The 71,332-nt window shown below is 39.1% G+C and overlaps 1 protein-coding gene across 2 annotated transcripts; it reads right to left on the minus strand.

The window, feature by feature from the left end:
* Positions 1–16,589: 16,589 nt before the first annotated feature.
* On the minus strand, positions 16,590–44,400 carry CLDN1 (claudin 1). Of its 2 annotated transcripts, XM_047875837.1 has the most exons (7): positions 43,939–44,400; positions 34,942–35,106; positions 32,365–32,449; positions 30,479–30,662; positions 21,558–21,563; positions 18,262–18,266; positions 16,590–16,600 (listed from the first exon to the last, which is right to left on the minus strand). In XM_047875837.1, exons 1-4 carry the CDS (start codon positions 44,159–44,161, stop codon positions 30,500–30,502), a joined length of 636 nt encoding a protein of 211 aa, XP_047731793.1. In that variant the 5' UTR covers positions 44,162–44,400; the 3' UTR covers positions 16,590–16,600; positions 18,262–18,266; positions 21,558–21,563; positions 30,479–30,499. The 2 variants fall into 2 exon arrangements, with proteins under 2 accessions (XP_047731793.1, XP_047731792.1); XM_047875836.1 differs by lacking the exons at positions 16,590–16,600; positions 18,262–18,266; positions 21,558–21,563 and having other exon boundaries at positions 27,990–30,662.
* Between the last annotated feature and the right edge of the window lie 26,932 nt (positions 44,401–71,332).

A 71,332-nucleotide genomic window follows, 5' to 3' on the forward strand; every position in this document is an offset into this window, starting at 1 on the left:
ATCAGATAGGTGGGTCAACTGTGTCTCTCTGAATTTATGTGTTTTTCCAGGGTGGTAGTTTTCCCTGTGATCTCGCTTTTCTGATGAGTCCAAGAAAAAAATAATTGATTTTTAATTTGTTCAGCTTGTTGTTGTTGTTGTAAGGACAGGAGTGATGACTTCTAAGATCTTTCCATTGTCAGAGCACAAGCCAGAATTTGTTGGATGTAGAAGGAATGTCTTCAGGAAAAAGACATGTATGTGCTATATGTTATTGAACGTTGCATTTAGCTTTATGCTCAGAATAGAGTGGAAACTCAACAGATTGTAAAGTATTAGTGTTGAGTCAACAGAAAGGGACAAACCTTCCCACATGTTAAGAAACTGGTATAATTAAGTTAATCACCAGAATCAGTGAATATTTCTAACCATAATAATTGCATAAGTCATAGAAGACACTTATACAATGCAAAAGCATAATAATATTTTGCAGTGTTAGATGTACATTTTTGAATAAAATTACAACATTAATACCAAGTACATTATTATTCATGCTGCTTATAAGTCTGAAACTCAAAAGGGCAACCTATAAATTTTCACCAAACAATAGCACCCACATACTTCATTCACATGTCTGTTCATTCCCAAGCACCATATTTTACATAGCTGCCTGGAATTTTGGCAGAGAACTTCCCAGATGCTGCCAAGATCATGAGAGAGGAAATGGGTCTTAACCTAGCTGATTCCAAGTTTCAGGAAGCAAGAGATCATGCATTTCTGAGTATTCAGCAAATGTAGACTTGGGGATGAGAAAAATGGGTGAGCAGGAGAGAATCTCTTCATTACTGAGACAGAATTCCTAATAAGGCATGAAGTACTCAATAGAATATAGCTTTATGTTACAGTCCTGTGTTCAATAATAAAGGAAACAAATATTTGTATATGGGTTTCTTTGGGTAGCTCAGCCTTATATCCCTATGTATATCAGCCTCAGCTCTTCCCTTGCCTTCCCCATCTACTGGAAACGCTTTTCACGGTATGACTCTCCTCTTGCCACTTAATCCATGCAAAACGTGTGCAAGTCTTCAGCAGAGCTAAGGCTTTGGGACCTTTATGTTTTTGTTTTTATTAAAGAAAGAGTTCCTCTACCATCAAAACCTTACCATTTTAGATTAGAATGAATCTTATGGTGTTGAAATAGGATCAGAGATAGCAGTATGGACTCTTGATGTTCATACACACACACACACACACACACACACACACACACACGTAAATATAGAGGCGTATATATGCTTAGTCAGTATATATACATATATTTCTAAGATGTTAACATCAGGAGATGCTTGGTGGGGATATGTGGGAAATCTTCACACTAGTTTTGCAACTTTCCTACAAGTCTAGAATGATTTCAAGATAAAAAGGAAAAAGGAAAGGAGGGGTGAATGGGTGGCTCAGTCCGTTAAGCATCTGACTTCAGCTCAGGTCATGATCTCGCGGTTTGTGAGTTTGAGCCCCGAAACGGGCTCTGTGCTGACAGCTCTGCTTTGGGTTCTGTGTCTCCCTCTCTCTTTGCCCCTTCCCCCTCTCTCATTCTGTCTGTCTCTCTCTTTTCTCTCTCTCTCTCTCGAAAATAAATAAACGTTAAAATTTTTTTTAAAGGAAAATAAAAAGGCTAAAAAAGGTCATATGACATGTTAAAATGTTTAAACAAATGAAAGAACTTTCAACCTTTGCCAACTCCCCACCAGGTGTCATCTGTCCTTCCCCCCATCAATCGTTATGGTGGAAATTATATAACAAAGTTTTGGAATTCTAATACATAATTTCAGAGATACTTTTCTAATCCCTAATGGGATGAGTTAAGAAGAAGCCTAGATAAGAAGGAGAAACCTGGTTACAGTCTAAAAAGTGACCCCTCACTTCTTCCCTGTCGCATACATGGCTAGATTTCCATCAGGAATTCAGTTGAGTCCCAGAACAAGTTTGTTAAGCGGTCATTCTTTCCCAGCAGCTGTGGAGCAGAGAAGTTTGACTGTGGGAAATGCACAGATCTGGCTTGAGACAGGAATTTAGGAGTAGATTTTAAAGGGAGCTTGTGCTCCCCAAAAAGAATTTTTTTCTCAGAATAAAACAAAAATGGATCTCCTAGAAGCTGGAATGTCCCATACATTTTGCACCCAAACTACAAGTTCAATAAATAATTGTGAATTTTATATTGGGAAGGAAATATATTCTAGCCAACAAGTCTGGATTGAAAATCAAGAATGTCTAATGAAACCCAGCCAGGTCAATAAATTCCAGATGCTGGTGTGCTGCAATCCCCCATATGTCCCTTTCTAATAACCACAAGTACCTTTTTCCTGAAAGAAAGAGTTATCAGTGTTGCTCTCTATAGGTGTAGTGTCTTCATTTTTCATTATTGTAAGGTTTTCCAGTGTCTTTTATTTGTCTTTTATTGATGGACATTTGCCTATCATAACTACATCACAATGCATGTTCGTGTACTTATAGCCTATTTGTACACATGCAATAAAATCTTAAATCCTACCTTTTATTAACTTTTGTGCAAATAAATATAGACTAAACAAGAAAAGCAAAACCTATTTACTGATAGTTTGCTATAGCAAGGGAGTCAGCCACTGTCACTTGCATTCTGATAGAGACTCAAAGGCAGGCAGGGTGGGACAGCTTTGTACTGGAGAAAATGGAAGGCTTCAGATGTGCTAAGATTGTAGACTATTAGCCTGCAGAAGCTGTAGGTGGGCCAACCAGAAGCGAGGTGGCAAATCATATGTGATTGGTGAGGGGTGCATATTTGACTTTCCCTGGTTGGTTGGAAGTTGGAAGTGGGGAAAATTAAGGAAACTATCAATTAATAATGAAGCCCTGGTCATTTGGAGTCAATTATTAGAGGAGTTATTGTTTAGCTTCCTGAATTATTACTAGAGATGGAAATCGGTCTTCCTACAAGTCTCCATTGTAATAGCAAGCTGGCTTTCTGGGCTGTTTATTATAGAGAGTAAATTGATTTCCTGGGCAAGTTGCTGCAGGTTGTGTGCTCTATTTTTATACATGGCCTGGCTATTGTCCATTTGTATATTCAGTCTCTAGCTTTTATGATTTAGGTTTGGTCATCTAATTTTCTTGAGCCTAAAAGCATAAAAATAAAAATAAAAATAAAAATGTCATCATTTTTGTGAAAGTTGAATAATATAATACATTGAATAACTATCTTACTCTGTGACACATAAATATTCTCTTCTTTATACGTCTTTCAATTTGGTAGATGCTTGGCCTATCAATGATCTTCAAGCAGCATTGCATCAAGTGTAGATGTTATTTAAACGTATTCCAGCATCAAATATTGAAAGGTATCTTGTTGTTCCTTCCAATCCTGAGAGTCCATGGACGTGTTCTCACTTGCAGCATCTTTGTGTTCCTTGCAAGAATAAAGGTCCTTGGGTAAATTAATCCATTTACCCAAGGTCATAAAGCTAGTTAGGATAACTAAACATAAATCTAGGGATATCTGATCCCAAAGTGTGTGTGTGTGTGAATGTGGGTGTGGGTGTGTACTTTTTTTCTTTCTTTCCTGTATATAAACACCTGTATAAAACAACATTTTAGGTACATTCTTCCAACTTTCCAGACCACAGAAATACTTTTAATGTTATAATGTACTGATAGAAACCCAATAGAGAACCATGAGCTATAATAAATACTTTGAATACAGTCAACACTAAAAATGATTTCACAACTGAATTGCTGCAATAACTGATTAAAAAAATTGTTTTCAAATGTGTTCCTTCCAAGCTTATAACAGATGAAAATGGAGAATTCAAATTATTTCATATTTTGTGAGTACAACTAAATATGAAAATCATATTTTATATATATCCATTAAAGTAAAGAGGAAAAAAATGAAGTGCTTAACAATAAGCTGATAGATTTGAATTAAGCTTTTTCAAACATCATCAGTACATACATCTTGGAAAGATTATCACTATTCTCACTATCTTTTTTTTTCCCCAACATGATTTAAAATTTTTTTTTAACTTTTATTTATTTTTTGAGAGAGAGAGAGAGGGAGGGAAAGAGCACAAGTTGGGGAGGGGCACAGAGTGACAAGGAGACACAGAATCTAGGCTCTAGGCTTTGAGCTGTCAGCACAGAGCCTGACACAGGGCTTGAATCCATGAGCTCTGAGACCATGTCCTGAGCCCAAGTCAGATGCTTCACTGACTGAGCCACTCAGGCACCCCTCCAACATGATTTTTAAAAAAAAATCTCTAGTTGTTTAATTTCAATTTGAGTAAATCTGATTTTTGCTTATTCCATTTAGTCACAGTTTGAGAGACTCAAGATTTTTTTTTTAATGTATTATCCTTTTAGCCACAGAATCTATATTTGTGTAACCTAGGTATTCAAGATAAACATAAAAGACATTGCATTTTTGGGGCACCTGGATGGCTCAGTCGGTTAAGTGTCTGACTTCGGCTCAGGTTATGATCTCCTGGTCCGTGGGTTGGAGCCCAGTGTCAGGCTCTGAGCTGACGGCTCAGAGCCTGGAGCCTGTTTCAGATTCTGTGTCTCCCTCTCTCTCTTACCCTCCCCCTCATGCTCTGTCTCTCTCTGTTTCAAAAATAAATAAACGTTAAAAAAAAAACTAAAAAAAAAGACATTGCATTTTTTCAATAATAAAAGAATACAAAGTATCTTTGTTTTTTAATGTGGTATTAAACATAAATTATAAAAGGAAAATACTTCTCTCATCTTCGTTTTGTAAGAACACTTATTAGCATTTCCTCAAGAAGGATCTTTGAGAAAATACTATTAGAATAGAGCTACAGGCACCAAGCACTCAGCATTAACAACAATTAGGATGCATTGGAATTTTCCAACCCTGTCAACTCTTTTATAGCTAAGATTTCTCTCTCCCTGTATCTGACCAGTTGTCCCAGAGAACTTGAGTTTTTAAAATAGCACTAAACTAAAAAGGAAGAGGCTTTCAGCATATTGAAATATTCCAACTAAAACATCTGCTTGTTTACATGTTTAACATACAGAAGCACTAAAGTTAGCTGAAACTCATAGCACTGAGACATTTCTCTATCTCATCATTTTAGAAGAGGATTTTATGCATGTCTCATCCATAAAAATTATACCAAATGGAATTATGAAATCCTTTCCAAGGCTTAGTAAAGCTTGCCACCTTGTTACTGTCCTTTCAAAAAGCCCAGGCCAGCTCTCGTCCAAACCCCATGGAATAAGCTGGCTGATGCCAGTCACCTCCCTAAAAACCTGAGGAAGCCTGCAGCTCAGAAAGGTCTTTCTTTAAAAAAAAATAATGTTTTATTTATTTTTAAGGCAGAGAGAGACAGAGCATGAGTGGGGATGGGGCAGAGAGAGAGGGAGACACAGAATCTGAAGCAGGCTCCAGGCTCCGAGCTGTCAGCACAGAGCCCGGTGCGGGGCTTGAACTCACGAACTGTGAGATCATGACCTGAGCCGAAGATACATACTGATATTTGCAACACAGATAGTATACATTCTTTTTGAATAATCATACAACATTTATAAAACTTAATCATTTATAAAACTATTCAAGTAAAATACTGCAAAATTGAAATTGAACATCTGTGATATTTATTCATAATGTCCTAATGTGAAATATTAGTTTCTAAAGTTTAACTAGAAAAAAATTCAACCACTTAAAATTTGAAAGGAGAAATAGGGGTAACTGGGTGGTTCAGTCGATTAAGGATCCCAGTCTTGATTTCAGCTCAGGTCTTGATCTCAGGGTCATAAATCAAGCCCCATGTTGGGCTCCATGATGGGCATGAAGCCCATTTAGTAAAAAAAAAAAGAAAAAAAAAGCAGAAATAAATATATTCAGTTATTTTAGAAAAAAAAAAGCAACATACAAACCTAAAAAAAGCAGCCAGGAAAAGATAATCTCCACAGAAATTAACAGATAACTTTTTAATAACCAGTATGAGATAACATATCCATTTTTCTATACAAAAATATCTACCAATCTAGAATTCTATACTATTACTCATAAATATGATAAAAATAAGGACATCATAACAAAAAGAAAAATGGAGCCAGTAGATCTGTAGCTGGGGAAATATGAAAGGATGATCTTCTATGGAAAACAAAGTTATCCCAAATTGGAGGCTGTAGATACAGGTGGTAAGTCACAAATAAATTTGAAAAGGATGGGGGTCAATATAAATGAGTATTGTCCAATTAGTAGTAGTATTTTCTGAGTTTACAGCATAGACGGGATTGAAGTATATTACAACAGTGGTGTCTAAGTCAAAAGGATCTAAATGCAGTTAAAAATTTCTTTGCTACTTGTAGAACACAGATTACAAAGCAAATGGGTATTAGACTTAATAAATTAAGGAATCATACTTGAATCTCTGAAAGAGTAATCTAGCATCCTTTTTTAAAATGTTTATTTATTTTGAGAAGAGACAGAGAGAGAGAGAGAGAGAGAGAGAGAACACATGGGGGGAAGAGGGAGAGGGAGAATCCCAAGCAGGCTTTGGGCTGTCATTGCAGAGCCTAACAAGGGACTCAAACTCACAAACCATGAGATCATGACCTGAGCAGAAATCAAGAGTCGGATGCTGAACAAACTGAGCCATCCAGGTGCCCCAGAATATCTAGTATCTTAAAGAAGAGTTAGAGAATACATAACTTTCCTGCTACTATAAACAGGAAAATGGAGTAAAAACTAAAAAAAAAATTCAAAAGAAGGGGACAAAGATACAATAAAAAGATTGGGATGAATTATAAGATATAGATTTAAACCAATTATACTAGTGACACAATTAAAACATAAGGATATAGAAAGAATGAAAGTGCAAGGATGGAAAATACATACCATGCAACTATTAACCAAAAGAAAGTCAGTGTAGCTATTGTGATATCAGACAAGTAGATTTTTAAGGCAAAAGAACAGTCACTTGATATGGTGTAAAAAGTCACTTGAAAATGATTGAAGATTTAATTCACAAAGAAGTTATAATAATTTTAAATGTGTATGCAAATAACATTTACTAAAAATACAGACTCAAACTATATACGGTACTATAAAAGCGGTTTAACAAAACACTAAAAATTCTCTATGAATATTTGAAAGATGTAAAAACTTGACCTAATTAACGTGCATGAAATACTATACTCCAAACTTCAAAAAGTGCGTTTTTTAATCCCTGAAAAAACACTTATAATAATTGACTATATTCTATATGATAGAGTAAATCTCAGTGAATTTCAATGGACTGACATCACAGTGTGTATCCTTTGACCAAAAATGAAATTAAAATAAAAATTAATAATTAGAAAAAGAGGTAGCTACAATAAAAATTGTCACAGTTTTTAAAATTTTAAAATGAACTTCATGGTGCAGCCATTATGGAAAACAGTACTTGAAAACATTAAAAATGGAAATACCTACCATATGATCTAGCAATTCTACTTTTGAATTTTTATTCAAAAAAATTAAGCAGGGGTCACCTGGGTGGCTCAGTAAGTTCAGTGTCTGACTTTGGCTCAGGTCATAATCTTGCTGTTCCCGAGTTCAAACTCTGCATCTGGCTCTGTGCTGACAGCTCAGAGCCTGGAGCCTGTTTCAGATTCTGTGTCTCCCTCTCTCTGTCCGTGCCCATCTCCTACTTGTGCTCTGTCTCTCTCTCTCTGTCTCTATCTCTCTCTAAAATAAATAAACATTAAAAAATTTAAAAAAAAGAATCAGGATCTCAAAGAGATACCTCAGTCCTGCAACAGCACTATTCATAATATCTAAGATATGGAAACAACCCGAGTGTCCACTGATGGATGAATGGATAAAGCAAATGTGGTATACACAGATGAGGAAATATTATTCCATCTAAAAAAGGAAGGACATCTTGCTACTTGTGACAACATGGATAGACCTGGAGGACATTGTGCTAAATAAGCCAGCCATGGAAAACCAATACTGTATGATCTCACTTATGTGTGCAATCTAAAAAGCCAACTCATAAAAAAGTGGGGTGCTGCTTACCAGGGACAGCATGAGGGAGGGGGGTGGAATGGGAGACACTGATCAAGGGCACAAAGTTTCTGTTATATAAGATGACTACCTTCTAGAGATCTCACACACAGCATGGTGACTATAGGTTACAATAGTGTACCATACACTTTTTTTTCTCAATGAAACTGTTGTTTCAATGGGTTTCAAAAAAACAAGAGAGAGAGAGAGAGAGAGAGAGAGCTTCAAATTAGCCCATCGAGCAATGAAATAAAAATGGAAGTTAGAACATATATTTAACTGAATGATAAAAAAGTTCCATGTTTCAAAACCTAGATGATGCAGAGAAAGCTGTGTTTAGAGGAAAATTTTTATCTTTAAATTTATGTATTAGGAAAGAAGAGAGAAAATCAATGAACCCTAGCTCATTTATCTCAAGAAGGTTTTTTTTTTCCCCTTAAAGAATAACAAGTTAGGGGCACCTGGGTGGTTTGGTCAGTTAAGCCTGCTTCGGATTCTGTGTCTCCCTCTCTCTCTGTCCTTCCCCCACTTGCACTCTGTTTCTATCTCAAAAATAAATAAACATTAAAAAAAATAATAATAATAAAAGAAAGAGTAAGTTAAATCCAAATAAAGCAGAACAAAAGATATAGAGAATACAGATATCAATTAAATTTTAAAAAATTATACTGCAGAGAGTATCTGAAAAATCAAATGTTGGTTCTTGGAAAAGACTAATAAAATTGCTAATCCTTGGTGAGATTATCAAGGGAAAAGAAAGACAAGAAGGAAAGTGGATTTGTTTCACTGTAATAATTGGAAAGAAAGAGCCAAGTTAGAATGAAGGAAAGAATGCTATCATGGGCAGTGTCTTTTCAAATGCGGGTGGGTAAATGTTTTATATGTTTTTGCAAAGCAGTTTTTTATAAATGATCCACTTTTTCCACAGAGATTTACCATGGCAACTAGATTTATGACACTCCCCTTACAATTTTCAATTGCTGATTAAAAAAATAGTATTTATCTTCCCAGAACATTCTAACACATAATACAGAACATAATCTTCTCTTCTTCCTTGAAGTTCCATAAAAAGACAAGAATTCCCCAATTCTCTATCAAGTGAATTGAACTAAAACAGTTGAATTTCTCTTTATGCTCACAACAGGCAGGAGAATGTGACTTGAGTTACTCTGACATGTCTTATGGCTTGTAATGAAACTAAGCAAATTTGCAAACATACAGGTATGGATATATTTACTTTTGTGCCCAAAGAATTTAAAGTATAAAAAGTGCTGGTTGCTTAAATCTTTAAGCAATAATCCAGATGTTGATATTTTAAGCAGAAGCACTGGCGAGATCTTACTCTTGGATTTTGAGTGTTGTTATATTTCATGTCTAAGTATTCTAGAATTTGAACCTGACATCAAAGTAAATGGCAAGATATAAAAATATAATAATAAACACTGCTATCTTGCCTTAAAAATTTCTTTATTGGCTATCAGATCAGAGGCCCATTGCCCATTCTAATGTTCTAAATTTTCACAAAATGGTCCCAGCCATTTTCTCATGTTTAGCTGTTTACTACTTCTGGTCAGGAGAATCCAAAGGCAATAGACTATTCTGTGCCCCCACAAATATCTCTGACAATCCTGGGATATCTTTGTTCCTGCTGTTCTTATATTTTCATGATGAAATCTTGTCTTTCAAGGCTTCTCCATGAAGTCTTTTCTAAATTTTATAACAAGATGTGATCTCTTCCAATTATTTGCAACCACGTAACACATTTATTTCTTGTGTAACTTAAAAAATAATTCAGCTTCATCATTTGTGAAATTTTCTAATTTTGAACTTCTTAAGGATTGGACTGTGTCTTCCAAATATTAATATCCTCATTTGTCTAAAAAACTTGGCTTGAACTAGGTTGCTGCATAGTCAGAGCCCCGATTAAAGGAGACCATGATGTTTTGCAATCATAATTATCAAATTGTAAACATTATGTTGCCCCTGATTGAATATAGTTTCAAGCCTTTTCCTTCTTTCCAATGTAGCTGCAATGAGTTTATAAGAAATTAAGTCTGTGAGGAATGAGACTTAGCCAGATTCAAAGTATGATTTCCATGGGCTATAAATACTAAAGGCTGTATATTTTAAAATTATGCAGTGGTCCAAAGGGTTTGAACAGTACAGGGTTTTTTGACCACCAGCGTTGCTGAGAAACTGCCATGACTGCAGAAAGGGAATTGTATGCACTGCAGAGAAGTCTGGCAATTAAAGATGAAGCTCATACTGGTACTCTTTGCTCAGTGATTGTACAAACAACAGAACAAAGAAGACCCTGCTCACTAGAGACTTTTATCTGAACACCATTTGTATATTGCTGCAGCTGCACCTACCCTCATGTAGTCTGTCTAGCCAGAGGCAGGTGCCCCACCCATCATCATATTCAAAAAGAAAGAGTTAAATGCCAGGGAGAATCCACATTATAAACAATCATTAGTGGTCTATGTTGGGGAGTACACAGTTCAAAGTCAGTTTTTGGTGTCTGGGGGTGTGTGTGTGTGTGTGTGTGTGTGTGTGTTGTTGATTATTTTTCCTTCTAAATGGTGTCTTTATTCGGTTTCAGTGGTGGGTTGGAGTCTTAGTTCTTGCAAAGAACATTCATCAACTAATCCATGATAATAGCTTTGTTATTTTGTGCCAATGGAGATAGTCTTTGTCTTAAGAAGTAGGACAACAGTGTTAGAACTTAAATTCTTTGGTTATAGTAGCCCATTTCTCTCCCTGACAGTTTTACAGTCTGGAAAGTGTCTGCTGATAGTTGACAGTTGATGAAGTGAATTAAAAGTCAACCGGTAACCCAGGTCCCTTGTTACCAACAAGGTAACCCAGAGTTAGCAACAGCTGGAAGTCTCTAACATGCCATGGCTGGAGGGACCAAGGAAGGAGGTGGCAAACTAGGTGCCTAGGGTCCAGGGTCTCCTGGAAGAAGCTGGAACCATGGGAAATGGGAACTAGATCACAGAAAAGAGACGGAGTCAGAGAGGTTGACTATGGCCGGGAAGGAAGAGGGAAATAGCTGGGTTCTCCCTTCCTACATTCTCCAATCTCCTATCTCCCATTAGTAGAAACAGTAGGAAGCCAGCTGACATATAGCCTGGTTATCACAATCTGCAAAGTTTAGCCTCCTACAATATCAAGTAGTACATGGGAAGAGGGAGGGACTGATCTAAGGGGATTGGCAAAGGAGGTAGGAATGGATGGGTGAGGGGTCGCATATTTGGAGGTATTTAAATAGTTCAGTGGCTTAGACTAAGGTAGCAGCAGAGAAATGGAAAAAAATAGATGATTTGAGGCATATTTACAAGAAAAAAAGAGCATGACTTAATGACAGATTAGATTGAAAAGTATGGGAAAAAATATATTGTGAACAATTTTAACCATTTTCACTGAAGGGATTTATTTTGTATTTTCCGCAGAACTATAAAGCTGCCACTCAAAATAATCCCTGAGTGTTTAACCAAATTATTCCCCCAATTATTGACAAGCAAGAAAAAGTGGTCAGCGGTTGGTTGGACCTTAGAGAAAGAAGGAGATTGGCTGCTTCTGGGGTTACCACAGTTATTGTCATTGGTTATTGTTATCAGGAACCACAGGAGAAAGCAGAAGTTATATAATCAAGGAACAGAGGATTTACAAAGTAATATATTTCCTGGATATCTCTTCAGGCTGAAAAGCAGTATTGTTTTACTGGTTACAGAGACCATCTCCCCCCAAAAATGAGAAGGATACCATAGCAAGCAGTTTTGGTAATAATTGCCAGGAGCGTGTGTGTGTGTGTGTGTGTGTGTGTGTCTGTGTATTAAGAACTTTGAGAAGTTCTATAAAGAGCCAACTAGGCAGTCCAAAAATAAGCTTCTAAATTCAAGGTATCAGAAGAAAGGTGGAGTCTAAGGTGTGGCTAAGGTATTCACGGGTCAAACACAAATGGCTCCAGACTTGTTTCATTCACTTGCCACTGCGTCTGAGTGGAGTGGGGGAAGTGGAGCGAACAAGAGAGGTCAGGAGTCCCTAGACTCACCATCAGCAGCTATTGCCAGCTAAGTTCTTAGCAGAAAGCTGGAAACATGACATGAGATCCTTCCATTATTATTATTTTATAGATTTTTAACTTTAGTAACAGTGTGAGCAAAAGATAATTGAAGCAATTTTATTAATAATAATCCAAGTGTGTAATGAGAAAGCATCTCTGTGGACCAATGAGGAGACATTATTTAAGGGCTTACCACATCCAGGCCTTTTTACGCCAGCTCCTGAAAGCATGACAAAGAAATATAGGGCAAATTTCAGCACAGTTATGACAAAAGTCTTTCATTTTTAATTTTAGCAACATAATTTATTAGCTCTAGTAGCACTGAAGTCCAAGAAAATTCACCTTTCTTGTATATATTGATATCTCACATATACTGAAGCTTTCATGTACATTCATGGAAAAAATCTATGAATGTATGAATTTTTGAATCAGAAAAACTTAATATGTATGTATAAAGGTTGTAGAACTTGAATAGATAATTGTAATGTGGATATTATCAAACTAGAATGAATGAGAAGTCTAAGATAGACAAAAGAGATATTAAACAGTCTTCTCAGAAAATCCCCCAAATGCTATTCTAACCTGCACAGGATCTCTGAAGACCAACAAGATAATTATAGGAGGTATATTTTTTGTACCTGATCTACAAAGGAAAACAATTGAGAACCAGTTAGGAAATCAGGTGACTTCCTGAGTTGGGGGCCTGAAGAGCAGGGTGTAAGTGTCTGGATAAAAAATATACGAAAGGTAAATTGAGATTGAGGTCTTTGATTTTGTGGAGGATATTAACATCTAACTTGCATTCTATGTATACAAAAACAATTGAACTACATTGGAAGATAATGAAAAGATTTACAGGTACAACCAGGATTTTGTATAAGATACTTGATACCTACTATCAAGAGTCCAGGGGCGCCTGGGTGGCGCAGTCGGTTAAGCGTCCGACTTCAGCCAGGTCACGATCTCACGGTCCGTGAGTTCGAGCCCCGCGTCAGGCTCTGGGCTGATGGCTCAGAGCCTGGAGCCTGCTTCCGATTCTGTGTCTCCCTCTCTCTCTGCCCCTCCCCCGTCCATGCTCTGTCTCTCTCTGTCCCAAAAATAAATAAACGTTGAAAAAAAAAATTAAAAAAAAAAAAAAAAGAGTCCAATGAGGAACTTTGACATTCTAAACAAGCAAGAAGCAGGTCCTCAAATTAAAAAGAATTTTTGGACAGTCATTCAGGAAAGGAAATGAGGAAAGGGTGGGGTCCTCAGTAGATTCAGAATAATGTTCAATTCTCCTTCTCTGGAAAGTTCCCTGACTTTTGCCTTGGGTTTTCAGCTTTGTTCAACTCCATAAAAGGCTAAGGGAAGTCATTTGTTCCGGAGCTTTGACAAACTGGTCAATGGGAGGAGGAAGATAGCAGAAGGAAAGGTGTAGAATATATTTATGGGGTCAGGAGGAGACTTAAAATGTCCACACTCTTTAAAAACCATTTTCCAATTTGGAACCCTCTACCTTGTGATGTTTAGGCCAAAGTCTAGCATTTGTGCATCATCCTGTAGATAGCAGTTTGGCAATACGTATGAAGGATTATAAAAGTATTCAGTAATCCCATTTATGTAAACGCAGCAAAGAAAATTTAAAAGTAGGGAAAGGGCCATATGCAAGAAGATGATTACCAAAGTGAAAATGAGAAACAACTGAAATGTACAGCTGTAAGAGAATACTTAAGTAATATGTCCCATTTTTAATGGACAGATATTAGGTGATAAAACAGTAACTATGGAGACTAAGCAGAAGCATGTAAAGTATTAATACAATAAAATGTTGAATGAAATGAGTAGAACACTAAATTAAAGGAATATTCTGGTTATAGCAATGAAAAAAATCATCTGCCGTGGACAGATACTGGACGATGGTAAGCATCTTTCTCTCCGTTGGCTTGCTTTTCTGCAGCAGCTCATAAAAGAACATCTATCATCTTGGAATTTTGGGGGCAGGGGGAAATCTGCCTTCTATTTCCTTCACCAATCCTTGCCTATGAGAGATGGGTGATTTATCTGATTGGTGATTTGGGGAAAAGAGGTCATCGCACATGTATAATCTAACATTTTCTCTTTTTTGGGTCCTGGCCAAGGCTCAGCCTTCAGACATTCTTTCCTCCAGCATCCTCCAGTGGGTAAGCATCTTGGGACAGGCCCTGCCCCTGCAGAGAATTCTTGACATTTTCTAACTCCACTGGCTATGACTAGGTGCATAAATCAATTCTATGGGGTAGAAATAGGATGTTCTTTTGGGCCCAAGATGTTCTTGATTAAGTATTTTCTAATCAAGCTTTACAGAAAAAAGCTGATATTTTTATTTATATGAGAAGCATGGGATATTACTTTATTTTATGATCTAGGTAGAATGAGAATATTATTATCACCTTCAAGAAAACCAGAAAAGACAGAGATGAAAAAATAATAAAACACTAGCAAACTCAACTCAACAGCACATTAAAATGGTCATATGCTATGGGCAACTAAGATTTCTCTGTGGGATGCAAGGATAATTCAACATATACAAATAAATAAATGTGACCATCACGTTAATGAAATGAAGTCTAAAAATGATATGATAATCTCAATAGATGCAGAAAAAGCATTTGACAAAATTCAATATCCTTTCATGATAAAAAATTCTCAACAAATTATGTATAGAAGGAATGTACCTCAACATAGTAAAAACCATAAATGACAAGCCTAGAGTGGACATCATACTCAATAGTGAAACATTGAAAACCTTTTCTCTAAAATCAGGAACAAGTTGGGGCGCCTGGGTGGCGCAGTCGGTTAAGCGTCCGACTTCAGCCAGGTCACGATCTCACGGTCCGGGAGTTCGAGCCCCGCGTCAGGCTCTGGGCTGATGGCTCAGAGCCTGGAGCCTGTTTCGGATTCTGTGTCTCCCTCTCTCTGACCCTCCCCGTTCATGCTCTGTCTCTCTCTGTCTCAAAAATAAATAAACGTTAAAAAAATAAATAAATAAAATAAAATCAGGAACAAGTCATGGATATCCATTCTTGCCACTTCTATTTAACATATTACTGGAAGTCCTAGTGCCAGCAATTAGGCAAGAAACGTGGACAAGAGGGAACCTTTTTTGTTGGGAATGTTGGCGGGAATGTAAATTGGCACAGCCAACATGGAAAATACTATGGTTATGTTGATAACTAAGATCGCTAAGTTATGTAGATCTTCCAAAGGGATGGCTCATTTCATTCTACAACATTGACAAATTATCTTTGTTAATACTACCAATCTCATCAGGAAAGTCTAAGTATTGGTGAGCTGTCAAGCTCATGGTGGCAGATACATATTTTACAAATTGCAAATGGCTATACAGTTTTATTTGAAAGTGCAAATGGTATCATTGGCAACAAATACTCTCAGTTGTTTTCCATGAAGTGAGACTGTTGCTTATTTTTTCAAGAAAATGTTTGCCTAATACCCAAGTTCGAATAACCATAGTTTGTCTTTTAATCATTCTTTCAGGTAAAAATGGTGTCCCATGAAAAAAGCAGATGGTTCAGTTTTCAACTCAAATAACCATAAAATTGCTTTTCCTTCAGACAGCTTTCACACTTTGGTATGGAGCAGAGTGCTTTATGCAAACTTCTCATTTCATCACGTAGAATGTGTACTAGGCTTTTAGCTAAAGGTTGAGGTTTAACAAAATCAATAATTCTTAGCACTTCAAGAAGGATATTCTTCGATGAATGAATGGAACTGATGTGGCAGAGAAGAATACAGTGACTACAAATAAAGTTTGATGTCAAAGCATTGGTTCATGCTCATACACCGAAAGTTTTGAACCATCAGTGGAAAAGGCACACTAGTTTTGACTTCAGAAGACTGCTGAACAAGTCCCAGGGTCCTCCAGAAGACTGAACACCAAACTCTGAAAACCTATGAATTTAGGTGATTGTGCTGTAGAACTGGAAAAGATTTTAATTTTATGATTTCCTTTAACACATTGATAGGACCATCCTATTTGTGCAAAGATCCAATCTCATTATATCGGAGAGACCCAGTCTTACCATGGAGAGTAAATGTTGATAACAATACCAAAAGAAGATAAATGTAAATGGAAGTTACCAAGTTGTCTAAATGATTGAATAAAATGCTTTTTTTGTAATTATGATACTATTTGTTAAGAGGAATGTCTTCAAATACTTGATTACATTTCACTAGAACAATACATTTGCAAAATATTTTATAAAAATTCAATTTGAATGATCAATAATTCAATTTTTTTTTTACAAATTCTGGTAAGTTTTTTTTTTTAAGTTTTTATTTATTTATTTTGGGAGAGAGAGAGTAAAAGCTGGGGAGGGAGAGAGATTGAGAGTGAGAAAGAGAGACAGAGACAGAGAGAGAGAGGATCCCAAACAGGCTTTGCAATGTCAATGCAGAGCCAACATGGGGCTGAACTTACAAAATGTGATGTCACAACCTAAGCCGAAATCAAGAGTCAGATGCTTACCCAACTGAACCGCCCAGGCATCCCACATTCTGATAAGTCTTACCTTTCAGTTACATATAAGTGAGAACTTTTGCTGAACCAGTCGCAAAGAATATGAGAAGATAAACTAAAATATATGTTTTCCCCATGCCATTATAAAGAAAAGAATAATAGTAGGTAAATTTCCTGAGTGACTATTATGGACAAGAAATATAACTATTTAATACTAACATCAACTCAAAAAAATTTGGTACTCATAATTCCCAGTTGAAGCTGAGGCAATTGAAGCTTTGAGAGGATTAATGACCTCACCAAGGTCACAGAGTAGTAAATGGAAAAGACTTAATCATTAAGCTATATTTGTCATTGTGGACTCCAGAACTGGTTAGGGAGAGGTAAGAAGGCTCATGTCTAAGTGGGTGCTCCTCATTCTTAGAACTGTAGCTGGCATTACTATTCATTGGCACTGACAAGCCTCACAAAATCTAATGCTTGAGTGTGTTCCCAGCAAGAGTCTCTCCTGAGAGGTTCTCAGGCACCAGTGTGTCTTTGATGTGATCTATGAGATGAGTCACAGTTACAGAAAGACTGATGATGTAGCCATAAGGCCTTGAGGCTGGGCAGAGAGAGAAGGGCCTGATGTGAGCTTTAGAAATGATGACAGCTTTCACACTTGGTTAAGGATCAAGACTGACAGGGGATCTGGAAGGTAGTTTTCTGGGGACTTGGCAGGAAAAAGAAATCTCTAGTGACAAATGGAATATAACCTCATAATGTACTGAAAGATAATTCAGAGAACAGAGCTTACTGGGGAGTTTCTGACTTATGACATCCATGGCCCTGCATTTCAGTGAGCTTCTTGCCTTTGGAGGTAAAAGGGTTGATCACTCGTGCAGGATGCTGGAAGAAGGATTCAACATAGTCTAGATTGCACCATTGACCTCTAGGATCTCATTCAGGCCTACATGGAAGAAAATTTTGAGCAAAGAGAAAATACTGCCTTCCTACTTATCATTTTCATTTCCACAAGTTCCCCTCCTGGTGGTCAGTTCATCCCTGGAATTCTACAAGCATGTAACTAAGCAGGGCATTTCATCTTCTCTCCCATGCCTCTACCATCTCACAATGAGTATCTTAAAACAGAAATATAATACTATATCTTATACAAAGGATGTGGGAAAAACCAGACATAAAAAATTATTACTGTTCTTCTTTGTTAAGAATCCATGGAACAAGGTATAGGACAATGTTAAAGGAAAAGAAGAAAAGTTAATTACTAATCAATTAAGAAGTCATTGAATACCTGCTCTGACACAGTTGTAGCAGCTGGAAATACAGCAATGAACAAAACAGAAAAATTCTCGGGGTGCCTGGGTGGCTCAGTTGGTTAAACAACCAACTTCAACCCAAGTCATGATCTCATGGGTTCAGGCCCTATGTCAGCTCTGTGCTGACAGCTCAGAGCCTGGAGACTGCTTTGGATTCTGTGTCTCCCACTCTCTATACCCTTCCCTGGCTTGTGCTCTGTCTCTCTCTCTCTCTCTCTTTCTTTCTCTCTTAAAAATAAATAAATGCTAAAAAAAAATAAAAACAAAAAAAAAGAAAAGTTCTCCATTTCTATGAAGTGTGCATTCTGTCAGAGACAAATGATATGCACATGAACAAATAAGCATATACTGTATCTATTGTAGATAAGAATTATGGATAAAAGGCAGATACGATGTTAGACAGTGATGAGGGTCTGGGTTACATGTTGTTGTGTTTAGATTGGTCAAGAAGCGTTTTTGAACAAGGTGACATTTGAGCAAAAACCTGGATGCAATGAGAGATGAATTAACCATGTGGATAGCTGAGGGAAGAGCTATGTCGTCAAATGGTATGGCAAATGCAAATGTCCTAGGTTGGTAATATGGATTTTGTAGGGGAAAAATATTTGTGGTTAACAGAGAATGAGTGAGGGAAAGGAGATGACATCAGAGAGGGAAGCAAGGGTCATATAATACAGAGGTCCTTACAGACAATGGGCCAAGGTATGGGATTGGAATTTTATTCCAAGTAAAATGTAAAAACTGTGGAGGGTGTTAAGTAGAAGAAAGACACTTATGATTTGGGTTTTAAGATAATCATGCTGTTGCCTAGAAATTGGACTCCAAGTAGATGAGGATTAAAGCCCAGTGAACAATGAAAAGGTCTAATAAAACATCAGTAGTCTAAATGAGAGACTGTGGGGCTTGGAGTTAGGTGGTGAGAGTTAGATTTGAGAGGTAGATTTGAGATCAGTTTTGAACTGCAGCTCACAGGATTCAATGATGGATTGGATATAGTGTGTAAACCAAAAAATGCAGTCAAGGATATAGCTAAGACTTTGGCCCATAACACTGAAGAGGCAGTCACACTTAGACTGAGAATGGAGAGACCTTCTTAATTTGGTTTGCTTTGGTATCAGGAATTTGGTTTTGCCCATGTTTTGTTTTGAGATTCCTATTCGACTTATGGTGGAGATGTTGAGTAAAGGCTATATGTCAAGTTTGGGGTTTGGGGGGTGGTGCCTGAATGGCTCAGTGGGCTGAGCATCCGACTCTTGGTTTTGGCTCAGGTCATGATCTCATGGTTTGTTCATAAGTTGGAGCCCCGTGTCAAATGCCTACTCTGTGCCAGTTACTGAGCTCCACACTTTGTTAGATACTCTGACAGTCCCAAGGTTGAACTTGGGGTTGGCAGTTCCACAGCATTGCACAGAAACTATGATTCAGTTACATTCATCCGGATGCAGGGAATTAAAAGATTTGTGAGGTGCAATAAACCCAGGGGAAGAAAAAAAAAGCATGAATGTTACAAGTTTCTGAGGAAAAACAAGTCTTTATAAAAGTGATTTTCCTTTCTTCAGGGAACCTATAGCTTAAGTTTCACTGAGAGGATTAATCCTCATATTTTCTTTAAAGGATTTTTTTTTCTTTTTCCTGAGCTAGACTCCCCCACGGTGAAGTAGCAGTTTAAATTTTAAAAGATTAAATAATACAAGGAACTTCATCTCAATCTACTTAATTTCCTAGGATTCTTGGCCCAAATACTAGGCTGTTTTGTTAATGCCCAACAACCTAAGATCATGGGGTGGTTGAATCTATTTGTGCAGCCAGCTAAGCGATAGAGTAAAAAAAGACCAGGATTTGGATTCAGATGTTCTAAGCGTAAATCTTGGCTCCATCATTAATTTTGTGAATTTGGTGAAAACTCTCCCCCCACCCCCACCATCTTCCCAGATCTCACTTGATCTATTTTTATATGAGGAGATTGGTAATTATATTAGGACTCTTTCAGAAGCAAATGACAAAAATCTAAGTCAAAGGCATTAAGAAAATAAAAGGGGCACCTGGGCGGCTCAGTTGGTTAAGCATCTGACTTCAGCTCAGGTCATGATCTCTCAGTTTGTGAGTTCGAGCCCCATGTCGGGCTCTGTGCTGACAGTTCAGGGTTTGAAGCCTATTTCAGATTCCGTGTCTCCCTCTCCCTCTGCCCCTCCCTTGCTCTCCCTGTTTCAAAAATAAATAAACATTGAAGTTTTTAAAGAAAAGAAATAAGTAGTGTACTGGCACCCAAAAGTCCAGAGTTACAGCTATTTTTGGTGTGGCTGCATCTACGGGTTGGCATTACGTTATTAGGCACTGTTCCTCTCCATCCTGCAGTGCTGCGTTTCTTATAGAGATGACCTTATTTATTATTTATTTTTTGGCCTTATGTTTTTCTTTTTTCATCTAAAAAATTATAGAAAAGGAGAGTTTTCCTCACTAATAATTATAATAAAGAATGAACAAAAAGAATGAAATCTCTTTGGCCCAACCTGGTTCATATGTTCTGCCTTAAAATAATCATTCACTTGATTAATGAATTTATTTACTAGCCACTACTTGAGTTATACTACAGGGTAAACTCTATGGTCCTAGACTCTATGATCTAGTGGTGAACAAACATAAAACTTACATAAATATATAAATCTCCTGTCTTCTTTGGGTATTTAATCAGAGGAACAGTCAGGCAATACACTAACACATGAATAAGTATACAGTATAACATTCTGCCCTTGCTGTCATGTTAGGAAAAATGAAGCAGGACAAAGGAATAGAGTGATGGGGCACCATTTCAAATAGGGTGATTAGATAAGACTTTTCTGGTATGGTGAAATCTTGCAATTCTGAGAAAAGTGAAGCTCAGAGAAAACCAATAAATTAAAGATGCTTGCTTGTTGCGTTACAAGGATGACAATGAGACAAGAGGCTGGGGCAGAATGATTTAGGAGGATAGTGGTAAGTTACAAGGATGGGAAGACACCTCGGGTCAGATTTTATTTTAAAGTGTTTGGAAATTCTGGAGGATTGTGAAGAGCAAAGATAGGAGAATTACCTAACTTATGTTTTCAAAAGATCCATCTTTTTACTATTTGGAGAATAGACTGTAGGGCACAGGACTGGAAGCAGGGAATCATTTGGGAGGTTCTTCTACTGGTCTTGGTAGGAGATGACTATGGTTTGGACTGCAGTAACAGATGGAGAGAAACAACCTGATTCAGGATGAAATTTGAAGGTAAAGTTGACAGGGTTCATTGATGGATTAAATCTCTTTCTTCAAGAGAAATATTAAGAACCATAATGTAGGAAGAATCCATCAGACACACCAATCTTCCTAGTGATGAAATGCAGATGGAAAATTGGATATGCACGTCTAAGGGAGTCTTGGTTATTTTTCCTCTATATTCTATAATAATATTCATAACAATTATTACAGCTTTGCCAGAAATGTGGAAGATACTGATGTTCAAAAACATTGTAGATATTTATACACCTATGTTTCTATCCTGTTGGGTGGTAGGATAGGCCATCTGAACAATACTTACAGAGAGTAATATAGGATATTTATCTGAAACAAACCATAGTGCCATTACTAGGAGGAGTGACTACTGGACATTAAAAAAAAATCACAAGAGATGTCCAGTATCAAAAGATGTCTAGTGCCAAATTTTCTTAAACTCTAGAGCTTGTATCAGATCTTCCCTTTAATTCTCAGAGAAAAATTTATTTAATCTTTGTAGATAGGGAAGCACCTACTCAAATTTCTTAATCTGAAACTTGAATCTTTGCATATGCCTTATCTTTATTACACTTTCTGTTCACTTTTGCTTTAAGTATGCTGAGTCGCTTAGCATAACTTATGTGTTTTGTTCACCACATTGCTTGCCTTTTCACCTGTGCACATCTTGCCCTCCACTGGGAATGCTTTTCTTTGTTTTGTCCTGACCATGCCTTGGTGCTTCTCTCTCTACCAGCTTTCTCAACTCTCTAAAGTTATTAACTGCTCCCTGCTTCTGGGCTTCCCTTAGCACTCAACACCAACAGTTTCACCTCTTATATGCATGCAATCATGGTATGCCCAGGTATTTGCTATTCAAGGATTTCTATCTCAAGTTAAAATTGCCAGATCACAGTGAAAGAAGAAATTCTCCCAGGTGTTTTGAAATTGGCTTTCTATAGTTAGTGGTTTACCAGTTCACACTTGTAAATGAGATTGAGAACCCATTCCTTCATATCCTAGCCAACACTTGGTGTTTTTAGGTTTTAAGACTTTTACCACTCTGAAGAATAGGAAATAAATGGTTTTTCTCTGGTCGTTAGTGGTCATTCAAGGTTTCTCTCACAACCTGAATTTGTATCCTGGTTGATTAATTTTTTATTTCTCTCATAATTTCTGTTTTTGAAGCCCCTGTGTATGGCCTTCTGGGCTATTCACTGCGCAACCTCTATGGTACATCACTCCTGTAGACCACAGTGAGGATGGTATCATTCTGGGTTTTTGCAAAAAGGTGGCCCTGAGGCAAAGGCTATGTTTTCTTCATCTCTATACTTTCTGTTTGGATCAGAATTTGGCACAGAGTAAGCACTAACGTGCAGAGGACAGTTTCACTGATAACATTTCAACAAAATTGCTTTGCTTCCAACATCTCATGAGGATGTAAAAGAGTAAAGTTGCTGCATCTAGACATTTTTAATGTTATGTGCATTTTATGTTTTATCATTTTTTTAAGTCACATCATCAGGAAATGTGCTTGTCTATATGATGTATTATGCTAACCTGGCTTTTTGATTCTGTAATATGGGTCTCTCAATTCTAAGTGGATATATTATTGTGAAAGACAGACACGGAGGTTGGTTAATATATGAAATCAGAGAAAAGACCCTACCCAATCAACTGTGCACTTGAAATTGTGAAGATAATGGCTCAGTTAAGCGTCTGACTTGGGCCCAGGTCATGATATCTCAGTTTGTGAGTCCAAGCCCCGAGTCAGGCTCTGTGTTGACAGGTCAGATCCTGGAGCCTGCTTCAGATTGTGTCTCCCTCTCTCTCTGTGCTCCCTCACTTGCGCTCTCTCTCACTCTTTCTCTCTCTCCCTCTCTCAAAAATAAATAAACATTAAACATTTTTTAAAAATAAATAGATAACGGTTTTCCTTTTTCCAAGAGAATTATGCCTGAAAAGCATAATCCCTTATATTTGTTCAGTGTTTTTGGTTTACAAAGGACATTCACATTATGTAATGTCATTTGATTTCTACTAAAACTCTGTGGGTTAAGTCACACACATGTTATTGCTGAGGTTGAGAGACATTAGTAAATTGGTTGAGGTGATCTAACTAATGAGACAAGCAAAATCTGATACTCAGGGGCAACAATGTGCTCATCTGTGTAACTAAACTTCCCAACTTGCTGTGGAATGTGACCACAGGAATACCATTTTAGCTAATGGGACATAGAAGTGAAAGCCTGTTGACATTTCTTTGTTTTATAACACATTTCTTTATTGTCTTTTCCAATACACTATTTGATACAAACAAAAGAATATATATGTAAGTTTTAAAGAATAATAATTATATATAATGAATACCTGTGAACCTTCTACCAAACCCAGGACTAGAACATAGCTAACAACATCCATGTCTGTAAGCTCTTCACTGATCTCACCACAGGCCTTCTTCCAGATGTAACACTGTATTGAATTTTGTGTCTATCATTCCCAGGATTTTCTTTCTCAATAGGTTGTCTCTTATGTATATATGCCTTAACAATATATTACTTAGTTTTGAGTTTTATAAAAATGGTATTATACTCAGTGTGTCCCTGTAGGACTTTTTTTTTTAATCACTCAAAATCACATTTCTAAATAACATAATCATTGATTACATAAAATACTTTATTTTATGTATGGCTGTACTGTTTTCATTTTCACTGCTACAAGATATTCTATTGTATGAATACACCACAATTTATCACACTCTCACCAGTGAACATTTGAAAGAATTCCAGTTTTCTTTCTATTAAAATTACTACATTGGTCAATTGTATTCATGTATACTGGTATATATGTGATTTTTTCTAGTAGTTCATTGTTATAGGAGTTTGGATGTTTAAATTTATAATATAACAGTATTTCAAACTTGGTTGGACCAATTGAGAGACTCACCACCATTGATCAACACTTGTATCATTAGACTTGTAAATTTTGCCAATCTATGGAGTATGCCTATGGCCTAAATTTGCATTTCACTAATTTTATATATAAGGTTTTTTGTTAAGGTTATTAATAAAGTTGGGCGTATTTTCATATCTTTAATGACCTTATATCATTCATCTTTTGTGAAATACCTTTGCATGAGTTTTGGCTATTTTTCTATTGAGTTATATATTTTAAATTGATTTATTGGTGTTCTTTTTATATTCTGGATATAAATTTTTTGTTTATTATATGTTATGTCATGGTTTCTCCTCCCAATTATGGACTTTCTTTTTATGTTCCTATCATGTTTTTGATGAACAGAAGTTCTTCATTTTAATGTAGTTGTATATCTCCTTTAAAATGGTTTCCATTTGTGTTTTATTTAATAAAAAAATTCTGTAATTAATGGTAAAGAATCTGTTCAATTTTTTTTCTTCTGAAATTTTTTAAGTTTTTGTTTTCATATTCAAGTCCTTAACCCATATGGAATTCATTTTTGTGCTAGGTTAAAAGAAAAATATCCATTTTGGGAGAATAAAGTAATTTAATTCAGGTCAACTTAGTTAAGAAATACTTGTCCAGTTTTCAAAATTTACCTTTTCCAAATTATATGTGTGTGTGTGTGTGTGTGTGTGTTTACTTTTTTCTTTTTGTGGGGAAAGGAAATCCAGACAAAAAGTCATAGAGATGATGAAAAAACTGAAATAAAATAATTAATCAATTAAAAACAAATGAAGTAAAATTATGATTTAGCTAAGGACTTTCTGAAAATTTCCTGTAGCAAAGGAAAATAACTCAGGCTCTGTTTTATAATCATTTATCCTCTTGAGAGAATGTTATTTTTAAGTAGAAGGCTGTTCTTTAATAAATAATTTCTTTTGCATTAATGGCTACTTTGGAAGGTTACTTAAAAATAATAGAAAATGACAAGAAAAGAAGTTATTTTTCTAAAGAAATATGAGAATAACCTCTTAAAACTGCCTCCCTTTAACTCCTTCTCTCCCCTCAGCAAACAAACACACACCACCACCAACCAAAACCCTAAAACTGGAAAATAAAACCACAATATTAGAGAAAGGGTAATTAGACAACAATGTAATCTATGAAGTAGTTGGGTGTGTGTTTAGCCAGAAAAATATTTTGAGCATTATTGCTGAAGGATGACATTGTCCAGTGGTTTACAACCCAGTTCATGCATTGGAGTCTCCTGGAAAGCTACTACCTGGGACTTCCTCTCAGATGTTCTGATTGCCCTGATCTGGGGTAAGACCCTAGAAATGGGACATTTCAAAACCATAGGTGAATCTGATTTTGTTATGGATAAGAACCATTGCATGGGGCCAAGCTCTTCATTTTACAGATTAAAAAAAAAAAAAAATCGATGGAGCTCTCCATAGCTCACTGTGGCTGATCAATGGTGGAACCAGTGCTAGATTCCAAGTTTAGTTCTCTTCCCACATAATAATTGTTCACCCTGCTCATTATCTGGATAGGGTCTTTTTTTTCTTTATTTTATTTTATTTTATTTTATTTTATTTTATTTTATTTTATTAATGTTACTTAGTTAACATGCAGTGCAATATTGATTATAGGGACAGAACTCAGTAATTAATCAACCACACTCAACACCCAGTGCTCGTCACAAGCACCCTCCCTGATATACATCATCCATCTAGCCCATCTCCGACATCCCCTCATCATCCCTCAGATTTTTCTCTATCATTAAGAGTCTCCTGTGATTTGTTTCCCTTTCTTCTTTTCCCCTGCCCTTTTCTATATGTTCATCTACTTTGTTTCTTAAATTCCATATATGAATGAAATCATAAGATATTTGTCTTTCTCTGGTTGACTTATTTTTCACAAAAAATGGGCACATAGATCAATGGAACAGAATAGAAAACCCAGAAATGGACCCACAACTATATGGTCACCTCATCTTTGGCAAAGCAGGAAAGAATATCCAATGGAAAAAAGACAGTCTCTTCAACAAATGGTAATGGGAGAACTGGACAGCAACATGCAGAAGAATGAAACTGTACCACTTCCTTACACCATATACAAAAATAAATTCAAAATGGGTGAAAGACCTAAATATGAGATAGGAAACCATCAATATCCTAGATGAGAACACAGGCAGCAACCTCTTTGACCTCTACCAGAGCTACTTCTTACTAGACACATCGCCGAAGGCAAACGAAACAAAAGCAAACATGAACTTTTGGGACTTCATCAAGATAAAAAGCTTCTGTACAGCAAAGGAAACAATCAACAAAACTAAAAGGCAGTCTTCAGAATGGGAGAAGATATTTACAAATGACTTATCTGATAAAGGGTTCATATCCAAAGTCATAAAGAATTTATCAAACTCAACAGCCAAAAAACAACCAAATTAAGAAATGAGCAGAAGACAGGAATAGACATTTTTCCAAATAAGACATTCAGATGGCTGAAACATGAAGAAATACTCAACATCACTCATCATTAGGAAAATACAAATCAAAATCATGATGAGATACCACCAGGACAGGGTCTGTTGGTACCCTACATCACTTAGCCTTGTCTGCATTCACGGACACTGGACTTATCATTGGTGTTCAGTAAGTATTAATTGAGTAAATTCATATCTCAAGTCCAATTGCCAATACTGGCCATATTGGAAAAACCTGTCAATGGAAGTCTAGTATACAAAATGCCATGAGGTTTGCAGAAGTTCAGAACATTGAGAATGTTTTTGATTATTTTTGGACTCAACAAGCTATTCCCCATAACCCTAGAATCTACACTGACTTCTGTCAGTTTCCATGGTACCAGCTAACTGTAGAGATTTTAGGGCAGGCTGGGGACACATGGAATATGTCTAGGCTGGGAGAGGAGGATACTACAGAAATCTTACATTTCTGCCACATGCAGAGAGAAGGGAAAGTATCCACTACTGGATTTTATTAGGATATTAGCAACAGGTTTACAAATGGGGAATATAAAAATGGCATGGAGTTTTCCCTGAACCGGACACACATCTACATAGGAAGTGCTAAAAGATGGGGGAAATTGCATGGTTTGCAGAAAAATGGCATCCAACAAGGATGAGCTCACACAGAAGTGGGTGTCTACTCGGTATGATTTACAATCCAGGCTTTTCCCTTCAGAGTTCTTGTCAGGAGCACCTACGCATTTTATCTCCTCTCAAACTGCATGGGCCTGGACCCTACCCCCAAAAATTTAAATTCTACAGAAAGAGTTGGGATTCTGTTGCATCTGCTCAAATAGCTTAGATCAAACTGACTGACAACCTTAGTCTCTCACCCATCCTGTTGATGTCTGAATTTCCACACAGAGCTGCAATCATTTGTTTACAAGCCTATATCTTTAATATGAAAATTGCCCAGGGAGGGGTTACAATTAAGGCTTTATCAATTATTGATATTTTCAGATAATTAGTGACTGTGTTTCATCACTTGCTTTCCTCAGAGGTAGTTTTGATAATCATCACAAAAACGATAATGAATTTCTAGCCTACCGTCTGTCACTCTTCCACCTTCTGAGGAACACAACCACCTTACGCTTGCACAATATTATACAATGGCTATTTTACCATTTAGTCATCTTTTGTAGCATGTCCCCTATTTGTGGATGAGGAAAATAAAGCACCTTCTCTTGGAATTCTCTTCTATCACCAGCCTTGATGAGGTAGAAACTCAAGTTTGAGAGAAATAGGCCATTACAGTGGGTAGAGTTACTCAACTACTTGATAGATGGCCCAGAGGCACAATAGCACTTTCCCAGGAACGTACAGTGAGTCAGATCCTATCCTAAACCATAACTTCTTCCAACCATGACGATCTTGAAATAATTAGAAAAACAAGCTATTTTTTATTAAAAAAAACACAGTTTATTGAAAAAGAGTAATGCTTTATACAAATTCCCATTACAAAACTCCAAAATATCTATTTGTCTGTTTCCAGGCACAGAAGAGGAGTACAAAAATAGCAGAATTGGATAAATTCTGGTGTACCAATTCTGTTGGCCATTTTAGACTATCAATTTCTCTGTAGAGTTTAGCAACCAGTAGCCACATACATTTACACTCAGACATCATTAGGACGTATGTAAGTAGAAAGTCTCTTTGATTTATACCTTCTAAGAACATAGAGTTTCAGATTTGGAAGACACACTAAAATTTTCTGGTTCATATCCTCATATGATGCAGCCCTTTGGATAACTTCTCCATGTGGTTTCACCATGAATTACCATTCCCAATTCATTATGCCAGCTAATAGCAACACCTTGTATATGCTGGCCAGTTACTATAATTCAAAAAATCTTCCATATTTTGCCTTTGCTAATGCTTACACTCCTGTTTTACCCATTACATCTGCAAACTTGTGCTAAGTCAAGTCTGCATTACTGAAAGGAGAAGAGCTTAGCCACAAAAAGCATCAGGCCATACTGACTGAAGAAACTAAGACTTCCTCAGAATCTTTTCCATTTAGTAAGCTGAATTCCACTTTAGTGTCCCATCATGTGAGAGATTAAGGCAAGAAAGCCATTTCTTAAAATTTCTCTCTTTTCAGTGATTTGAAAAGCAACCCAAAACCTATGCACTCAAATCCTTAATTCTTTTTTCATAGAGTATTTTTCTTTTTACCTTATCAAACCATATTTACATGTATCCCATATTACTGGATCCCCACAACAGCCCTGTGAGGTAGGCAGGTCAGGAGTCACAATCCCCTTTTTACAGATGAGGCAATAAATCTAGGGCAGCAAAGTGCCTTGCCCAAACTCACGTAGTAATTGATAGCACCAAGATTCAAATCAGGTCTCCAGACACCAAAGCCAACACCCTTCCATTACATCATCTTGCTCAAGTGAAGTAGTAATTTCTCAGACAGGAACACGAAGAGCAATTGTTAAAATGGAACAGGGAACCAATAGCATGGCATACACAGCTGATAGAAAGGAAATGGACCAATAGAGAAAGGAAGGTGCTGGGCGATGTAAAGGCATTGTAGAGGTTGGGTTCAGTGACTTCTTAAAAGCCAATTGAGCAAATAAAAACACTACTTAGGCATAGTTCATGTTCAAAGCATGAGAATAATATCAACTAATTGATATTCACACTGCCTCTACCAGCTGGTTAAGTATCATTATCTCAATTTGACAGATGGGAAAAAAGGAGAAAGATTAAGTGACTCGCTTACAGCTAGAGAGGGAATATTCGTCATCAGCTTATCACTACAGGAAGTTTAGCACTTCATTCAGACATGTGAGACATTTTTTTCTAGAAAGAAGTAAACTATATGATAATTACATATGAGAAAACAATATGGTTGAGGGGGTGTGGGGAGAAAAAGATAGTTTGGGGGGATATACAACTGTGAATAAGTAGCTTAAAAACTCAATCAATAAAATTGTGTTACAACACCTGGGAAAGTAGCACACAGCAACTCAATCAGACAAATATTTTCAAAGCAAATAAGAGTGTTGTAAGGCAGAGTACAGAAATCATGTGGGAAGGTCAACAGGAATATATCATCTGGTCATACAGAAAGATATTCTCCTAACACTCTGATTTGTAAGAGATTCTTACTGACTCTAGGCATTAAATTGTAGGCATATAAAATGTGTTATCAGATTCAATATTAAGCTCAACCTAATGAAAAAAACACAATAAAGACATGAAAAATGACTGATGACAAAGCACATAGTGTAAGACTATAATAAAAATAATATAAAAGAAGCACATGAAAAGGGCACATGTGAAGAAGTGAAAAAAGTCATACTTGATAAAATAGATTAGGGCTTCTGTCAAAGACACTAAAAACTCATGAAAGAGGGAAAATGATACTTGACCTATTATATATGTGTCCATAAAGAAGAAGAGAAATATACCAAATAAACTGCTTTTTTCAATCAATATAGAATTAAATATATTTTTCTTTTTTCCGATATACTTTAAGTATAATGGTACCAATATAATGATAAGAGCTTTTGTTATCGAACTTTTTATAGAAAAACATGTATATATACATATCTATATATATTTATGGAGCGCCCCCTCCCCACATTTGAGGTGATTACTCAGTGGGAAGCAGTAATAAAAATGGAAAAGGCTTCCCTCCTGTATTGAAGGAAAGGAGATAAAATAAGACTGAGCCATTTTTAGCAACAGGTATTTTTTTTTTAAATATCGGGTTTTTTGTTTTCCGTTTTTTTTTTTGTTTTTTTTTTGTTGTTGTTGTTTTTTGGTTTTGTTTGGTTTGGTTTGGTAATACCACAGTTCAGACTACAATAGTCAAAAGTCTAAGGTCAATGACAGTATTACAATGTCCATTTTCTACTTCTTTCGATAGTGCTGTCTCCTTTTGCTTCTGTGTCACACGTAGTCTTTCCCACTGGAAGGTGCAGGTTTTGGATAAGGCCGTGGCGTTGGGTAAGATGTTGTTTTCCGGGGACAGGAACAGCAAAGTAGGGCACCTCCCAGAAGGCAGAGAGAAGCAGCAGCCCAGCCAGTGAAGAGAGCCTGACCAAATTCATACCTAAAAAGAAAAGACAATGCATTTGTTTAATCAATGAACCATTGAAAATTTTTATAATATAATTAAGGATGGAAATCAGTATCATATCCATTTAATATTTTTCCAATTAAAAACAAATCCCCCATGATCCCTTGGGGGAGGTACTCTAAGGTTTATGAATACATACATATAAGAATGTTTACATTACAGTTGTAGACACTTTGCAATAGTAGCTCAGGCAATATGGCATGCAACACCAGGTTAATCACACAAATATTTCCAAAGACTTTACCACATGTAGGAGACCTGTAAAGCATGTTTATGACTTGGACCATGATTCTCAGGCTAAAACTGAACAATTATGCTCTTGCCAAGTAGCAATCGTATCCTGTAAAGAAACTGCTAGAGAGCGATGGAGACTATTAAAATTTCAAAAGTTGATCCTAGATACCTACATACACTGAAGTCAGAAATGTATGGTTTTCTTAAAAAAAAAAAAAAGACTTCTAAGCAATCCACAGGCCATTCAGATTAGCTGATCCAGGTGGATTTATGAAGCCAGACTCCTGAGGAGAGGATCTGTGAATGATGGTGGACCACAGAGTAGAGGAGGGCTGGATCTAGAGTGATGAGGCCTGGATTCTCCACTGTTGCACTTTTGGCTAGTAAGTACCTTCACGTCCCAGCCTTAAGTTTCTGCTTCTCTTAAAGCAGGATAATCTCGTCTGCCTCAGTGGATGGTTTTCAGGATCATGGAACACCATGTAAATAACAAGTATACAGTGCCAAGCAATTTATGAAGTGCTTTCACATGCATTACTGATAAAATTTTAGCCTACTGAGACTTTGCAATTTCCGTCCCTATATTGTAAGTCTTAGGGGATGGGCTCCAACAGGATCATGATCACTGCAGTATGTGTTCTCCTAGATGTGGGTGATTACAAGAAGAGAAGCACACCTTATCTCTCCAATCACTGTGATTCTTCATCCATTCATCCTAGCTCTAAACAAACAATAATTATACCTTAACATCCTGACTTTGAATGCAGTTATTAGGCCTTAATGATGTGAACACAGTGAGACAAAGAGCCTTGTCGCTGATCAAAGAGTGTTGTTACATGAGAGCTAAGAATCAGCTCTGTTATTTCTACAACTTGCAATTTTAAGAAAAATGACCTTAGCAAAGCCAATTTTATAGCTGTTATGGAACAGAAAATTTCAAAGTAGTATCTCAACTTATTTTTTTCATAAATAAGTTATATATTTTTTTCTTAAATAAAATTAAACTGTTGGGATTGAAGTACTATTCATTAACCTCTACAGTAGTACTATTTTTTCAACCAATCATAAACAGTGTGTTAACTTACAAATAATCAATCAATCAAGTGCAGTAAGTATTGGGATATACTTCAAAAAGCAAATGTTAAATATGTTAACATCTTTATTGATATTAAAAGAATAAACAAGAAATAAAGGTCCAGTATATACTTGAAAAGTATAAAGCTTGGAAATGTTCTACTTTTAAGCGAATTTTGTCATCAATATAGGCTGTTAAAACTCATTTTAACATCAGTTAGAGGCCTTTTAGATTATTTTCAAGTTTGACTAAAATTTCATAAACCTCCCAGCAAATCTGGGAAGTTACAGCACTAGTTGGACTTTGCAGAACATAAAAAGGGAATTTTCTCAGAGAACAAACTATTTTATGCATGAATAGCATTACCTGGCATTGACCGGGGTCATGGGATCATAAAATTCTTGAACAATTCTATTGCCATACCATGCTGTGGCAACTAAAACAGCCAGACCTACAGAAATTCAAAACAAAAGACTGTTAATCATTGTGGAACAATGAACATAAAATATACACCCATTTCATTTATAAGCATTTTACAAGAATTGAATCTCATCAATAGTGCTGACATTTTTAATTTAGTCAATTTTAATTTAGACAAGTTTAACTGAGGGAGCCTGGAGATTCAGACATGATTTATTCCAAGTATTCTGTTAAGAGAGGCAAAAATATTAAGTTGAAGTTGGGCATGGTTTACACTCTTCATATCATCTTATTCACTTACAGTCCAAGGTCACAGGTACAAATAACACTTCATTGGGAAATAACTCAACAGCTTGGTGTCAGCTAAGATCTCCTTCAAAGATATTGTTACACATTAATGTACTAAACTTTCTGATAAAGCCAATGTCCATATTAGTATAGACAGTCACTTGCAAAAGAGAAGATGAAAACCCTTCTCCATTTTTCTTGACCCAAATTCGAAATTTACATTTCTACAGGACCAAAAGGAAAGTAAACAACTAGATAGCAGGGAAGAGCAGGACCTGTCTCAGTATGGACCAAATCCTACTGCCCCACTGGCCAGACATGACAGATTTTGCCTTGAGAACTGGTGAGGTGCCATATGCTAGATCGATTTACGTAGCATGCCCTCAATTTCTCACACACCTCCTATTTCAGTAATACCAGGGAAACTACTTACTCAACATAATTACTTCTATCATTTATAAGAAGTATAAAATATCTCAGTATTTCTTATCCAAAGAGATTAAGTAGCTTCTTTTTGCAGTAATTCTATAAAACTATCATTATAAACAGATTAAATATGTCCATGCTACTCCCTCCTCCCCCTTCCCCTTCCTACTCCCCGCCAAAATTGGCCCAATCTAATTGTCTCTAATACTTGACAGAAAACACTATTGCTTTTGGCTACCGAGACAAAGGCTACCGATGACAAGGCTCCGGAACCTGCTACCCTCACTACCATAAAACAGAAGCAGGGGTGTTGCACTTACAGAAGTTATAAGAAGGTAAGCGAAGAAGGGGCACTATGCAATTTATTCATAGCCTTTGGGACCAAACTGTTGGGAATAAAATGCCATCCGTGCTTTTTCTGACAGGAGCTAATTTGAATAAATTCAAAGACTGATCCCTTTAGCCAAATCTTTAGTAAAGCCACAGACACTCTTCCTTCACTATTGGTAAAATCCACATATGATGCTGGGCTAAAGGCCCTACAAAGTCTTTTGTCAAAGAGAAAATGAGAAAAGAAAGTCTAATTCTAGCTCTTCCTAATGGTAGATTATATCACTAGTGTCATTTTAAAAAACTATAATAGACTACTACATATACTATAGAAGGTATATACACTGTTTATAATTTATATAGTAGTCTATTATTTTATATACACACATTTATACATATTTATATATGTATACATACATATAAACAATCTTATTTAATATAGTTCTTATTATAGGCTTAAAAGTTTTTTTTTAATGTTTATTTATTTTTGAGAGAGAGAGAGAGAGAGAGAGAGACAGAGTATGAGCTGGGGAGGAGCAGAGAGAGGGAGACACAGAGCCCAAAGCAGGCTCCAGGCTCTGAGCTGTCAGCACAGAGCCTGACGTGAGGCTTGAACTCACAAACTGTGAGATCATGACCTGAGCTGAAGTTGGACACTTAATGGACTGAGCCACCCAGGCACCCCTTATTATAGAATTTTATAATGGAACTGTCCACGTCTTCTTCTGGTACTCATTTTCTCAAAGGTCACATATGTAACACATCAATCAACACTTGAATGAAGCAACAAATACATGTATGTTGTCTATGGAAAGCAAAACTTCATTACTTTATCAAGGCTCTCTCTTTCTTATCTCATCTACCTAATTTCCTGCCATTCCAACGTTCCACCTCTACTCCATTTGGCCTTTCTCTTCACTTCTCTATAATACATCCTATTTATTCTGGAATCAGATCTGTCTGCCTGGAATGTTGTCCTCATTTTTCTCCAAAAAACCTCAATCCCATCCATTGCTCACAGACCTGTACAATTCACACAATCTTCACGTACTCTCTCTGTCATTACTCCCCATCTCTGCTTCATAGTGTCTGTGGAGACACTACAGAAAATTTCTGAATCATATAGAATTGTTCCTTAGTGTTTGCCAAATAGAAAATACCTCTCTTCACCTGGAAGACAGGTTGTAGCAAAACAGCCGGCACCTGGGACCTCAATGAACAGACCTGCCCCCCACCCTCTGCCGCCATGAGCACAGATCTCAAATTTTCATTTGGATCCTATTTGAGAGAGTGAAAGTCGACTCAAGGTTTCTGTGTCTTTGAGATCTTAAAGGAACCGAAATACATCCTTCAAGATCTGAAAGGAGCTTAAATAAATCAGTTTAAGTGCAACCAATCCAATAAACTCTCAGGAAACCGAAACCGAGGTCTTCAACTGTGCCAGAGACACGGGGGGCAGGGGGACGGGGCCACTCTTACCTGCAATGAGAAATGTCACACCCCCAATGACAGCCATCCGCATCTTCTGCACCTCATCGTCTTCCATGCACTTCATGCACTTCATGCCAACAGTGGCCACAAAGATGGCTATAAGTCCCAGAAGGATGCCAATCACCATCAAAGCGCGGGTTGCTTGCAAAGTGCCTGGAAGGAAACATTTTACAACATGGAAAAAGGATGCCTAGGCCAACAAGAGGAGAATGAATGAAGGCCAAGTATATTCCAATATTGTAGGGAAGAGATAAAAATGAACTAGGAGTCAGGACAGCCCAGTTCCAGCAATGTTTCTGCAGGTAACCAACAAAGTTTCCTCTCCAGAAAAAGAAACGCCTGGCTGGATGATGAGTAAGAAGTCCTCCAGCTCTCACATTTTATGTTTTCAATATGAACTTCAAATTCTCTAGAAAAATAATTAATGACCTGGTTGAATAGGTTTAGCAGAACTAATACATCTCTAATCCTCACTAGCAGAGTATTTTAATTCTGAAATAACAATCCTATGTATTATCCTTAATGTTAAACCATTTATAATTAACATGGCTTACAATATACTTTGGTAATAGTCAATGGCTTTATACTCCAGTCATCAAGCTTCAGAAAAAAACAGGTGAATTTAGAAGACAAGTAACGAATTTCTCAAAGATTATCATGGCTGGATAAGTAACATTTGTGTCTCCAGTGATTGGGCTGGGGGTGGGGGATATCAATGGCATTTTCTTAGAACAAAACCAAATAAACTTTGAGATGTTAGTTTGGAACATAGTAGTTTTATATTTTCAGAGATATCACCAGTGTCCAAAACGATTAAACTGTCAGGTTGTAAAATAGCAGACAATAATTTAATGTAGCATTTCTCAAGATTCCACTAATTTTCTCATATCCTGTTATTGTCCTTGGTGTACTAAATCATGAGCAAATAGATACAGTCGGCTTTGGGAGATTATACCAGTATGTTACCTAAAGAGTAAAAACCATGATACCATCACTGTGGAATGAAGGCACAGATTGAAAAAAAAAAGTTTCTCCCCTTCAACTTTTTCACTCACTTATGGGGAAATGACTTTGATTAATTGTAGATTTTTTTCCTCCTTCAGATAAAGATCTTTATCTTATTGACAGTGTTCACATGTGACAATTATTTTTGCAGATATAAATATTATTTACATTGTAACATACCGTGCCATCTTGGGTAAGCTGCTTATTATTCTTTGGGACCATGCTTCTATTATGGAAAGTGTGAATGACGATATCTCTAGCCAAGAAGTTGGAACACCTTACTTCTTGATGGTCTGCAAAAGTGGCTGACATGATGGAAAGGTTTTGTATCTCATTATCAGACTGATACTTAAGCTCAGTCTTATTATGTTCAAGGCTGAAAACTTACATTCCCAGCCGCAGTTAACTCTAAAGATTTCTAAAACATCATTAAATTTTAATGTTTTAATATTTACATCCAATCTCTGATAAAATCACAAGAATCAAAGGTATTTTATTTTACTGTATCTGAGAGATATTATGGAAGCCAAGATAAATTTTTATTTGATTAAAAAAAATTTAATGTTTATTTATTTATTTATTTGAGAGAGAGAGAGAGAGAGAGAGAGAGAGAGTAGGAGCAGGGGAGGGGCAGAGAGAGGGAGACACAGAATCTGAAGCAGGCTCCAGACTCTGAGCTGTCAGTACAGAGCCTGAGGCGGGGCTCGAACTTGTGAACCACGAGATCATAATCTGAGCTGAAGTCAGATGCTCAACTGACTGAGCCACACAGGCGCCCCATGATTTAATTACATGCCAAAATGGAAACACCTTCCCCCCCTTACATATCCACGTCCTTATAAGCATGTGTGGGCACACGTGTACCCTACCCACACACTTCGCTTAAGATTCCAGGGTAGTATAAGAACTGCTGAATGAAAACACATGTTCCGTATGCATTTCCCAGGAACTGAAGCTGCTTATAAGATTAACGTAAACCTTCTTCCTTGGAATCACAAACAATCCTGAGGTAAGAGGAGGTAAGTACCAAGGAATCCACAGTTACAGTGTGTCCTTCCTTCTCATTTCCCAACAGTTTTTGCAAGGACAATCATTATGTAATAGGGAAATGAAAAGCAAAATAACTAAGTTCTTATACATAACACAAATTTCAGATTTGGTTCCAAATGCCACTGAGAGCAAAAGAATACCGGAAGAGGAAATACTGAAACTCACAAAGATAATCCATATGCCAGGAGGATAGGATGACTCCTGTCTGTTTGCCTGGCACTGTCTTTTTTTTTTTTTCCCAAGTTTATTTATTTATTTTTAGAGAGAGAGAGAGAGGGAGAGAGAGAGAGAATCCCAAGCAGGCTCCATGCTGCCAGTGCAGAGCCTGATGTGGGGCCTCAAACCCACGAACTGTGAGATCACGACCTGAGCCAAAATCAAGAGTTGGACACTTAGCCTACTGGGCCTACTCAGGCACCCTACTGTCTTGGTGTTAAAACTACAAGTCCTACCTCCTGAGAAGGACCTGAATCCTGGGCAAATGGGGACAGGGGGTCACTCTACTGGAGGATGACAGAACGTGACAAATAAAATGAGGTGGGTTTAGCATGGTGGTCAGAAGGCATAGATCATGCAGGGCTTTGCAATCTGGAGTACGGGGTTCGGTGTTTATTCTAAGTGTAATCAGAAGTCATTGTAGGGGCTAAAAGAAGGGGTGGCAGGATTTTTACCTTCAATATAGAGAGCACAGTTAGCAAATATTCTTACCATGATGGCCCTTAAATTACATGCAGCCTTCCACATCTCTTAGCCTCTTCTGCCTTTTTCTCTCATAAACAGTTTTCCAACCTTTATTAACCACTTTTATTGTTAAACTATGATGTCTCTCCAAGTTTTCCACTTTGTTTGTCTTGTAGCGCCCCCAACCTGACTCAGAGACTGTAATAATCATCCTGATCTGCACTTCATGTAAAAACACCAGGCCACCAGCCCAGCAGGTCTGAGCACTTGAATCACAAGGTATTCTTCACGGGGAGTCTACTGTGCCTCAGTCTCATGAGTCACACTTGTATAAAACCACCCAGACAGGGAGCACACATAGATAAACTACTCCACGTCTCCATCTGCACTCACCTGGAATGATCGAATATTCACAGTTTTCATCTCTAAGTTTTCCCCCTTCAAGTCGTCCGGGAAAGCACAGTCGGTTCATGCCATACCCATTTTATTCTTTCCCCTTATTTCACAAAGCTTCTAAGGGGGAGGAAACATTTTCTTTGGTTCATTACAAAACCCCCTCTGTTTTATTTCTTCACAGAATAATGAATTATTTGTACAATGCACAAAAAATAATGGCGAAAATAGAAAAAAAATTGCTTGGGAATCATATCAGCTGAATGGAACAGAGATCATGTTTCGTTTTTAAAGATCTGATAAACCAATAGTGTTATTTTGCAAAGCAGTATTTTTCTCCTTCTCTCTTTTCATTTATGTCTCAGCATCCACTGACTTGCACAATTTCTATGGTACAATACTGGATGCACGTCAAACACAAAATCTCATCTTGCTTCATTGGAGAGATTTGGATGAATTCTTAACTATATTGATATGTGTGGGGTGGGGAGGTTGTTAAAAAAAAGGCTGAGAATCATAACAACATGAAAACTCACTAGTTAGGCATATGTAACAATGGATTACAAAGTCAAAGTGAGCAAGTGTTGTGTTACAAGTTATGAGAATTTTATGTAGAGATAGAATCTAAATTGCACAATTTTAAGCTGGAACCAGATGAATCCTTCAAATTAAGGTCTTATGGAAGCCTTTTAAGCCAGAGTTCTAAAATATGTAATTGTGAGCTCCTTGAGGTCTTGGGGCAGATATTTGTTCCATCCAAAACACTACGAACAGTACCTGGCAAGCTACATGGGTTATTCAACCTGTGTTCAACGAATTCAAATTAGAACATGTTTTTATTTTTTCAAATTTGCACTAATACAATAGAGAAAATACTCTGGTGTTTAGCTTAGTCTTTGATATACTCATGAGCAACGCCTCCTTAGTGAGCCTGGGTAGAGTAAAAATTTCCTATATAAAGCTAGACTTAGTTTCAATCATTAAAAGCCAGAAACTTATACAAGGAGGGAACAAATCATATTTTGTGCTTAACTTCTTTATTCTTTTAGCTTTCAAAATTTTAGAATTCTGCATTGAATGAGCTTCTGAGCTCTTTCTTTCTTTCTTTCTTTCTTTCTTTCTTTCTTTTTTTCTTTTCCTAGTAGAATAATGATGAGCAGGATAAAGAAGTTGAGAAATCTTTGAGAGCCACAAAACAGCATTTTAGACCAGATAGATACAGTATAGCCTTGAACTATTAACTCTGAGCTGGCCTAATTGGATCAACTCTGGAAGCAATCTGTTCCTTTCCTGGCCCTTTAAGTTTGGAGACACCTCTACAATATTCTTATCACTGACTACAGTTGTCTGTGGGGAAAATGGTTAGCAAACATTCAGAAGTTACACTATTGTTTCTCATCATTATTCAGCAGTAAATAGAGGAGGCAGTCTTTTAATTACACTTACCTAGACCGATAATCTTGAGATTAAAGACCCCCTAAGGGGTTCTCACCACTTTCGACCCGAAAGTATAATTTGAAAAAGTACTTACAAAGACCTCTACTTACAAGACAAGAAATGAGTGAGAAGTTACTGATCGACTACAGTTGGGTTAATCAACATGAGTGTAGAAAGACAAGTATAGACAAGTATGTCCATTTTTTTTCTAAAGGTTTCTTTTTTTTTTTTAAGTCTTACTATACAAGCAGCAAAGTCTCCTGTAGATACTTGGCATTGTATAATTGTGTATGCTATTTACTGGCCATATTGCTATATCACTACCTTACGCAGTATGTATCAAACAAAATCGATTTTCATTAAATCCACACCCTCACGTGGTCGCCCTTTGCATGAGTAGTTGCTTAATAAGTGTTAGGCAAGTAAATGAACCATTGGGTGACTGAAACAAAAACGCTCTCTTCCCTGCAATTAAATGAGCTCATCACAGACTCACAGAACTATATACTCCCATGGCTTTTTCACTTTTACTCAAGTTCAAAGTTTCTCAAGAGTTCTCATTGTTATGATTTCCATTTTATTGACGCCTAAGCTGGTGGCCACTGCGTATGACTTCAGAACACTGCCACAGTCACTGAAGTGGTCTGGGAGGAGTCAGGACTTAGCACTTCTCAGGATGTCCTGAGTAGTCTCGCTATCTTTTTTGTTTGTTTCTTAGAGAAATTGCCTCATGATTGAATGTAAGCTTCCATATTACCAATTACCCATCGCTCCCATCAGGGAAACCTAAACTATGCCACTTGCTTCTTTGCCTTCAATCATGGCAGTCAGTAACAAAGAATGTTGGCACAGGCAGGAATCAACACTGGCACCTTCTAAATCATTTCGGCTGTATCCCTGGGAGCAAGAATAGGGCCTGGCTTACATTTGTTGAGTTGATGAATGAATCATGGATTCATCTCTCCATCCCCCTCGCTCTGCCCTATTTTATAAGTGGGAAAACTACAGCCCAGAGAGATGGAGTGGCTTACCATAATATACATAGCTACTTAGCACAAAACTAGGGTAAGCATTGAGAACTTCTGATTTCAAGCCTAGATTTTTAATTTTTTTTTTTTTACTTTCATCATTCCAAGAGTCGAAACTAATTCATGAAACAGAGTCGAACACCAGTGGCCCCTTGAACACCCCTCGGTTGCAGCATGCATTATGTAGACTGGGGAAATGTGAGTACCTTCCTCTCTGACTATGCTTTAAAGACTTAAAATCCAAGTCAGTGATTTCGTCTCTTTGATTGAGCCTGACATCATGGGGAGAGTGCTGGGAAACCTCACTGACAACCCATACTCATTAAGCACACCTACACACATGTGGGTTCATGCAAAGCAAGTGGAACAGGCTAGAGGAGCTTATAAACAAATTACAGAATCCCAAAGTTACATGAGACTTAGGAGAGTCTAGCCTAACCTTCCATTTGTCTGGTGCTTGGATTTTCCCTACAACATTCCTACAAAATGCTTACTTCTCTACTTGCACACCTCCCACACTGCAGCCTACTTGGACAGCCCAATCCTTTGGACCACTCTCACCACTAAAATCAAGCAAGAAGAAACAATGAACTAACTACATAAAATAGACACAAGCTCGCCAAAAGCTTGAGAACTGGATCAACACAAGGTGAGATGTACAGTTTAATCAGGAAAAGTCTACTGCAGCTGTATCTGGCACTCCTCATTGTATATGCCAATTCTCAGCTGCAGGAGTCATCTTGTCAATGAGCATCTCATACCTGGGATGGAACTGAAATGGTTTCGGCCATAGTAAAACCACAATACACAGTGTAACATTTCCCCACCCCCACCCCCACCCCCCCACCCCCCAGGAAGTTTCTCAGTTTACATTTTAATAAACTACTTTGCAAGAACCACATAAAAAAAAAGCCCTGTTGTATCCCATTTCCTATACTGGTTTCAATACCCTATATTCCTTTAGATATTTTATGAATGCCACATGCTTTTTATAGCTGACACTAGTTAGAGCAGGGGATCAAGGGCTTTTAACATGTCTGTTGCTACAAACCTTGATAAATTTCTCTATCTCCACCCTAAGATGCCAAGTGGGCTCGACTGGCAAAGAGAACAAGGTACAATTTCAGGAAACTTCTAGTTAAGCTATAAGCTAAAAGCACTTCCTGGAATGCAACCCTTTACAAGGGACACTACTTACACATAAGATAATCATTCTCTTCTAGATGTTACAAAACTGTATCCAATCCAGCCAATGAATCACCACTAGCCCAGGTCTCTACATTAGGTGAGGGTGAGGACCACAGCCCAGGCAGAGAAACAGAGACAGGTTCACTAGGCTTCATTCAAAGGCATCTGGTCAGTCATTGGCAGCTTGGGAAAGTACCTGTGAGTCAAGGCTCCCTCTTCTGGGAATCAGTTTTGAGAGAAAGGCCTCACCTCCACTTTGGATAAATCCTGGTTTCGACCAAAACAAAAAGAGGAATCTGATCTGGACTTAAATCATCAGGAAGCAATCTCTAAAATGTGCAGGGGAGTGTATTTAGTTCTTCCACAATAGCTTCAAAAAACCACAACTGCTATATTAGCAGGGAATAAATGGAAGTAAAACATTTTGACACTTTATCATGTATAGCAATGACCTACCTGTTGCAGTATTTACAACATGGATCAATTTGGTCATGGATTCTATTTGGTGGCTTAAGGAAGTAAAAGGAAACCTAGTTAAATGTGTTGAGAATGAACTGTTTTGATCAGAAGAATCAGAGAGCTCTCTGGAATTGCCCTTAAAACCTTCTTCATCTGCCAAGTCCTTAGCATGACATGCAAAATGCCTGACATCATTTCCTTACACACATTCGTCTTTTCATGGGGAGATTCAATGATTACATAACGGAGCGTACTTAATATACTTCTTATATTTGGTATAAAGGGATCCTAACAATATGGGAACTTTGAAAAGTTGAAACGAGAACACTCAAAACCACCATGCACATTGACGGACCAGGTGCTCAAGCTGTTTGAACAGATTCAGAACGGATTTAATAACTCTAAACTGTATGGTTTCTGACAAAACCACACACAGCAGGTGGACAGGTCAACAGAAGTAAGTTTGCATGATGACAGCGAGGCTTACCCTCAGAACACAAAGGGGACTGACGGGCAGGCTCGTTTGTCCAGGTAAAGACAGAGGAAACTTTTCTTCAAGTTACTCCAAGGGCATACGAGGCACACAGGTGCAGGACAACTAGTGGAGTACCTCAAGGAAGGTACTCCAGCCATGAATTGTTATGACCTAAGTAAGTGGCAATTTAATGCATTTCTGAAAAGGCACTCAAAAGCTTTTACCTAGAAAAATAAAAGTAAAAAGGCCATTCTATCATCCTTCTCCCCATCATCCTTAGAAATACATCTCTCGAAATAGTTCTCTCCGCATAACCCTCTCCCACTTGACCGAAGAACGGACGTGCGTTACACAGACATTCTTTTGAGGAAGACGGAAGCTTGGAGAAGACCTACTGTGTCTCTCACTACCTTCCTCCCCGGCTGAGTTCTGCCTTCCTCAACTGTGTCACCTCTGCCACATTTTCTCCATGCCCTCACTCTTCCCTCCCTGTTATGATGGGAGCTTATTTAGAACTTTTCCTTCTTGTCACCCTTTTCCACCTGCCACCAGCCTACACTTTCCAAAATGACATGACACAATCTGCCTCCTCTGCAGAGTCCAGCTTGAATGCGAACCCCGAGTCAAGGAAGAGAATGCGATGGAGCCTCCCCACACTTAGTGGATCTCAAAACTCAAAAGGATCAGAGCCTTCAAGCTCAAGTGTGGGTAGTACTCACTGGGTTGGGACAGTCCATGTAGGAATGTGACTTTTACTATGGAAACTCATAGTAAAGATAGATTTTAAAACCCTCACAATTCATCTAAAATGTTGGGATTGTCTAGTAAATGTAGAATCTGGAAAAGCTACCAGCCTCTGAACTTTTTAAAGCACAGGGTTTTCTTGCCCAAACCCAACCATTCTTCAATTTACACTGAATCTTATACAATGTCCAGGAAAGGCCTTCGATCTGAAGTTGGAGGTTGGCCTTCACCCACTCAATCTCCACTTCACTCTCAAGGGAATTTAAGATAAAAACACACCTACAGGAGAAACGTGTCACCCAGGGAGTTGGAGGGAAAATCAGAGCTGAGCCCAGGGCGTCTCTTTTCCCAAACCACAGTTCTTTTGCTTCCTCACCACAAAGCACATGATCAGAAGACCTGATCAACTTAAGTTTCATCATGTAATTAGATCACGGAATCAACTGGTAGCCTCTACCCAAAAAAGGAGCCCCTGGGGGCCTGGGGTCTCAGGTTCACGGTCGTGGGGGTGGGGAAGGCACTCACTGTTCAGATTCAGCAAGGAGTCGAAGACTTTGCACTGTATCTGCCCGGTGCTCTGTGACACGCAGGACATCCACAGCCCCTCGTAGATGGCCTGGGCAGTCACGATGTTGTCGCCGGCGTAGGAGTAAATCTTCCATTGGGGCAGTGCTGTGCTGACGATGGAGCCGATCCAGCCCAGGAAGGCCAGGATGAAGCCTAACAGCTGCAGCCCCGCGTTGGCCATGGCTCGCTCCGGTGCCCGCGCCGGCTCGCTGGTGGCAGGTGCAGAAGGCGGAGCTGGCAGGTGCGCACCTGGGACTCCCCGGGGTGACGGAGCCGCGCAGAGAAAGTGATTGCGGGGAGCCTTGCTCCTGGTGCTGCCCCTGGCGAAACTGTGGGTCAGGGTCTGGTCCGGGTCGGCGCTGGAGTTGGGACGCGAAAAGCTGCGCGGCTCTCGGCTCGGGACTGAGACGCCAACCTGCTGGGCGCCGCGATTTAAAGCGGCTCCGCCCCCGGCCCGCCGGCCGCCGCGCAGCGCCCCCTGGCGGTTTCAGGGCGGCTCACTAGGAAAGCTTCGGGGAGCGCAGGAGCCCTCCTCGCTGGCCCCTGCGCCCTGGGCAGGAACGGTGTGGGGACTTACTGGGCAGGCTCAGGGTCCGGTGTGCTCCTGACTCCTTCTCTCTCATTTCTCGCCCCCCCTTTTTCCTCTTGTGAGACTTCTCAGGCTTTCCATCCATTCGATCTACATTTACCCCAAAATGACTATATGTGGGAATGCTAAAAATGCATAAAAGATGAAAAGCAGAGGCCTCAAGAGACCCCCCGTTTTCATTTTCAACTTTATTTCACTATCTCATTAAAAGGCATTTTCTGTTTATTCCCACAACAGTTCCCCTCCCTCACACACCCTTGTCTCTCTTTTGTCCATCTTCCTCCGCCTTCTTTCCTCCCTCTGTCCCCTTTTTCCCTTCGTGGTCTCCCCTAGAATCACGTATTTCTGCGTGGGTTGTAGGAAATCTTTATAGTTTATAGGTTGGGAAACTGAGACCCAGAGAGGAAACAAGATTTCCCTATGATCACACAGCAAGTTAGAAGCACTTCCAGTACTTTCCACTACAGAGTGGTCTGATAGCGACCTGAATATATACCCTTTAATCTATTATCACCGTTATGAAAGTGCTGCCTACCCTCCCCATCCCTACACACACACACACACACACACACACACACACACCAGTCTCTTTCCCACAGCAGTTTGTCTTAAAGCAGTGATTATTTCTTAGGGGGACCTGGCCAATGGGCACCCCCATCATGGCCCAAAGAGTGTTTCATCAATGAGTTATCAGGCAACTGTTCATCAAAGATGAGAGCATATAAAAGCCTTCCCTCAGGGGCACCTGGGTGGCCTGGTTGGTTAAGCGCCTTGGTCTGACTGGGGTGGTGGCCTCAGGGTTCCGTGGGTTCAAGCCCTGTGTGGCTCTCTGTTTCAGACCCTCTGTCCCCCTCTCTCTCTGCCTCTCTCCTGCGTATGCATGCTCTCTCACTCTCTCTCTCTCTCAAAAATAAATAAACATGAAAAATAAAGTCTTTCCCCAGAGGAAAAAGAACTGGGCTAGTATTCAGGAAGTCAAGGTCCTGGTTCCGTTTTAGAACCCCCCTCAGGTTTCAGTCTAGCTGAGACTTCAGTTTCCCTCTACAGGTCTCTAAAGCTTCCCTCTTTGTAGTTACTCAGAAGTGACCTTGTGGTTTGGAATAATTAAAATGTTTTCCCAACTGATTTCTGTATGTGGTTTGAGTGTGGTAGGAGGAGAAGCTTCTATGATTTTAGTAAAACCAGAAGCACATCAGAGGCAGAAGTAAACATAGAAAACAAGGATAAAGCAAGAGGAGAAAACAAGGTAGACTTCCGTATTTACCATGGGAGCTGCCAGTTTGTCACAAGGAATGAAGAGTAAAAAAGAAAAGAAAGGCTCAGAGTGTGAATGAGAGGGATGAAAATGACTCTAACACTTGGGAGGTGCTGATATGGGGCTGTGCATGTGTGGGGGCAGGTGGTACCTGAGAATCTCTGTACCTTCTGCTCAATTGTGCTGTGAATGTAAAACTACCCTTAAAAAAAGTTTATACAGGGGCGCCTGGGTGGGTCAGTCAGTTAATCAACCGAGTTGGGCTCAGGTCATGATCTCACGGTTCTCGTGGGTTTGAGCCCCGCATCAGGCTCTGTGCTAACAGCTCAGAGCCTGGAGCCTGCTTCGGATTCTGTGTCTCCCTCTCTCTCTGCCCTTCCCCCTCGCTCTCTGTCTCTCTCTCAAAAATAAACATTAAAAAAATATTTTTTTAAGTCTATATGAAAGTGAAACAACAACAACAACAACAACAAACCGAAACCCCATCACCCTCACTTCTCCCTGGCTATCTCCAGACACCTTTTGAAGGTTTAAGTCCAAAGGACAGGTCTGCCCAGAAATTTGGGGACTAGCCATGAAGAGGGTACCACATGAGCTGGATAAAGGATTTCATTTGGAATAAGCCTGATTAACAAGTGAGTGTGAAAGTCTTCCAGACCCCAGGAAGGCTCTCAGTCAGCTCTGAAGGGCGGGACCACATCCATGTTGAGTCCCCAGAGTCTGGGCCTGTAGGTAGTAATTCTTTCTAGGTCCAGGTGGATGTTCTGCGGGCACCTGTGGGTGCAGCTGCAGAAGTATCAATCACACGTGATTTGTCTATCCTCCAGGAGTATTGAGCTCAAAGGAGGTTCTCAGAATTTGCTGTAAGTCTAGACCACTACCATGTGAATCATGATCTGTTTTGTTGTCGTTCCAGTCGATTCAGAATTAAAACTGTTTTTGGAAATGTTTTTTTCTTTGTTGCTCAGATTGGATTAATGAAGACAATATATGCGTTCAATGAATACACTCATGATTGGGTCCTTTTAACCTGCAGGAGGGCCTGTTTCTATCAACCTACAGTTCGCAGGCAACCGGAGGTTTGAATTCTGTGGTCAGTATGGCCCCGTGTTTTTGTTTTCGTTTTGTTTCGGGGCTGTGTGAGGCTGATTACTTCACTGACCGCAGCCTTATTTGTGAGGTTGTGGTAAATGCTGTTTACTGCAGTGTGTCCCATGCCCATCTCTGGTATCCCTAATCCTGTCTAGTTTTCTGTCCTTCCCTCAGTGCACAGAGGTGAGATCATGGCTCAGCATAAATCCATCCACTTAAGAGGAAAAACAACTCCACTTAAGAGGAAAAACAAACATGGGCCTCTAATATATGAAGCATAAGCAAAAAAGGCATCACTGTGACCAAGAAGTTTCTAGAAAGGTTAGCGATGGCATGGCAAATGTCTTGGCCTGTTGAACAGGAAGATCTCCTTTGTACCCGTAGACAAATTACTTCTTTTCTCCTCTCAATTTTCCTACCAATAATAATTAGGAATTGACTTCCAAAAGGTCACCCAGTATAAAGCTCAATGACCCTAAGTAATAAAAGCTGACCTTTGTGGGTAACACGCTATCATTACTAGACTTTTATATGCTCTGTCCTCTATTACCCAAGATCGTATTTGGTAAATGGAAGCTCTGGGATCCCAAACTACACACCATGGTCTGGAGCACAAGCCTTTAAGCATGCTTCTACAGTAGTTCCCTGTGTAAATGAAATCCATTGAGGACCATTGGCTTTCAGGGCTTAGCCATCCTTACCCTGTATTTCTCCTCCAGTGAGGTGTTCCACACTGTGGCTACCCTCTGACTCCTTCGTGTCCTTTCTCCATCTCTTCTTCTGTCCACTAAGACCCACACCTGGGGGATCAGATCCTGTGGAAGAGGTGTTGCTGCTGAAGACAGAGGTCTGGATGAAAAGACCAAATAGACTGCTGGTTTACTCCATCCATGTCCGTCTGTACTGATGCTTAGGCTCAGCTGTAATCCTGAGGACCGGAAATAAGTTCGAGAGATACACCAAGAGTGGAGAGTAAAGGTGAGACGAAGGGTCATAGAGTGCAGGCAAAGAAACACAGCCCCAAAGGGCAGCATGAGAGGCTCTCAGAAACTAGTGATAAGAGTAAGAAAGCCTTCAGAAGGGACATTTTCCCCTTAGTGGCACCGCATGGTAACACTGGCTTTTTGCACTTCTCGGGTCGTGAAAGCAGAATGGATGGATACATTTCTAGGCAAACAATCTGTTGTGTAATTATTCCAGGCTTGAGAGAGGAACCAGAGTACAAATGTGAAAATTTAGCATGAATTTTAGTGTTAGAACATGAAGGTTCTAAAAACCATTGGTTCATGCCTGTCATAACTGCTGAAAACAGTCCTTTGAATCTTCTTTCAGTTTTTAGAGGGTAGTGAGGTGTAAGTGTTTAAAAGCAAAAACTTTTGGAGCACCTGGGTGGCTCAGTTGGTTAACAGCCCCACTTCAGCTCAGGTCATAATCTCACTGTTCATGGGTTCGAGCCCCGCGTCGGGCTCTCTGCTGACAGTTCTGAGCCTAAAGCCTGCTTAGGATTCTGTGTCTCCCTCTCTCTCTCTGACCCTGCCCCACTCTTGCTCTGTCTGTCTCTTTCTCTCTCAAAAATAAGCAAAACGTTAAAAACATTTTTTAAAGCACAAATTTTTGAACCCTGGTTCTATTGCTTACTAATTGAGGAATCTTGGAACATTTGTATAACACACTTGGGCATTAGATTTTTTCTCTTTCAATGAGTTAAACTTTACTTTATCATATTATGATCATTAAGCAAGTTTATATGTGTGCATGACTTGGAACAGTAGTTAGTACAGAGCAAGCACTTGAAATAATAGTTGTTATTTCACACAGAACAGACATATCTAATTTGCTGATGCTGCCAATTACAAACGATCTTCACATTTGTTCAGAAACTCTCTTTTCCTTGCCTGGATTCTATTAGAATCCCATTTAATGTCACAGTTAAATCATGGTGACAGGATATGCAGGGTTTCTAGCAGCCAGATGCGATTTTGTATTTAGAAATGGACAAGGCAGCAACGAGAGGGATGGGGGCTTTGAATGAGATGTTCACGCCCCTTCTCCTGGCCCTGGACAGGTCCCCCTTCTGGTAGTTTCTATGGCAGGGACCAAAGGCTGAGGGGCTCTTTCTGAGAAGGGGTGGGCCAAGAGCAGAGGGAGGACGGAGGCTTGGTACCAAGTAAGTATCTTGCAGATCAGTGTGGCTTATCAGATGTTTGGCAGCGACGGGCGTGGGGGGAGTGGGGGTGAATCCTTGGTTTAAGATTGTTATTAGCTCTCTGCTGCATCATGTGGAGATGAGCTCCTCCTTACGCCTTCCCCTTGCTCACAGCCTGGCAGTTTGTCTCTTCAGAAAAGGGAAAAAAAGATGGTGGAATTTCAGCCGTAAAATCTACACTTTGAATTATAAAAAATTTACTTTGAAGCAAGTTAGTGAAGGACTATTTCCTTATTTTATCCCTTTGCTTGAATTTTTTGGGGGAAAGGTTTACTTTTACCCATTAGAGACACTAGAAACCCTCCACCAATTTCATCATCAAGAATCAAGATCAAATTACTAATGATATTTTACTTTTAATCTGCATAATGTAATTCTAACTGTGTTAATTAGGGTTCTCCATAGAAAGAGAACCAATAGAAGATATGTATATATCTATATCTATATCTGTTTCATCTATTTCTCTATCTCTCTCTTTATTCTCCCTTGATATACATCCCTGCATTAGACAAGATATTAGACATGTTACAGAGAGACAGAGACAGAGAGGTACAGAAAGAGACAAAGAGGTAAAGAGATTAATTTTAAAGAATTGGCGCATACTATTATGTGAAGTGCAAAGTTGGAAATTGGTAGAGCAGGCCAGCAGGCTGGAGACTCAGGTAAGAGTTGATATGGTAGTCTTGAGTCAGACATCTTGCAGTCTTGAGAAAAATTCCTTTCTCCCCAGAAACATTAGTCTTTTTTTTTCTTTTTAAAGTTGATTTCATCATTTGTTTTGACAGAGAGATAATATGAGAGAGCGAGACAGAGAAAGAACATGCACAGGAGGGGCAGAGAGAGAGGGAGAAAGGGAGATCCCAAGCAGGCTCCACTCTATCAGCACAGAGCTCGATGTGGGGTTCAGCTTCATGAACCATGATATCATGACCTGAGCCAAGACCAAGTGTTGGATGCTTAACCAGACTGAGCCACCCAGGTGCCCTACAAGTCTTTGTTCTTAAGGCCTTCAACTGATTGGATGAGGCCCACCCACACTAGGGAAGGTAATTTGCTTTACTCAAAGTCTAGTGATTTAAATGTTAATTATATAGTAAAATATCTTTACAGCAGCATCTAGACAGGTGCTTGACTAAACAACTGGCCACTACAGCCTAGTCGTATGGAGACGTAAAATTAATCATCACAGTAAGTAATGCTGACTGATTATTTAGATTCTAAGGGCTTTATTTCTATGACCTCACTTAATAATCACAAAAGCCAATGAGCTGGGTAATGATCGCTACAGATGAGGAAACTGAGGGCTAGATAAGTAAAGTAGTTTACCCAAGTAACACAGCTGGACTAGGACAGAATTGACATCCAAATTCAATAGGTCTGGCTCCTGAGGCAAATACTTTATGCAGTGCACTCTACCCACCTGAAGCACATGCTTCTCTTCCACCACCTTTGTGACTTCCCACACCACCCAGCAAGTGCAATGACAGCCACAAGTTGAGCTCTCCGCAAGTCCCCAAATCAGAGTCATATCAGAGGGAATAGTAGGTATTTAGTAAGAGTCAGTAATGAAGTGAATGAGTGAACAGATGGATGAAGTCTCCAATCTTTATACTGAGGTATCTGAGGCACTACAACCCGACAGGAAGTAAAAACAGTTTGGGCTCTTCAGGAGATGATGGTTCTTAAGGTGGTGATGGTGGTGGGGGGAGATCAAACAAAAAGAAATGACAATGTGATAAAGATGATAATTTTTAATACCTTGGCCTTTAGGATAACACAGAATTGAAGGTAAGTCACTGTTTTCTCCCTGCCGTAGACATGATGCTAAACAAGGTCGTTAATCTCTCTGTGTCTCTTTTCCCCCGTCTGTAACATAAAATAAATATACATAACTCAGATTGTTATAAAAAGTAAACAAAATCAGTTGGGATAACACCTACGAAGGGCTGAGCTCTGCCCCCAACACATGGGAAGGGTGTGAGAAAGGGTAGCTGCACTGGAAAAACCTAAGTGAGTGTCCTGTGGTCAAATGTAGGCAAGCTGTGATTTCATCATGCGGAACTAAATATTTGAACTAAACTCCCAGCTGCATGAGGAACATTTTGGGTAGAGGGAAGGATTCATACTACAAATATAGAACAAATGTACGAACATAGGAGCTGCAGCTCATATTTGGCCTCAACATGCATTTTTGTTTGAACTTCCCAGTAATTTTTCAAAAACTAAATTAGCTTTGACTTTGAAAAATTGTGAGATTTCGCTGAAAATTTTCTAGATTCTGATCAGAAAGAGATGGAAGTATCTTGCAGCTCTAGATGGGCTCTCTGGTTTCCCATTTCTCCACAGGGTCCACTCTTCCTATTCATTTATGTTATTTCTCTGGATCCTGTAGGCTTTTGGGGTCAATGTACGCATAGGATGCACATGTAGTAAGTGATTAAATTGACAAGACTTGCGTGCCATGCTCAGGAGTGTGGGCTTTATCATGTATGAGGCAATGAGAAGTGATCACTGGATTTTAAGCAAGGACTTGAGTATTGAGAATTTCAAGCAAGGATTTGTGTGTCAGATTTTTCTGGGCTCAGGAGGCAGAGACAGAAGTCAGTTAATGCAAAGGCTGTATTAACAGTATAAGAATAGGTTGGTGAGAGGGTTTGAACAATGTCAAAGGCAGCAACGTTGGAGGCAGAGAGCGAGACCTGCCAGAGATGGGTGGGAACAAAGCTTGTATGCCTTTATGAGATTTTACACATTTATACTGAATCAAGATGATAATAACTTTTGGAAATGCTGGATGGTTTTGTCTACCAGCACAGGGCAGAGGCATGTGTGCCCTTGATAGAGAACATTGGGTGAGAAACAGAACTCTCCCTCTCTGTTTTGACCATTTCAGAGATGGAGGAAGAGCTGGGCTTTTGGATTTACACATTTACACATGAGCCACATAATGTGGCTCCTTCCTATGAGCTGTTTAAGGACAATTACATTATGCATGATTGTAGTCTGTGAAATGCAACACTACTATATGGAAGGGAGGAATAATAAGACTTAGGACAAGAAGGGTTGGTGAGGAAGAATGGGCATTAGAGATTATTTCCAACTAATATGCAGGTGTGAAGGATGAGTTCTACCTAGGGATATTCGGATTTTTTTCTTCAGGGCAGTAGGGAGGCACGAAAAAATTTTCGGTAAGAACAAGAGCTAATGAGGTTGATTTGATAATGTTTTTAACAATATTGCTCTAAGGAATGAAGAATGGATTGTGGAGGGGATTGGGCATGGGTACAACACTGTACTCTGGTTAGAAGGATGTGACTATAATCTGGGGGGGAGCTGGAGGCCAGGAAAGAGGTGGGGTTCAAATTGAAAGGAAAATGAGAAAAGCCAGTTGAAAAAATATGATGGGATAAGATCAGAATACTGCTGGAGACCAGTTAACTACCTAATTAAGGGATTATTAACAGAGATCTCAATCTTTACCCCCTCAATCATGTGTATACACACACACACACACACACACACACACACACACAAACACACACACACACATATGTTGCAGAATGCAAGATTATGTATAATTCTAGTTTCTTGGCCTATAAATGTTTCCCAATTCAAGAATATGATACCTAACATTTATTGATTCTTGGTTATATGTTCACCATTCTAGGTCCTCTGCCTGAGACTTTTAGAAACATAAACTTGATTTCCTTCTATCTTCTGAAAAACTATTCTCTTACTAACAAATCATAGCTCTAAAGAATAAACTACTGGGGCGCCTGGGTGGCTCAGTAGGTTAAGCGTCTGACTTTGGCTCAGGTCATGATCTCGCAGTCTGTGAGTTCGAGCCCTGCATCAGACTCTGTGCTGACAGCTCAGAGCCTGGAGCCTGCTTCAAATTCTGTGTCTCCCTCTCTCTCTGCCCCTCCCATGCTCACTCTGCTTCTGTCTCTGTCTCTCTCTCTCTCAAGAATAAATAAACATTAAAAAAATAAAAAAGAATAAACTATTAACTTATTATAGTAGCTACACTATTTTATGATACTAACAAATTAATTGTCATCCATCTTCTAACTGATGCCCACTGGCTGTGTATCATAATCAAGTTGTTGAAGGCAATGTGGCAAAAATGACAAAGAGCAGGGACTGTATCACCAGATTGCCTCCATTCCAATCCTGACTTCCTTGGTTGCTAGCTGTGTATCATAAGGCAAATTACTTACTATATTTTGGATCCTGTCTTTGTCTGCAAAATAAGGATACTAATATTACTGCCATCGTTGGGTGGTAGTAAGGAGAGAGATACTACATGAAACACATGTAGAAAATGTCCTGGCACGTATTAACTATCCAACGAGTCTTATCTCTTATAATAATGGTGTGAGAGGAAGGTGATGAGGATCTGAACCAGAACTTAACAGCGAGGACGGAGAATGGGGTGGAGGTAAGAGATTTCACAATGAGAGAAGCTGCCTTACTCTGCCATAAAATGAAGTATAAATAAATAATTAAGATCCCATAACCCATATAAAAAATCAACACTAACTGAAATTAGTTTGCAAAGGCACGTGTATACATAGGTACTGCTCCGTTCAAGTTAGAAACTAGACTCTCAAAAGGAAATCTACCATTGTTTCAGCCCTCTCTCCCATCCCATCTTTTCCCCACCTGAGAAAGGCTTTGAAAAGATTACTTATTTTAGGAAAGTTGCACAAGGTAGAGGTTAAACCAGGTGGAAGCAGAATCAGGGAGTAAACATGAGAAATTGGAAAAGGACAAAAAATGTGGTATTGCAAAAGTCCCACAGCTAGGAGTGAATTTGAAACTGCTTTCCTGTAACTTTGACCCATAGTAACACACACTTGTGGGGTCAGGACCACTAGATGTGAGCAGTTTACGTTTGCATGGCCCTCGTCTTACTGCTGCACGGGCCTACCCAGATGGACTGTGGCTGCAGATTTGTCTGAATTTTGTCTTCTCTGCCTCCTTAATGTTAATGGTGGTTGCCACCACATTCCCCCAAGCTTTGTTAAATATTTACTGAGTACGTTGTCTGATAAACAGGGCGCCAGTACTTAGAACAGGCAAAGACTTGTTTCCGATTTGCTCCATTATTATTCTGTGAGAACTGCCTTTCAATCCCTTGGCAGGATATAGGGGAGAAGCATTTAATTATAATCCAGATAATAGCCGTGCTGTCCAGTTTGATAGCCAATAGTTCCGTGTGGTTCTTTAAATTTTAATTAATTAAAATGAAAATTAAAAATGCATTCTCTTTCTTGGTCTTGCCACATTCTGAGAACTCAGAATCATGAACGGCCTCACACTGGACACTTGCACATGTAGAACATCCCATCATCTCAGATTCTTCGACTGTTTAGCACTGTGCTAGAGTGTTCTGGTCACAGTTCTGCAATCCAGTTGGCCAAAAACAGAGGTTCTACCTTTTTTTTAATGTTTTTGTATCCCTCTAACAGTGAATTATTTTTCTATGGACACTGTAACAAATTACCACTAAATTAATGGCTCAAAACAAGAAATTTATTATCCTTTTTAAAACATTTATTTATTTTTGAGAGCACGCAAGTGGGACATCAGCAGAGAGAGGGGGACAGAGGGTCCGACAGGAGCAAGGAGTCTGATGTGGGGCTCGAACTCACGAACCTCAAGATCATGACCTGAGCAGAAGTCGGAAGCTCAACCGACTGAGCCACCCAGGTGCCCCCAAAAACTTATTATCTTAACAATTCTGTAGTTCAGAAGACTTAAAAGGGTCTCATTGGGCTAAAATTAGGTTGTCAGCAGGGCTTGGTACCTTTCTGGAAGTTCTGTTCCTTTCCTTTGCAGATTCTAGAGGCTACCTACACCTTTTGGTTCTTGCCTCTCTTCCTCCCTCTTCAGAGTCAGCAGCTTCGGGCTAAGTCCTTTTCTCACTGCCACCTCTCTGCTTCCCTCTCTTTTGCTCCCTCTGCCACATATAAGGACCCTAGTGATAACATTGGTCCCACTGGGACAATGCAAGTTCATCTCTACATCTGCAGGTCAGCTGATTAGCAACCTTAGTTCCATCTGCATCCTTAATCCTCCTTTTGCCAGGTAATGTGACATACTCCTACGTTTGGGGAATTAAGGTCCAGACATCTTTGGAAAAGGCTATTATTGTACCTACCTGGATAAGTAAATGTTTTTAAAAAGTAACAGTGACTTTCCTTAAAGAGACAGCTGTGTAAATATGTTACAGATATTTATTTATGTTTCTGGTTTAACAAAAATTATCATTACATATAATGAAACAATGTAATGAAGGGATGGTCACAAGATAAATAAGATATTGATAAATATTATGGGCACCATAAGATTCTAAGAGCTTACAGGTATGAACTCATGAATGAATGAGTGAGGAAAGACATGAATAGCACCTTGAGAAGTAGTGTGGACTTCATGAAGAAGACTTGGGGAATATCAGTCAAGAAACCGGGGTTCTCTTCCTAGCATAGTCACCTGACCCACATGTGCAATTTCTCTGGATTTAAGTTTTTCAGGTAGATAGAAGAAGGATACCAGATAAAACTGTCTCTGAGGTCCCTTCCAACTCTTAACATTTTCCCTTAGGAGTTAAGATAGAAGGAAAGATAAGACTGTAAGAAAGCACAGCATTGAGCAATGTAGAATTGCTTCATGTTACTTCAAAATAAAATAAAACAGTAGGTACAGAAAAAATTAAACACAGGTGATTTATTCGGAGATAGCAGAACATGTTTTTGTTTTGTTACTGGTAAGATATATGAGGACTAGGAGGGAAGGAAATGGGGTAAAAATAGTCAACCTGAGACTGGGAACTGTGATTGTATACACTTTGTTTATTAAGAACCAAGGTTAGGAGAGGGGGCACCAAGGGAACAGTTGTATTTCCAGTTGTGTTGGACTGACATTAATTATTAGTCTGAAACATGTTGAAACATGGTTTCATTTTCTTGCTTTCTTTTCATCACGTGTTTAGAAAAGCAGATGGATGTTGTTGCCATTAGAAGAGCTCCAATTCTGTCAAAGGCTGTCAGACTTTACAGAAACTTTTGTTCTCATCAGAGTTCATAAATGAGACTGTCTGTGCTGGAGGCATTAACATGTATGTTATGTATGTGCTCGTGGAAAGATCACCCCAAAGAATGATTTGCAAAGGCAATTTTTCCATAAAATTCTGCAAAGAGAAGCTTTTTGAATGAAATTTTGGGTTTGAGAACTCTAAGGAGCCACAACTTTCAGATCAAGGTATTTTCAAACCATTCTGTCTAAAGGGTGTTTATTCTAAAAATTTTTTTTTCAAAGTTTATTTATTTTTGGGACAGAGAGAGACAGAGCATGAACGGGGGAGGGGCAGAGAGAGAGGGAGACACAGAATCGGAAACAGGCTCCAGGCTCTGAGCCATCAGCCCAGAGCCTGACGTGGGGCTCGAACTCGCAGACCGCGAGATCGTGACGTGGCTGAAGTCGGACGCTTAACCGACTGTGCCACCCAGGCGCCCCTAAAGGGTGTTTATTCTAGAGATCAATCAGGTTCTTAGAAATTTTTGAGCCAGCGACACTCTAAATATACTAACAAATTCACAGTGTTGAGTACCTTAAAGCACTCTTAACTGAAATGCATCCTTACTCAAAGACTATAGATAAAATTACATATACTATCATTTGGAAAATTTCCCTTATAAGCATTGAAAACTAATTAGATAAAACTACAGTATCCTCATCACCTCTATCTCTATCTCTCTTTCTACCTAATGTATCATCTGTCTATGATATTCAGTCAAATATTGTGCAGCCTGCTGAACATGCCACACTCATTAAAATCCCACTATAATTTGTAATTCTTCCTCTGATTCTGAAAAAGAAAAATAAGAGGAGCCTCACCAGGGGCCTGTATGGTTCCTCACTGTCTGCTATACTCATTCAATCATTTATTCATCTTTTATGTTTTTCAAGGACCTGTTATTTGTCAGGCACTAGAATTATACTGATGAAAGGCCCATATTCCAGTGTGGGTGACAGGCACCTGACCAAACCACTGTAATGCCATAATGTAAATTCTATAAAAGATCTAAGCAAAGGGTGATGGAAATAGAGCGGAGGGGTATCTAAAATTCAATACAGGAGGGAGAGGAGTCATTAAAAAGAGGTTCGTTAAAACTGAATATCGAGGGCTATGAATAAATAATCATTATTTATTCCATTCACTCACTCATTGCTACTCTGTCCCAAAACAATGGAAAAACAAAGTCATCCCTTTCTTCAAGTAATTTAAAATCTACCTCAGAGAGGTTAGAGTGGGAGAGAGCCAAAGCATAAGAGACTCTTAAAAACTGAGAACAAACTGAGGGTCGATGGGGGGTGGGAGGGAGAGGAGAGTGGGTGATGGGTATTGAGGAGGGCACCTTTTGGGATGAGCATTGGGTGTTGTATGGAAACCAATTTGACAATAAACTTCATATATTGAAAAAATAAAATAAAATAAAATAAAATAAAATAAAATAAAATATAATCTACCTGAGAAATGGATTGATAAGAAGTACTTTATAAAATGGTTGTTGTTAGGATAAAGTTATGTATGTGTGTGGGGGGGGTCACAGTAGTGGTAGCGTGGCAGGGAGGTGTACGGAGATTGGGAAGGGGACTATCAGGCAAGAATAAAATTATTTCAGAAATAGAAGTCAGAGAAATTTGGGGGTGCCCAGGTGGCTCAGTTGATTAAGCACTCGACTTCAGCTCAGGTCCCGATCTCACAGTTCATGGGTTTGAGCCCCACATCGGGTTCTGTGCTGACAGCTCAGAGCCTGGATCCTGCTTCAGATTCTGTGTCTCCCTCTCCCTCTGCCCCTCCCCCGCTCACACTTTGTCTCTCTCTCTCTCTCTCTCTCAGAAATAAATAAATATTAAAAAAAAAAGAGAAATTTTGACCAGAGCATACATTGTATTAGGTAGGGAACCATGAAATATAAAGCCTCAAGGCAGGTGAGAAGGAGACACGTGAAGATCCCGCCAGGCTGAGGACTTTGGGCTTTATCTGTCAGATTATGTGGACATCCGGAATGATTTTATGGATAAGCACCTTTTCTGTGCACTCCTCTACATCCATTCTGCAGTCATCTCCACCCGGCTCTGTGTACCAGGAAATGCATCTTTATAGGTGCATCAATGGTCTTTCTTGCCCTCTGGCTTTGATGGTGAGAAGCAGCTTTAGGAAATCAGAGAGCTGGAGGAGAGTGGGGCTGCTATGGCAGATGCGATTGGTGCCCTGCTTCTTCTTCTTTGTCACCATGGTACACTCATCCCCCCAGATCCTACAGGTGTTGGCCGCCAACAACATATTTTAGCAGCCATGAGGAGAGTCCTAGGCTCGTGAGGGCTCTTTTACTAAAAGATGTCTAGGAAAGCATGCAGCCCTCCACTTTAGCAGTGGCCGGTAACCCGTGGTTGGCTAATGTCAGGATATTATACAGCTCAGCACCCTTGGATCTAGGTAGTACAACCTCTGTAAACAACTGACACTCCAGAGCTCTTTGTGGGTTCAGGCTGAGGATGAATTTCTCCTGAAACGATGCCTTTGTCCAGCTTCTTCCCTTACCCTGACCCGTTTCCACTGCCCCTTTACAGTTTATCCTGACAGCATTTCCAAAAAAAAAAAAAAAATCATTTGCATAAGACTCTCTGCCTCAGATTCTGCTTCCAGGGCACATGAATTAAGAGAATTAGTACCAGAAATTGTCTTGGAAAGGAAATTCTAAACTTTTAAATTTGGAGTTGGATCATACACTAGCTGGATGGCAGTGACGACCCTGCCCCTAGTGAGAAGTGAAGTGTTGATAGTTCCTTGGACGTTGTAGCAATACAATTACTAAGATGACAGAGATACATTAGCTTTTACAGTGTCTCTGGCATTTGAGAGATGCGGACAAAATAATAAAATTAAGGAATGTGGAATTAAGTGGCAATTGGTGGTTGCCCGCTGGCACATTCAGAAGAGAAAACAACGAATCATCGATTTAAAACTAACTGCGAAGGTCACAGGTGCTCTGGCAGTTTTTAAAGAGATTCTTATCATCTGCAGCTGGAAGATATACTGAGCTGGTGGACAGAAGCAGGACTTAACTGTGAGAATAACAGAACTTCAGAGAAGGCTGAATTCACAGCCAAAGTAGACTCTGGAAGCCATGATAAAACGCGTGTGCTTTAGAGAGGGGGAGAGATGAGCCATACAAAAATTGAGTGGCTTGTCACATCTGTGACACTTTTAGGGATCCAGTGGTCTAGGGCACAGTGGAACATCCCCTCGAAGGTAAAGGGGAAATCATTGCACCTTATCCATCTGCCCCTTAAAAAGAAGCAAAGTGTGTGTGTGTGTGGAGGGGGGGGTGCCTGGGTGGCTCAGACTCTTGATTTTGGCTCATGTCATGATCTCATGGCTCCAGAGTTTGAGTCCTGTGTGTGTCAGGCTCTGTGATGACAGTGCGGAGCCTGCTTAAGCTTCTCTCTTTCCTTCTCTCTGCTTCTTCCCCACTTGCGTTCTCTCTCTCTCACTTGCTCTCTCTCTCCCTTTCTCTCTCAAAAATAAATAAGCATTAAAAAAGAAGCAAAGTGCAGCAAATACAACACTTGGGAATACATCATTGAATGATGCATCAACTGATGTGGAAAGCTGCCAGTTTTCAGTGAGAGCCCTGGACAAGAAAGGACACATCCAAGGTATGAAGCAAGCAGTCCTACCACTTGGATCATGTGATCCAGAAGATCCTACAGTGGTGCAAGAGTTGTCTGCAGGATACAAAATGTATGTGGAGTCTCTGGCAAGACCCAACGGGAGAATTTCAAAGCAGGCGCCTGAGATTCTGGAGCAAGATTATGTCATCTGCAGTAGAGAACACCATTCAAAACGCAGCTGTTGGAATGTTACTGGGCATGGTGTATTAGTCAGGGTTCTTCAGAGAAACAGACCAATACTATATAAAACTTATTTATTTGTAAAATATATTAATTTTATTTATATTTATCATAGGACTTGGCTCGCACGATTATGGAAGCAGAGAAGTCTTATGATCTGCCAACGGTAAGCTGGAGACCCAGGATATCTGGTACTATACTCCAGTCTAAGTCCAGTGACCAGAGAATCATAAGGACCAGTGTCCTAGGTGCAAAAAGGAAACTCACCCTTTCTTTGCTTTTTTGTTCTATTTAGGCCCTCAGTGTATTGGATGGTGCCCACTTGCACTGGTGAGGGAGATCTTCGTTTCTCAGTTTACCAATCAAAATCTAAATTCTTCCAGAGCCATCCTCGCAGTCGTACCCATAAATAATGTTTTATCAGCTATCTGGGCATCCCTTAGCCCAGTCAAGTTGACACAAGCACCCTCAAAGCTCCCCACCACATATTAAACCCCAATGATATTTCTTATTTGCATACGCAATCCTTCAATCCATTCCTAATAAATTAGGAGGGTTGACCAAGCTCGGCTCAGATTAGGAGACTAAGAGCAGTCCCCTCCATACCAGCTCAGGCAAAGAATAGGAGATAAAGAGTGCCGATATCTTTGTGGTTTGTTGAAAATAGTCAGCGGTTTATGAACATGGGTAAAATGGCTAAGTTAAGCATTAGACTGTAAATCTAAAGACAGAGGTTCAAGCCCTCTTTTTGCCAAGCTCTGTAGTGACTAACATATTGAATTGCAAATTCAAAGAAGCAGCTTCAAGGCTTCCAGGGTTTTTCACGCCTTTTTTTTCTAGACGGTGGGAGAAGTAGATTGAAGCCAGTTGATAAACCATCACAAGTCCACTCCTTGTCAACCTGGCATTTGTATGCATCTTCAACTATACTTAATCTCCAAATAAAGACATTAACATGGTCATACCTCCAATCTTACATGATATAACTAACTATTCTGCATACAACTGAAAATGTCTAATCCCTTCTCCAGAACAGGTGGGAAAGTCCTTGAGTGATATATACTTTTCTTCTGATATCTCATAACTTAAATACTGTAAAATAAAATGAACAATACTTAAATACTAATAAAGTTAATAAATCTATGTTTTATGACACAGAAATGTGAGAGGAAAGAAAACAAAGATATTTGCTTTATCTATCTATCTATTATCTATTTCTCTCTCTCTCTCTCTCTCTCTCTATATATATATATATATGTTCATAACAAAATTAGGAGGAAATTCGCATGACAGTTCTACTCCTTGTTTCTGACTACCTTCTTCTACTACACATTCTGTATTCCCTTTCCTTCAGCAAACACTTCAGGTGGTCATGGTTCTTTACCTTACAGGGTGACACAAACCTTCATTCCTCAGGTGTCTGGGCTATTAATAGTTCTACCTGAAATGGCTTGTAATTTTCCATTGACCTTATTCACGGGGCATGTTAATACTAAGAGATGCCATAAAGAATCTCCTATATTCTGGGCATACTTCTCCTTACCCCATTGTGTAGTAGTCCAATTTCCATTTGGTGGTAGGGATCACAGTGGTAAAATACCTGCCCAAAGGACATCAAAGAACCATGGCATCAGAGCTGCTCATTGTGACCTGGTAGCTGTCGGCCTCACCAAGACACACATTTTAGCAGCTCCAGAAAAAAATTACTTTTAAAATGGAAGGATTACATCTTGGATGAGCCTTCAGCAGGTCCAAAGGGCATAAGTAAGCTGGATAAACAAATGTCCCACACTTTCATGTCACCTAGCATAGTCTCAATAGACACTAGTCATGCAGCTCAGAATTTTGACCTCTTGGGGGAATGCTTAGAAGAAAACTGCTCAGACTTGTTCCCTAGATGGTTCAGCTTTGTATTTTAGTGTGGACCCCACATCAGCTGCTGTTACAATACAGCCCTACTCAGGGGTAGCCTTGACAAAGAGTAGTGATGAAAAAAAGTAGATGGAGCTTTGTTCAGTATTACTCATCATCCGATTTTGTTTAGCGACACATCCTTCAAAGTAAAAATACACACAGATGCATGGACAGTGGTGAATGGCTTGGCTCATTGGTTGGAGGGATGTAAGGAATGAAATTGGCATAGTTGGGGCATGGAGGCCCAGGGAAAAGGAAAGCAGATGAACATATGGGAACAAACACAAAGTAAGAGGAATTTACCACCTTATATTAACACTCATCAGAAAGCATCCACTTTTGAAGAGAAACAAAACCACCAGCTATGGAGGATGACTGGTCTTATACATTATAAATCAACCTCTTGTTGTTCAAAGGACTCATAAATAGAGTACCCATGGTGGACAGAGATGGAGACTATTTATGAACTCAAAAGCATAGACTCCATTTTCTCACTGAAGCTGATCCAGTTAGTGTCACAGCCAAATGCTGAACCTATCCAGAAACAAATTCTGATTCTGAGCCCCTGATATGATATCATCCTTTGAGATAATCAAGCAGACACTCGATGGCAAGTTGATAATATTGGATCCTTCTCACCATGACAGAGGCAATAATTTTTCATGAACAGAGTGACACATATTCTAAGCATGTATTTAACTTTACCTATCAGCAATATCTCAGTCAGCATCACATGCACGAGCTCATGCAGTGATCTATTGGTTGGGATTCTGCATAATATCACCTCAGACCAAGACATTCCCTGTACTGCAAAAGAGGTGTGGAGGTAGAGGAACATGGCAAAGGATCCTCTAGTACTATCATATATTCAATCATTTAGAGGCTGCTGATATGAAAGAGCATGGAAATGCCAATTTTAGGGCACAGCTTTCAGTACCAGAGATGATACCCTGTAATAGGGACACGAGTCTTCAGAAAGCACTCTATTTATCCTAACCCAATGGCTGTTACACCATATTCCAAATAACTAGAATACATGAGTTCAGAAATCAAGAGAAGGAGGAAAGCATGACCCTACTTCATGGGCTTACCTGGAAGAATTTGTATTTCCTGTCTCCTCTACTTTACATGCTATGGATCTAGAGATTTTTTTTTTCCACAAGGAGGGATGCTCCCACTCAGAGATATGCAGAAGTTCCACTAAACTTAAGCCATGGCCGATACCTGATCACTCCGAGTTCTTCAAGTAGACCAACAAGTAAAGAAAGGAGTTACTATAGTGGCACAATTGTATTCGCTGGGATATTTTAATACACACGAGGGTCTTGTAGCCTGATAATCCTATGGAGATAGGGTTGCTGCAATTAATAAGGGGAATATGTTTGGTACTCAGGTGGACAACAGGGTATCTCTTAGTACTTCCATGACCAACTTGAATTATAAATGAAAGAATAGCAACCACGGTAAAGGAATGGTAACCAGGGCATCAACTCTCTGGGATAAGAGTCTGAGTCATCTCACCAAACAAGCTACCTTAGGCCATTTGAAGCTCTAGGTGAGAATAAGAGGAATTTAGAAGGCTAGGAGAAGGAGATGATGAGTGTCGCTTACAAACTTGAAACCAGTATCAGCAAAGAAGGTAGTAATTCATCCTACCAATGCTCCTCTTAGAAGTTTTCCTGGAAATTGAGACCTACACAAACCCTGACGAGGCTGAGAAGAAATGGGAAGTGTTTATTGTGAGAAGTAAATGGACCTGAGAAGTACAAGTGGTAGACTGGAGCAGAAGCAATGGACCCCTCCAGATGCCCTTTGCCGAGCCGGTACACACACACCCCAGTGGCTGCATATCTTGGCTGAACTGCTCAAGCTGGCATATTATTCTGGGATATTGCCGTAGGCCTATTGAAGCCGATACCCCCAGAGATTTCTGGGAAGTTAAACAGTCTCCTCCCCCTTGGGTCAACCAATAGCTAATGACTGACTCATGCACACATATGACAATGCAGTCTTCCTTTCTCTGGGGAGGAAAACCTCTGGCTACAATCAATGTTCTGGAGTTTCCTACGGGATTAAATTAAGCTTAACCCTGTCCTGAAGTCATATTTTTGACTAATTCTGTTCTTAGCCTTCTCTGGCTCCCTTTACTACCTTGCAGATTTCAGTTGAGTACTCCCTCATCAATAACTTGCACAAGACTACCTGTCTTACCTCTCCTTCTAGGCTCCCAGATCTAAATCAGTTGGGTGTGCTGATGGCTGAGTTTCCTCAGTTTCCTCTGGCCGTTTCCTGTGGCTATCTTTTCCTATAGAGGCAGCCTCTTGGTGGGTTTTACTAAACGCTCTTTCCCCCTTTCCTTTAGGATGCCTCATGATAGTGGCTTTCTGCTGCTGATAATCCTGGGTTCTTCCCTTTAATCTTCCTCACCAATTTGAAAACAGTCCCTTCATTTAATTCTTCTCAACATCCTCCCCCCCCCCCCTTTTTTTGACATTGATTTCTTGTCACAATCCTGACTAATAAAGTAAGGACAAGCAGGAAGTGTGATCTGATTAAATTTACATTGGAAAGATCAATCTGGCCGTAGTGTAGGAGAGAGATTGTAAGAAAGGCAAGTTAAAGGTTATTGTAATAATCCAGAAAATAATGGAAACGGTTTTAACTTCAATATTTATGGACATAGCATTTTGGGGGAAAATTTGAGAGATAGGCAGGCCATAAAATTGGGTTAAGGATAAAAATGTCCTAGCTTACTGAAACACCATATATGTTGTCTTATGAATTCATTAACAATAATTTTGTTCCCATATATAAATTTATTCTTACCTCTAGGAGCTTATGGTCTTAATGGAAAATCATGCCTATTTTGAGAGTTATTATAAAAACAAATTAAATACTATACTAGAGTTATAAGTAAATGACTATGAAAGCCCATAACAAGGAGTAACCATCGCTCTAATGTTATAAAGTACAGAATTGCCTAATTTCTTTTTCTTATTAAAAATTTGTTTTTAGCGTCTATTTATTTTTGAGACAGAGAGAGACAGAGCATGAGCAGGGGAGGGGCAGAGAGAGAGCGAGACACAGAATCTGAAGCAGGCTCCAGGCTCTGAGCTGTCAGCACAGAGTCCGACGCGAGGCTGCAACTCACGAACCATGAGATCACGATCTGAGCCGAAGTCGGACGCTTAACCCACCGAGCCACCCAGGCGCCCCCAGAATTGCCTAATTTCTGTAACTAAATACATGTTTGCAAAGAAATTGTTACATTACCCAAACAGCTCTAAGTAACTTCTTAAAGTTTCCGGAATATGTGGATTTTTAGGCATTCATCTCCCCAGGGGCTCTGTTTAATTATCTTAATCATCGTCACTATTGCTGTTAAAAGAATTACAAAGAAGTTGCTATTAAATATTATTTAAACAGTCATTGGCATTTGATGAGTTTAATGTGCATATAATTGCTAACTCTAAATTCTCATGTAAGTATAGCAGAGTAATGAATACATGTTATGTATATAGACTTCATAATTATACATGTTATACACTTAGAACATAACATATATTCTCTATGTGAAAATATATTAAAATTGTATAATATATTGAAATTCTTCATGAGTATATCATTTTAGCTCAAATATTTATTTTGGAAAGACATTCAGAATTGAATGACAAAGTTATCCCTTGCTCCTCTAGAAATGAGTAACAAGTAAAAGTGTGAAAATGTGAAAATTACCTAAAGATCTCAGAGAACAGTGTGGCTAAGGTATAGCGTGTATGAGGATAAAGTTCTGCAGAGAGGGTAGTGAGTTAGCTAACCCAAATTATAAAAGGTCTTCTTGTCCATGCCAGAAATTTGGTTGGGATTTAGGGACTGATTGAATGTAGCAGAGGAGAATCAGGAATTCCAGATTGGTTTACTGATTGGATATAATTCTATTTACCCAGAATTGTAAATAGAGGGCATAGGAAGATCAGCTTTTGCTCACAGAAGAATATAGGAAAAATAGGCAGAGTTCTGGGACAGAGGAAAAGTTACCCTGACACCAGTGCTGACCCAGGACTTTGTGGTTTTAGTGGGTAAAGGAATCTGACTAAAGATGTCCCTCCTTACCCTGGCACACACAATGCTGTTATCTGTGTGAAACTGCTTTGTTAGTTCCTGGCTCTTGTTCTCCTACAGACTCTGAGGGCAACCAGGATGGTTACTGCTAGATAATAGGTCTTTCATAAATTCTCTGTTCCTTCTGTGGTGCATCTCAATTTAGGGAATTTCTCTCCTCCTCCTCCCCAGATTACATACTCACTGCACTGCAGGAATTTAATTTCTCCTCCCTTAGTTACACATTCTCTCACTGCACTTAAGGAATTTGAGTTACTTCCTATCATTTTTTAATCACCCTATTTGGCAATTCTGGAGTCTTTTGAACATACTCTCATATCATCACTATTCCTGTCCTCTGTAAACAAGTCTAGTGTTTTCCCCAGATCCATTCCTTCAGCTGTGTTAACTCTCATTCATTTATTTTTCAGTTGTCCTGGCCCCATCTTTCTTTAGTGAAAGCAGCATAATGCTATGGAAGAACTCTTTGGAGAAGAAAAAGAATTTCAGTTCTAGTTTTGTCATTGGTGTCTGTTGGGCAAATGCTTCACCTCTCTGGGCTTCTGGTTATTCATTTATGAAATATAGGAAGAGACTGAAATAAGCGCACTTTAGCAACTTCCCCATCCATAAAATTCTGTGACTCTTAGTTTGTTCTAGGTGATCTGATAGCTAACCTGTCTGTTCTCCCTTTATGGGTCACTATTGTGTACTTATTATTGTATTTGTGACATTGTATAAAAATAAGATAAAAACACAGAGAGAGGCAAACCATAAGAGACTCTTAAATACAGAGAACAGACTGGGGGTTGCTAGAGGGGAGGTGAGGGGGGGATGGGCTAAATGGGTGATGGGCATTAAGGAGGACGCTTGTTGGGATGAGCACCGGGTCTTATATGTAAGTGATGAATCACTGGGTTCTACTCTTGAAGCCAATACTACACTGTATGTTAACTAACTTAAATTAAAAAAAAATAAATTTAGGGGCGCCTCGGTGGCTTAGTAGGTTAAGCGTCTGACTTCAGCTCAGATCATGACCTCACACTCTGTGAGTTTGAGCCCCAGCTCAAACCCTGGAGCCCACTTCAGATTCTGGGTCTCCCCCTCTCTCTGCCCCTCCTCTGCTCATGCTCTGTCTCTCTGTGTCTCAAAAAATAAATAAAAACATTAAAAAATTTAAAAAAGATAAATTTAATGTCAAATAGGTAAATTAATAAATAAATAACCTTATTTATGTAACATATATTTATTAAGGTAGTGCTGACTATACATCAGGTATTGGCTAAGCACAAAGAATAAGACAATTGTAGCCAGTCCTTTCAGAGCTTACTGTATAACTAGGAATACAAATGAACATTCACAAGTGTGATGAAAGTAGCAGAAGATAGAAGTAGAGTGTACTCAGGGATGCAAGACAGAGGAGTGTCTCCTAATCAGGAAAGCCTCCCTTAAAGGACTTCAGACAGAGACCCAAAGGAGAGTGTCCTGGGAAGGGAAAGGAAGAGTACTCCAGAAGGGAATAGCATCTTAGAAAGCCTGCAGACGGGAGAGAACAAGGATTTGGAAGAAAGTGTGTATAGCTGGAGAAGAAAGAATATAGGAGAAAGAAGTAAACAGAGGTGGGTACATGGTTAGATTTTTGTTCAGGGCATTTTGAATGATCTTAAGGTTGTGGACTCTTTCCTGTAGGCAGTGAAAAGCCTCTGAAAAGTTTTAAGTAGGCAGGTCCCTTGCTTATATCTACATTTTAAGAGTTTCAATCTAGGTTCATAATGATGATGAAAATAAAATAACTTTTACTGCCTGCTTACTATGGGCATAGCTATAAATGATCCTACTTAATCTTCAGAACAACCATATTAGTTTCCTACAGCTGCTGCAACAAACTGTCACAAAAGGAATAGCTTTGAAGAACAGAAATTTATCCTCTTACAGTTCTGAAATTTATTCTCTTATAGGCTCAAAATCTGAAAGGAAGATGTTGACATGGTCATGCTCTCTCTGCAGGCTCCAGGGGAGAATCTTTCCCTGCTTCTTCCTGGCTTTTGGTGGTTGTTGACAGTCGTTGGTGCTCCTTGGCTTGGAAATTCACCAATTCAATATCTGCCTTCTTCTTCACATGGCCTTGTCTCATGGGTCTTCAATATTCTTCCCTCTGTCTATCTCTGTGTCTAGATTTCCCTCTTGTTATCAGGCCCACCCTGATGCAGTGTGACCTGATCTTAACTTGATTGCATTTGCAAAGACTATTTCCCAAAGATTGTATTCTGAGGATCAATATGAATTTTTCAGAGAGGGGGGATACTATTTAACCTGCCACAAGAGCTGTAAGAGATTAACCCAATTTGAGAAATGAGGAAACTGAGTCACTGTGAAGTTAAGAAATGTGTACAAGATCACACAGCTAATATGTGACCCAGGTTTGTGGACAGAGATCAGTGAGAAAACCATTGCAGAGTGATGGCGGTGGCAGTGATACTAGAAACATGGATGGTTCTGATAAATATTTTTAAATCAGAATAAATAACATTTATTAACAATTGAGATGTGAAGAGTAACTGAGAGGAAGGAGTCAAGAAAAACTATCTGACTTTCTGACATGAGCAACTGGGTGGACGTTCTACCATTTACCAGCATAGAGAGCACTGGCCAAAGCCTGGGTTTGGAGACAAAATGGGTAGATTCAGCATTGTCAATGTTGAGTGTGGTACCCATGGAACATCTGATTAGAGACAGATATAATAGACTAGCACCTAAGAGAAAGGTTTGGGCTAGATCATCAGAAACTTGAATCATTCATTCATCATTTACCAAATATTTGTGAGTGCCTACCATGTGTAGTAACCATCAAGGACACAGCTAGGAACAAGACAGGGAAAGTTCCTGCTCTCACGGAAATGCCATTCTTAAAAAGGGGGGTCAGACAATAAACAACAAAAATAAATAAGACTATTTCAAAGAGAGAAGTGATACGTAGACAATAAAAACAGGTAATGTGAAAATGAATGATTGTTACAGATTACCTTCTTCAGTTTAGATGGTAAGAGTAGGTTTCCCTGAGGAGGTGATGTTTGAACTAGGACCTGCATAGCATAGTAGCTAACTTCGTGAGTCTAAGTGTACAAAAACCAGGAGTTTTTTGTAGTTGGTGAGGAACAGAAAAAAGGCCAGCATGGCCAGATTCCATAGGGAACCTAGGGAGTGGGGGTGGGTGAGGATAGTAGGGGATGAGACCAGTATGTCAAGGTCCTTGGGAAGCCTTAAAAGTGTGTGTGTGTGTGTGTGTGTGTGTGTGTGTGTGTGTGTTTGGAAGTAATGAAGTTTTTCTTTTGTTTTTGTTTGTGTGTTTGTTTTGTTTTGTTTTGTTTTAAACCATGAGAATGGAAGATACCTCCTTGGGAGAGAGGGGGAGAGAACAGAGTGAGGCAAAAGAAAGGCCTACCATTACATAAGTCTCATGAAGATGTGGTGGCCAGACCATAGAGCAGAAAATAATATGCTTTTGTGTCTACTTCCCCTATTAAATTGAAATATGTCTACTCAATTGCCAGAAAAAGGCATCTTGCACAAAGCTGTATCAGTAAATATTCAACACATTAATTTCAAATAGATAGGACAACAGTAGAACAAAGACAAGGTAGGATCCCTATTTGTGGTATTGTTCACCAATGGCACCAAGTTCTTATTTTTTTTTTTTCCTGAGTCCACATCCTTGGCTATGTGACTTTACTGTTTTGTTTCCATGAAAATAATATGGTATGATTTTCCAACCCTTGACTTTCATAGGGCTTGTTTGGGTGACTAGCTTTGGCCAGTGGCATGAGGTAAAGCGGGAGTGTGCCAGTCTTCTTAGACTCTTGCACATCTGCCATCACCTGAGGAAGACATGTCCCAGCTAGACCCAGGAAGAAGAGAAAGATGCATAGAGAGCAGCTGCCCTGTTCCCCGGCCCCATCGAGCCCACCATAGAGCAGAGGCCCCTGGCTAAGCTGCAGGTGTATAAAGGAGTCCAGCCCAGATTAGCCTAAATCAGCCCCGTCAACCTCACAACCATAGAGGTTAGAAAATGAAGGTTTGCTGTCAAAACTGTTGAGTTTTGGCATGGTTTGATTCACCACGATTCCCAATTCACCAATATTTAAAGGGGGTGACCTTCAAGCCATAGGATAATGGTTGAACGAGCCATAGGATAATGTGGTACTGATGGGTGTATCAAGGAAGGGCATGGAAAAAGCAGTTAGTCATCTCCCACATCTATGTCCCAATATTTCACAAAGGTTCTAGGAGTCTTATAGAAATATCTGCAGATTTGGTTTAGAAAGGAATATGTTTGTGAGACATGATTCATTTTATTCCCTGTATAAAGCCTGCTAAATTGACCCAAAACCCAGGGTAAAATTATAAAGGTTTTCTACATGAGAGCAGGGTTTGGGGTTTAAGAATCACAATTTATGGTAACAAACTACATTCTAGATATTGGATTACATTATCAAATTACTTATCATCTTAAAGATATTGAAAATGATTTACTCAATGTTAAAAAAGAAAAATGGCAAAGCATATTTTTAAAAAAAATTTTTTTTCAACGTTTATTTATTTTTGGGACAGAGAGAGACAGAGCATGAACGGGGGAGGGGCAGAGAGAGAGGGAGACACAGAATCGGAAACAGGCTCCAGGCTCTGAGCCATCAGCCCAGAGCCCGTAGCAGGGCTCGAACTCACGGACGGTGAGATCATGACCTGGCTGAAGTTGGACGCTTAACCAACTGCGCCACCCAGGCGCCCCGGCAAAGCATATTTTTAAAAGCAGCCAAGAATTGTTAATTCCAGTTGTAAAATATTGAATAGTACCAAAATTGAGAGAATATGCAAAGGTCATGAAGAAAATAATAAACCTAACAGCGAAGGGGATGGTGTCTGTAGTCATGGATATACTGAGTTGAATTTCCGCTTCACTACTTATTTAGCTGTGGCTGCCATGAGAACCCATCTCCCAGAACTATAGAGAGTGCAACTGACTGATGTCTCTGGCTGCTGGATTTGAAAACATTTCCTGTGTTTCACTTGAAGCCATCCTTTCCATGGGCTGCTCAGGCCAATGACTGAGAGTGGCAAACATATTTGGCTGACCCATTCTCTTTTGTCAATGACTTTCGCTCAAGGGCTCCCAACAATTTTGCCAAAACTTTCTTAGACTTCAGGCAGTCTAGGACGCTTACACCCAACCCCCCACACCCTCACCTCCTTCATTTTGGGTCCCAATTGTATT

This window comes from Prionailurus viverrinus, chromosome C2 (genome assembly GCF_022837055.1).
Source record: "Prionailurus viverrinus isolate Anna chromosome C2, UM_Priviv_1.0, whole genome shotgun sequence".
NCBI lineage: Eukaryota > Metazoa > Chordata > Mammalia > Carnivora > Felidae > Prionailurus > Prionailurus viverrinus.

Excerpts from the sequence above, each read along its gene's own strand:
- CLDN1 (XM_047875837.1), bottom strand. The coding sequence starts at position 44,161 with ATGGCCAACGCGGGGCTGCAGCTGTTAGGCTTCATCCTGGCCTTCCTG. Across the intron at positions 35,107-43,938 it reads CTCCTTGCTGAATCTGAACA|GCACTTTGCAAGCAACCCGC; the intron begins GTGAGTGCCTTC and ends GTTTCCTTCCAG. Across the intron at positions 32,450-34,941 it reads TGTGACATTTCTCATTGCAG|GTCTGGCTGTTTTAGTTGCC; the intron begins GTAAGAGTGGCC and ends GAATTTCTGTAG.